Below are 72,089 nucleotides of genomic sequence, written 5' to 3' on the forward strand. Positions count from 1 at the left end.
AGAGCTGAGGGAATTATGAGATCTCTTCCTTGGGACTTCATGTTAAACAACTTATTTCTGTTCTCCCCCCACCCTAAAAAGAGAAAAAACTTAGACATTTGATCCTAAGACCAATGTCAGGAGAGCATAGAAGAATCACATTTGTGTCATTTGGGCCCTCCAGGAAGCAGACTCTGAGAAGCAGCTGAGAGTGCATGAGGTTTATGGATTTGCAGATGCCTGAAGGGAAAGATAAGGGGAGAGGAGGCAAGGAGCACCTCAAACCATAATGCATCTCTGACAAGGCCTCAGCCACCCCAACAGGGAGTCCTGGAGCACAGATTTCCCCTTTGAAGGAATTCTGATGGGCAGGGGCAGCCAGACCTTACTATCTTCACTGTGCTCAATCATTGACTAGGGGCTGCCCAGAAACAGTGTAGCTTCAGCTCAAAAGTTGAGCTGGATTCTGAAGTGCTAACAGTTGATAGGTTTGATCTCTGGGTTGGGAAGATCCCCTGGAGGAGGCAATGGCTACCCACTCCAGTATTCTTGCCTGGAGAATCCCCATGGACAGAGGAGCCTAGCCAGCTACAGTCCATGAGGTCACAAAGAGTCAGACACGACTGAGCGACTAAGCACAGCATAACAGTTGGAGAGCATCAGCTAACTGCACTCTTCAGCATGGATCTGCACCCTCTTTCATGAAAAGAGATGGAGCAGTACATCTCCACAGCTGCCACAGTGTTGACTAAGGGAGATGCCAGGAGATCGAAGATATTCAGATATACTGGGTTTTTTTTAGGGTGGCCTCTAGAAAGTCTAGACTAGACTACTGAGCAAAACTACTGTTTGTGAGCACTTAACAACAGGCAATGGAGATCAGTAAAGGCCAATATGGTTCATCAAGAAAATATCTACACCCATGGCTGATTCATGTCAATGTATGGCAAAAACCACTACAATATTGTAAAGTAATTAGCCTCCAATTAAAATAAATAAATAAATTTTTAAAATACCGTAATAGCTTATCTCACTGTTTTGTTGTTGTTGTTATTGTTACTTGTTTCTATTGATTTTTATTCTTAAAAAATGTTTTGTTTTATATTGCAGTATAGCCGATTAACAATGCTGTGATAGTTTCCGGTACAGAGCAGAGCAACTCAACCACACATATGCTTGTATCCATTCTCCCTCAAACTCCTCTCTCATCCAGACTGCCATGTAACATTGAGCAGAGTCCCCTGTGCTATACAGTAGGTCCTTGTTGGCTAGCCATTTTAAATATTGTTTATTCACTAGGTCATGTCCAACTCTTTTGCTATCCCATGGACTGTAGCCCGCCAGGCTCCTCTGTCCATCAGTTTTCTCAGGGAAGAATACTGCAGTGGGCTGCCATTTCCTTCTCCAGGAGATCTTCCTGATCCAGGAATCAAACCTGCGTCTCCTGCATTGGCAGGCAGATTCTTTACCACTGAGCCACCAGGGAAGCGCATTTTAAATATAGCAGTGTGTAAATATCAATTTCCAACTCCCTACACTGTTGGTGGAAATGTAAACTGGTACAGCCACTATGGAGAACAGTATGGAGGTTACTTTAAAAAATAAAAATAGAGTTGCCATGTGATCCTGCAATCCCACTCCTGGGCATATATCCAGGGGAAAACATGGCCTGAAAAGATACAAGCACCCCAGTGTTCATTGTAGCACTATTTACCATAGCCAAGACATGGAAGCAACCTAAATGTCCATTGACAGAGGAATGGATAAAGAAGATGTGGTACATATACACAATGCTTTGGGGTTTTTTTCTTTTATTGTTTTGTTTTTGTTTGTTTGTTTGTTTGTTTTTGGCTGTGCTACACAGCTTGCAGAAACTTAGTTCTCTTACCAGGGATCGAACTCAGGTCCTCGGCAGTAAAAGCACAGGGTCCTAATCACTGGAATGCCAGGAAATCCCCTCATTTACTGTTTTTTTACATCACTAGTCTGACACATACATCAGGAGAATGTTAATAATACAGTATAACCAGATTTCAGAAAGATATTTATTGAAATCTAAAGCCATAGCTTTATCATCAAAATGGAAATATGGGAACTGGGTAATAATTTAGTTGGGCACATTCTGATATTCTAAAGCAATCATGCCCATTGAGATCAATTAATAAGACATACATAAGCAGTTAATGTTTTAAATTCAAAGATCCAAAACCAGGATTTTTGGCTTCCAACACCAACTCTTCTTCCTCATTCATGACATCTGTCAAGAATATTATATTTTCCCAGACATCCAGGTATGAAAACTCTGAAATTCCGTGACTTCTTCCTTCTCCCTTGTTCTCTTCATTGACTATATCTCTTATGACCTCTCACATTCATCCCTTTGCATTCCTTGGCCTTGAGCACCATTTCTTCAAATCAATTCCATGTCATGGCCTACCCAGTGTTCTTCACACATTAATCCATCCCACACCATTCACATTGACCTTCCACACCACTCCAAATCATTGGCTTGCTAGCCAGGGCCCCTTCAGTGGGGTCCTTCATTTATGCTTCTCATCTTACCATTTGCCCATGTGGCCCACCCGCTAATGGCTCAGCTGTTAAAGAATCTGCCTTGCAATGTGGGAGACCTGGTTTCCATCCCTGGGTTGGGAAGATCCCCTAGAGAAGGGAACAGCTACCCACTCCAGTATTCTGGCCTGGAGAATTTCATGGACTGTATAGTCCATGGGGTTGCAAAGAGGCGGACATGACTGAGTGACTTTCACTCACTCATTCCCACCCCTGGGATTAAACAAATCAAAGTACTGCTCTTACTGTGCCTCCTGCTGGCTGTCGGCTGCCTTGCAGATTTCTTCAATTCTGAGTCACACATTTAAAAAAAAGAAAAAGTCTTCAACGTTTCTGAAATTAGGAAGCACCTTATATTCAAGATCATACAAAACTGTCAGCCTCAGAATTAAGGCAGAAGTGATGATAGGCTCCTTGCTGTCTGTGACTGAGAATTTCGCAATGTGTAAAAGGGATCGGTTCATCTAATTGTCATTGCAGCTGTATATTAACTTTGGATACCTAATTTTTACTTAAAATGAGGCAGCATATGCTGTAAACTGCTCTGGATGCTTGAGGCAAAAGAGGGGAATATCTCTGCCCTGGTGGAGCATATGTCATGAAGAACTATTGCCAGGTTCTGAAGACTCTGTCACAGGATCTGGTGGATTTTAAGAGATCTTTAACTTCTAGTGACAAATAACTCAATTAGGGGAAAAAGTGAAACTATGGTTCCACCAAATAAGTCATGAAAGCACAATCTGTTATACTTTGTGTGACAGAAAATCATTTGAAGACAGTAACCTGTGTTTTGTTACCCTTGTCCTGTCCTCTTTCCTCCCCTCCCACCAGTTCAAGCAGAGAGTTAGTCCCTTTCTCATTTACTCAGAGGGAGAATATGGCAGGGAAGAAAGCAAATATGGCCTAAAAGAGAGGGAATCTTGGCTTTACTTCCTGGTGGTACTAGGAACAAAAGGGTAAAGTGAAAAAGTTAAACTGTTAGTCGCTCAGTTGTATTTGACTTTTTGTGTCCACATGGACTGTAGCCTGCCAGACTCCTCTGTCCATGGAATTCTCCAGGCAAGAATACTGGAGTGTGTAGCCATTCCCTTCTCTAAGGGATCTTCCTGACCCAGGGATTGAACCCTAGGAAGGGAGTGGCAAAATTCCAGAAAGAATGTGACACTCAAGGTATATCTAAAGGCATGATGGGCAGTCTTGCAGGCTAAAGCATGTGTCCCAAGTAGAGTTTGAAGGGATTAAGAAGAGAGAGTGGTACCAAATATCTCCATCCAGTGCCTGAATGTTGAGTAAATTCCACAGAGCCACAAAGAAATTCCAGAAGAGAAGGGAAAAACTCAAGAAATAACCATGCTAAGTTTTTCCAGCAATCCAGAATGGAAAGCTCAAAGTAGAAATCAGGTTGAATTATAAAATGTAAAGTTGTATGTCTTCACATCTGAACATATAGACTGAAAATCTTACCTGCTATACTTGCCATGTCACTGAATTAAATGTACCAAAGAGACTGAGAATCATGTGAACATTATGAACAGCAGTAAGTCCATGGAAACAGCAACTCAGGAAAATGTTCAGACTCCAAATGTGAAAAACACTTTCAAAATTTGGTCAGGATTCGAAAAAGGGAAGTAGCAGATACTTAAAGTTATAAGGATAATCTTGATCATTTTTAAATGGTTTCTTGATATGTTTCTTATATTTTTCCTCTAAAAAGCTGCTACTTCAATTGATACTGGATATTACAATTCATGGCATTTTGAAAGTGAGGAAAAAAATCTGTTTTTCATCATTCTGAGGAATTTCTGCTGTCAAAATCCTACCCATCAGCAACCAAAGTGTCAAAAACAAGGGATTTGTTAAATAATTGTGCTATACCTATATAGTGGAATAGAGTATTTATAAATGGTCTCATAGAAGAATATTTAATGAATGAGAAAATGTTAAAGTTAACTAAATTTTTAAAAACCTGTGTGTGTGTGTGTGTTTGTGTGATATCTATAGGTCTGCTTCAAAGTGTCTCTCAAGACCTCCAATCTTTAATGTTATCTTTTAGTCTAATAGCCAAATGGCACACCTGAAATGTCATCTCATATACCTCATATGGGACATCTACCAGTACTAGGGTGATCAATCATTTGAGTTTTCCCAACTTCCCTGGTGGCTCAGAGGTTAAAGCGTCTGCCTCCAGTGCAGGAAACCCGGGTTCGATCCCTGGGTTGGAAGATCCCCTGGAGAAGGAAATGGCAACTCACTCCAGTATTCTTGCCTGAAGAATCCCATGGACAGAGGAGCTTGGTAGGCTACAGTCCACGGGGTCACAAAGAGTCGGACACGACTGAGTGACTTCACCAACCTGAGATTTCAGGACTAATATCAGGACAGCCCTGGGCACACTGGAACAGCTGGTAACTCTAATCAGTACCTGATATCAGGAGCTGAATCAAGGCCCTAGTGTAGCAAGCTGCTGCTGTACTATCCATGACCAACTTTCCTGAGCTCTTGGTCCCCCTGCTGCTGATACCATCTGCAGGACCTAAACTAAAGCCTTGAGGTAACAGTAAGTACAATATGAATGTGCACTCAGTTGCTCATGTCTTTGCGACCCCATGGACTGTAGCCCGTCAGGCTTCTCTGTCCATGGGATAAATCCCAGCAAGAATACTGGAGTGGGTAGCCATTCCCTTCTCCAGAGGGTCTTCCCCACCCAGGGATCAAACCCATGTCTCCTGCATTGCAGGTGGATTCTTTACCACTGAGCCACCAGAGAAACCTGGTGTAATATATATTTTGTTAAATCACATTGATTCTAGAACATCATTTCTAGCACTTTCTCCAGGGATCTGTACTTAGCCCTGTACCATTTTTGGTATTTCTGTACCTTTTATAAATGCAAAAGACCCTGTTAAGAAGATGAAAGACAAGTTACCACCTGGGACAAAATATTTGCAAGCCACCTAACCAACACAGAACTAGTGTCTAGAATATATAAAGAATTCTCACAACTTCACAACAACAACAACAAAAAATGACATTTCATTGAGGAGGATATACACTTAGCTAATAAGCACATGCTTAACCATCAGAGAACTGCTCTTACCCTGCTCTTCCCACCAATCTTTAGCAAAACTCCCCAGTTCTTCAGAGGCCACCCCCCAGCCTCCTCTTGACTCCCTTTTCCCCTCTCTCAACCCAAGCCTGCCTTACTTAGCACGGTCATCTACCTCATGCTCTGGACCTTATCTTGGTGTCAGGAGGAAGGCCATCCTGGGACATCCAGTCCCAGCAAGTCAGCCTGGCCACTAAGAAGGAAGTGAAAGTTGCTCAATTATGTCTGAGTCTTTGCAATCCCATGGACTATACAGTCCATGGAATTCTCCAGGCCAGGATACTGGAGTGGGTTGACATATACTCTTTGCCAGGGAATCTTCCCAACCCAGGGATCGAACCTAGGTCTCCTGCACTGCAGGTGGATTCTTTACCAGCTGAGCCACCAGGGAAGCCCAAGAATACTGGAGTGGGTAGCCTATCCCTTTCCAGTGGATCTTCCCTACCCAGGAATTGAACCGGGGTCTCCTGCATTGCAGGCGGATTCTTTACCAACTGAGCTAAAGGAAGAGGGATTTTCAGGTAAGTGGGGAGAAGGGTAGACACAGTTGGGTGCAGGCACAAGGATCTTTCTGGTGCTTTCCCCATCACACCAGAGGCCATCGGGTCCTTTCCCCTCCTTTCTTCTCAGATAGGCAAGAAGAGCTGAAGCATAAACTCTATTGAGTTTTTCTGTTTCCTAAGCCAGGGGTCCCCAACCCTTAGCCATTGACCAGAACTGGTCCATGGCCTGTTAGGACCTGGGCTGCACAGCAGGAGGTGAGCAGCGGGTGAGCGAGCAAAGCTTCACCCATATTTACAGCTACTCCCCATCACTCTTGTCGCCACCTAAGCTCGGAAAACAAGTTCAGGGCTCCCATTACAGTGAGCTGTATAATTATTTCATTATATAGCACAATGTAATACTAATAGAAATAAACTGCGCAATAAATGTGATGTTCTTGAATCATCCCCAAACCATCCCCCCACCCCCGTTGTCCACGGGAAATTTGTCTTCCACGAAACAGTCCCTGGTGCCAAAAAGGTTGGGGACCCCTGCCCTAAGCGGTAAAAAGGCTTCACCTTTCAAATCAAAATGTGCTGCTTAATGGCTGGTGAACTAACTTCTAGTTCTTTCATAGCCAAATATGGCTGGTGAGGGGCAGGCCGAATTATCCACAGCAGGGGGCTGGGGAGGGGTTGGGGTGTGTGTGTGTGTGTGTGTGTGATCCATAGGGACAGATACACCCAGAATTAAAACAGTGGAGGGTGGAGGCCTTCAGGATCCTTTAAAACTCCCAGGTGGAAACCAGGTCGGACATACATCCTGCCTGGACCTTTCCTGCACAGCCAGGATATCCTGTGTTTGTCAAAAGGACTGCATAGGGAGGCCCTGGCCATTGTCCATCCCGAAATCTGCCCTTCAGCCCCTCCCCAGCCTACAGCAGCCGCCCCGGGGCAGAGGAAGAGTAACTCTGGAAACGGTTTTATCAGCATCCTCCACGGACTTCCTCACCTCCTCCCCAGCCTCGTTAGCCCCAAGGTCCTTAGCATCCTCCAGCAGAAACCTGTGACGCTGGGATGGGGTCAGCGCCCTAAAGCCAGCCCCTTCTCTTTTGCCAAGACCTGCCTCTGCGCAGCCCTAAGTGGGTGCAGCTGGAATCCTGAGCCTACGATGGAGCCTCGGCTGGGGCCCAGAGCTGCCGCCCTCCACCTGGGCTGGCCGTTCTTGCTGCTGTGGGTCTCCGGCCTGAGCTGCTCTGTCTCCTCACCGGCTTCTCCCTCTCCTTCTCCGGTATCCCGAGTCCGAATGAGCTACAATTTGGGAAAGACTTTCCTCGGTCTTGATAAATGTAACGCCTGCATCGGGACATCTATTTGCAAGAAGTTCTTTAAAGAAGAAATAAGGTCAGAATCTCAGTTGGATAACTCTGAGGGGCAAAATGTTGTTCCCTTCATGTGATGAGGTCCAGGAATTTCTTGAAAACAAGTCAGGGTGTAGTTTTTGGGTGCGAGCTGAAGCAAAGCCATTTAATTATAGTGGTAATGGGTTAAGGTTGGGATGCAGAGGAGGGAAGGTGTGAAGTCTAATTCCAGCTCTAAATGCTAAATCCAACATTTCCTTTGGAAGTGGGAGCATAAAGTTCTAAAGTTTTCTTTTTCATGAATGAAGTAGCCCGGGAGTATTGAGTTTGCCAAGTTCATTTCTCATAGTAGCAGGGAAATAAAATTTATAGAAAGCTTACTATGTGATGAACATTTTTAAGCTATTGTTATTTTCACCTCACAACAATCCTGGGAGTTAGAGATTCGCACCCATGATTCAGATAGTGAACAGCAACCTAGCAAGGTTCAGTGACTGGCTCGAGGTCACCACCTAATAAGTGGCATATCTGGGACTCAAACCAAAGCAGTTCGCTCCAAAGTTTCTGAATGAGTTTTCTGTTGTGAACTGTTACCTTGATCAGAGGAAAACCTAAGTTTAATAAATCTCATGCACATGGCTCTCTCCAGAGAATGGTACCATGCTCTGGAATTCAACCCTGTCAACTCATGTTCAATGAACCTTTACTATGGCCAAGGCCCAGTACGTGCTATAATGACATTGCTATAACTCTGGTTCTTGCACTCCAGGGGTTCAGGAGGTAGGGAACAGTGTTACAAATAGCAATAAGGCCTGATCTGATGCAGGCCAGAAGTGAAGTGTAAAGGACCTTGGGGAATTCCAGGGAGAGAATTTTAATTCCAAATGGGGACTAGAGAAGGGCTTCTGAGCACAGCCATGAAGGATGATGAGCTGAAATTAAGTGGGAGGAGAGCAGCTTAAGGTAGAAGGATCAGCTTAAGCAAAGGCCCAAAGGTGTGCCTTCGTGGCTGGAGCATGGGGCCCATGTGGAGGCATGGTACAAGGAGGAGATTGCAAGGGGCAGGGGGCCTTGAATGCCATACCAAGGAATTGGGACCCTAACCTGTGAGCCAGTGGTCTCCAGCCTTCTCAATATCAAAGACACTTTGTAATAGACCTCTTCTCTTATGCCCTTGACTTGTAAGATTTGGTGATCAGGCAGAAGGCATTAACTGACAATAATTTTATTTTCAATCTACATTAACCAAAACTTGAGTATTCCACTAAGTTACTAAACAGAAATAACAAACAGAAAATACCAATAAAAATTTTGAACTTCTTTTGTGAGATGGTAGATATCACAGGGAGTTGAAATGAACTTTTCCTAGTAGACTGTTTTTTTAAAATTTGTATTGGAGTGTAGCTGATTTACAATGTAATGTTAGTTTCAGGTATATAGAAAAGTGAATCAGTATCTATACACATATATTAATTCTTTTTTAGATTTTTTTCCCATATAGGTTATTACAGAATACTGAGTAGAGTTCCTTGTGCTACACAGCAGATCCTTATTAGTGATCTATTTTATATATGGTAGTGCATATATATATGTGGAGACATATATATGGGTTTCCCAGGTGGCTCAGTGATAAAGAAAATGCCTGCCAAGCAGGAGACACAGGAGACGCAGGTTTGAGCCCTGCATTGGAAAGATTCACTGGAGGAGGAAATGGCAACCCACTCCAGCATTCTTGCTTGGAAAAATCCCATGGACAGAGGAGCCTGGCGGGCTATAGTCCATGGGGTTGCCAAGAGTCAGACATGACTGAGCGCAAACACACACACACACACACACACACGTGTGTGTGTGTGTGTGTGTGTGTGTGTGTGTGTGTGTGTATTCTATTATCGTTTTTAAAGCATTTTGAATGTTGAAAAATTGAAAGACTTCCACCTACAGGAGTTCTGTAGCAGGCAATGGTGAGGGTGTTACGTAGGGTGGGGACAAGATGAGGCCAGTATTTTGCAAAGATCTTCTGGAAAGCAGTGTGCAGAATGGCCAGGTGATGCAGACCAGTTCTCCTCATCCAAGAGAAAGATCATTGAGAACAAAGCTGAGCAGGAAGGATGCAAGTCAATTTAGCTGGAGACTTATTTTGTTGATCAACTCAATGCAAGAGGAAAGAAAGATGGAGATGTGGAAAATGAACTTAAGAATTCCCACCTGAGAAATGGGATGAATAAAATCAGTAACACAGGGGAAGTGGGTGGAACTGATTCCTTAGAGGAAAAAGGCAGTGAAAATATGGACATATTTTAAGATAGGAGGGAGGGAAATTAAGAGATTCACCTGAGGAAGAGCTCCAGACTCACCTCCTCCTCCAGATAAGTAAACAAGACTATATGAATGTTACAGTTGACTCTTCACCAAGTGGAAAGAAATGAGGCTTTTCTCATCAGGCAAGTAATGGCCAAATTCAGGAAGCATTTCCCCAAATAGGTTTGTGTTCCAGTTCGAGTTCAGGATATTACTTCAGCTCCCTCAGAATTCATTTTCCACATGTGCCTGCCTGAAAGGGAAGTATGCAGATCCAAGCAGGAAATCACCAGGCAGGGCAGTTTAGGGTCTGGAACGCTTCACGTTGAGAAATCACATTCTCAATGCAAGGAAACTGAGGCCAGTGAATGGGTCTGGAAATGTAGCCTTGTTTATAGTCCTTTTCTCTACATTGTAAATAGTTATTTCCTTATTTTAAAAGTGATATATTTTTATTTTAGAATCTTCAGGAAATATCGATTAAAGAAAACACAAAATAAAGATCTCAGACAATTCCTCATCAAGGATCACCGCTTCATTAACATTTTGGTGTATGACCCTTACTACCTTTTTGCTAAGTGTGGATTAAAATTTTTTCAACAAAAATGTGAGCATATTATGCACTCTTTTGGAAACTTTTATTTAACAATATATCGGGAAGATTTTTCCACATTAACTATTCCCCACAATTTGATTTTTAGCAGTTTCATGGTATTCGATTGCATCAGTCAATCCTAATTTATTTAACTAAATCACTGTGGTGGGACAACTAGGGCTTTTTGCACTTTATGTTATTAAAAACAGTGCTATATTGAACCTCCTTGTGGTTAGACTTTTATGCATATCAGTAATTAATTCCTATAACAAATTCTAAAAGGTAAAATTTCTGGGTCAAAAAAATCTAGTGAATTTTTAGAATTTTGAGACATATATGTATATATAGCCAAATGGAGACTTCTGCCTATAGAGTTTACTTCTTGCACACTCAGAAATGTTTACTAGTACTATTATTTTTGCTTTGTATATTCTTCTGAGTTGAGCCCTTTTTTCAGACTTCTTGGCCTTTTGTATTTCTTCTTTGATAAATGGTCTGCAAATTCACATCCTTCGCCTCTCTTTCCAAAGGTGTGTTTGTTCATCTTGTTCTTGTTCACCTCCAAACATTTCTCCACTTTGAAAAATGATCATGATGCTGCCTTATGAGAAAACCCATCCCAGACTTTCAGATGGTAAGCTGAAATGCTGTTGCCAGACAAGCATTAGCACTCCAGGACCTGTCCTCATTAAGAACTGGACAATGCTTGTTGTTCAGCAACAGAGGGTGAGCTCCTGAGGCCGACTGGGTAGGCTGAAGACACATGATTGGTGGATGATGTCATCTTTCCTTCTTTCCCTATCTGTTCCCTATTGATTCCTGGGTCAGGAAGATCCCCTGGAGAAGGGATAAGCTACCCACTCCAGTATTCATGGGCTTTCCTGGTGGCTCAGACAGTTAAGAATCCGTCTGCAATGCAGGAGATCTGGGTTCGATCCCTGGGTAGGGAAGATCCCCAGGAGCAGAGCATGGCTATCTACTTCAGTATTCTTACCTGGAGAATCCCGTGGACAGAGGAGCCTGGTGGGCTACAGTCCATGGGGTCACTAAGAGTCAGACATGACTGAAGGGACTTAGCACACAGCTATAACCCCTAATAATGTTACCAGTTTGTTCCCAAGAGCTAATTCATAAAATGGATGATAAAGGACTGCTGCTACTGCTACTGCTAAGTCACTTCAGTCGTGTCTGACTCTGTGTGACCCCATAGACGGCAGCCCACCGGGCTCCCCCGTCCCTGGGATTCTCCAGGCAAGAACACTGGAGTGGGCTGCCATTTCCTTCTCCAGTGCATGAAAGTGATAAGTGAAAGTGAAGTTGCTCAGTCATGTCCGACCCTCAGTTATGGACTGCAGCCTTCCAGGCTCCTCCGTCCATGGGATTTTCTAGGCAAGAGTACTGGAGTGGGGTGCCATTGCCTTCTCCGTGATAAAGGACTAAGTAGCAGCAAAGCGGTTCAGAGGACAAGCTCTGGAGCCCTGAAGGCTACTTCCTCCAGTTCCTGGCTGTGTGACTTGGAGTAAAGCACTTAACATTTCTGTGCCTCAGTTTCCTTATCTGCATGATAACAGCAGCGCTGACCTCATAGGTTTGTTGAAAGGTATAACTGAATTATGGCACATAAAGTGTTTAGCAAAGTGATTGCTAAAGTGATTCATAAATGTGCGTTGCTGTTATTGTTATCTAAAAGAGCCACCCGGTTGTAGACCCTTAGTTACTTGCCTGGAGAAGTTACTGGCCCTTGGGGAGAAGTGGTTTGAACCCGCCTGAACAAGAGCAGCTACAGGAAACAGACAGGCCTGCCTCAGGGCCCTAGGCCCTTCCTTATCCTCCCAGTGGGGAGGATCAATTCCCATGATTGTCCTAAAAATGCCAGTAAAATTGATTCCTTGCAAGTTTTTGGCATTTGGTCTTTTTAAACAGATTTGTGGCAATGTCCTGGAACAGAATTCTTTGTGCCTATTTCCATTGAAGTTTGAACAGTCCAGTATCACAGAAGGTATTGACTGACAGTTTCTTAGAGCATCTTCTTAGAAAAGCTTGCAGTCTCTTAGGGTAACTGTGTCATGTAAGTGAGAAAAAAATACAATGTAGGGTGTGGAGCTAGTTCCTCGAAAACTCATTATCGTGAGGTTGCCCAGTAATGCCCAATAATAAGAATTTAAATATTCTTATTGAAATTAAATTAAAAGTGAGGTCCTTCTGTGTAGCACAGGGAACTATATTCAATATCTTGTGATAAATCATACTGGAAAAGAATATGGAAAACAATGTATATATACATGTAACTGAATCACTTTGCTATACAGTAGAAGTTAGCACAACATTGTAATTCAGCTATACTTCAATAAAATAATTATTTATTTTTTAAAAAAGAAAATATATAACATATACACCTAATTTTCATTTGCAGTGTAACCCTCAATAATAATGAAGATACACAATTTTTTTAGTAATTTTTCATACATGAATGAGAAGAAGATTTAGCATTCTTTCCTGAGGGAAATGTTAGCACACAGCTAGAGAGATGACTGGAGAAAAGGGTCACTGTGGGGTGGGCGTAGAAAATCAGCAAATGGTAATAGGCCAGTGCCTCTCCCCTGGGGAGCATCTAGCACTGCCCGGGCCATTGTGTGGAATCACACACCTCCTGGATCCCAGATAGCTTTGATTCTGCTGACCCTTTAACAGCCACTGTTCCCTGACACTTGGCTGGGACTGCTAACTTAAATCTTTGGACTGAAAGAAAAATTGATGGGGCCATTTGGGGTTGGATATGAAGCGGGTAGTGCTCTCCCCAGTGCAGGATGATAAGCTTCTTCAAGAACTTTGGTTTCAGGTCTTCTCTGGTGGTCCAGTGGTTAAGACCCCACACTCCCAATGCAAGGGGCCAGAGAACTAGATTCCACATGCTGCAACTAGAACCAGGGTAGCGAAGGAGAAAGATCATGGGTTTTGCTGACAGAGAGCCCGGGGTTTGCACCCCTGCTTAGCCACATATTATCTGACTTTGGGCAAGGCACTTAAGCTCTGTAAGCCTGCTTCCACATCTGTAAAGTGGGGATGGGACATGAGAAGAATCAAAGGTACTAGCATGTGTAAAACTTCTGCCTTCACAGAAAGCCAGTTAAGGGAAGAAGATAAAGTTTGTGTCTGGTATGCAGATCCCTCACCGTTTCTGACATCACCTATAAACTTCCTTAAGCCTGAGAAAACAAAAATAGTCCTTTGACAGAAAGAGCCTGGAGCACCCCAGTCTAGGGAGAAGAAATGGATCCGAGCAGACGTGGGCCCCTATGTCCCTGTCCTCGGGCTCTGCTGGCTCTGGCAGTGTGACTGGTCCCTGCCTAGTTCCTTCTCTCCAGTTCCCAGGCTGATCTGAAAATGGCTGATGCTTTTTCAGGTTTGACAACGGGCTGGCCTTACACCTCGGACCACCTCCTGACGACTTGCCTTCTTACTCTGCAAATTACTCAGATGATTTCAAAACCTGGCGCCCAGTGGAGATCTCAAGGCTGGTCAGCAAACAGCAAAACAAGATCTCAGACGGGAGGATCTGTGCCTCCGCAGCTGCTCCCAAGACCTGCAGTATTGAGCGTGTCCTGCGGAAAACAGGGAGGTTCCAGAAATGGCTGCAGGCCAAGCGACTCACACCAGACCTGGTGCGGGTGAGTGTCCTGGCTGTGGGGGGCAGGAGAACGGGGGGTACCATTGCCAGCCCACATCTCAGTCTGTCTGGGCAAAAGGAATTGTAGTTTGTCTAAAGTGGGATAAAACAGTGTCATGAAACAACGTGGCTTGTGACAAGACAGGAACTAAAGAGGTTTCCTGATGGCTCAGACAACAAAGAGTCTGACTACAGGGCAGGAGACCCAGGATTGATCCCTGGGTCGGGAAGATCCGCTGGAGAAGGAAACGGTAACCACTCCAGTATTCTTGCCTGGAAAATCCCATGGACAGAGGAGGCTGGCAGACTACAGTCCATAGGGTCACAAAGAGTCGGACACGACTGAGCAACTTCACAAAGTGGTTTAGTTGTAGGGACTGCTCCCATTGTCATTCTCCATTCTCTCCGATGTGACCCTGAGGGACTCTTTGGGAAACAGTTCCTAGCTGCCATCTCTGGTCTGAACATCTGACGGGATGACCCTCACCAACCTTGCCCCCTCCCCCAAAAGGGCTTAGCTCGCCTACAATGTTTGCTAACCCCTGAACTGTCACTGTCTTTCTTTGGAATATTCATAACGATTTTATTTTTAATTGAAGGATAATTGCTTTACAATATTGCATTGGTTTCTGCCATACATCAACATGAATTAGCCACAGGTATACCTATGTCCCCTCCCTCTTGAACCTCCCTCCCACCTCCCATCCTTTCCCACCCCTCTAGGTTGTTACAGAGCCCTGATTTGAGTTCCCTGAGTCATACAGCAAATTTCCATTGTCTATCTTACATATGGTAGTGTATATCCTTCCATGATACTCTTTCCATTCATCTTACCTTCTCCTTCCTTCCCCTGCCCATGTCCATAAGTCTATTCTCTATTCTCCATGTGGCTGTCTTAGAAGCTTCCATATACATCCTCTTTCATGATCCAGAGACCCTACTTTGAAAATCAGCTTCCTTTTTCATCTCCCACCATAAAGAAGAACCAAACGTAAGTCACTGCGAAAGCAGACTCCGGTAACGCAGCTCCCTCCTCCCATTTGAGAGTTCCCACCCACTCCCATGAGTAGGCTGCCTTCAGAGCTTTGGCACATGCCGGTGACATCTTACCCTGTGTTTGTCCTCTCCTGCACTGTCATTGCTGGTATCATCTGATTTTTATCCAAACCAACATAGTCATGCACCTCCACGCACATCCAGCCCAGCCCCTTAAGGCAGACAATGCCACCTCAAAAGATTGAGGAGCCACTCACCTTTAGCAAAGATGAGGAAGAAGAACTCACCTCAATCTTCCTGCCATGATGAGGCTGGAGGATTTGGCATTCCTCGGGGGCATGCCAAGATTGTTTCTCAAAGTCCCTAGACCACTAGCCCCTTCAAATGGGCACATAAGGCTGCCCAGGTAATTTCTGAGCACTAATAGACCTTCCCTTTGGTGTGTTCAAGATGAGTCACCCAGAACAAAGCAGAATCACTGGTCCCTAGATATCTCAACCACGTGGCAAGACCATGTGACTTTGCCTTATGGTTGTGTGGAAACTGCTTAGAAATCAAAAGGAATCAAGCTGCAGGTAACATGGCCATCATCTGACACTGAACTTTACACGTAGTCCTTTTGTACTCTGTACTTTACAAATCTCACTGGCCTGGAATGGGGAAAGAATAAGCCAGAGGAAGTCAAGCTATTCCCAGGCTGGGGAGGTGGTGGCAGGACCCAGCCTAAGGATCTTGGAGTTGGTGTGGGAGATAGGAATTGGAGACTCAGGTGGGAAGAACCTTATGGGAGCTGCTCAACACGGGGCAGAAACAGAAAACAGAGGACAGATATCACAGCCCACACCATGGTACACACCCTAGGTGTAATGGCCTTGTGCCTCTTTCTGCACCTGCAGACACATCCTCTGCCTGCAGACACACCCTCCCTGCACTGGCCTGGGGTACCCACCATCTGTCATTCTCAGGCTGGCCACATGGGAAGGACTAATATGAGACCTCCTGGGCTTTGCCTCAATTATGTGCTCAGGCACAAATAGGAGTCCCCAGGAAGAGTAAAACAAGATACACAAGGAATTGTTTCAGAACCCCTTGAAAATCCCATCACTTCTTCCTGCTCTCATTGTTGTCTGCTCCCTTGCTGACAGGCACAGTTCTCCCAAGTCACTGGCCCCAGACTATTTGCACCTGGGACCTGGACCATGACCAAAGGACAGAGCTTCCTGGCGCATAAGATACATTTGGGATTCCACAGAAAGTGACCAAACTGGTCTTGGGCTTTGAACTAAGAAAGACTCCCTCTTTCCCTCACTTCTAGACACTTCAGAATGCAGTGGAGATTATCCTAGAAGCTCTAGAAAGTCCAAAGCAACCTGCCATGTACATCTAGTGTCACCTACCTTGATGAGTATAGATGCTGTGGTAAAAGCAGAAGATCCCTGGGAACTAGAAACTGTGGCTGAGTCCTGAAAGTAAAAGTGTTAGTTGTTCAGTTGGGTCCAACTCTTTGCAACTCCACAGACTGTAGCCCACTAGGCTCCTCTGTCCATGGAATTCTTCAGGCAAGAATACTGGAATGGGTTGCCATTTTCTTCTCTAGGGGATCTTCCCCACCCAGGGGTCAAACCTGCGTCTCTTACATCTCCTGCATTGGCAGGTGGGTTCTTTACCATTATCTCCACCTGGGCAGCCCATCCATATTGTAGTCGTTGCCAGAGGCTGAGAGGAGAAGAGAATTAAGAGTGACTCTTTAATAGATACACAGAATCTCTCGGGGTGATGAAAATTTCTGGAGTTAGATAGTGGTGATAGTCATACAACCAAAAGCCACTGAATTGTTCACCTTCAGTTCAGTTCAGTCGCTCAGTCGTGTTCGACTCTTTGCGACCCCATGAATCACAGCATGCCAGACCTCCCTGTCCATCACCAACTCCCAGAGTTTACTCAAACTCATGTCCATCGAGTTAGTGATGCCATCCAGCCATCTCATCCTCTGTTTTCCCCTTCTCCTCCTGCCCCCAATCCCTCCCAGCATCAGAGTCTTTTCCAGTGAGTCAACTCTTCGCATGAAGTGGCCAAAGTATTGGAGTTTCAGCCTCAGCATCATTCCTTCCAAAGAAATCCCAGGTCTGATCTCCTTTAGAATGGACTAGTTGGATCTCCTTGCAGTCCAAGGGACTCTCAAGAGTCTTCTCCAACACCACAGTTCAAAAGCATCAATTCTTCAGCACTCAGCTTTCTTCACAGTCCAACTCTCACATCCATACATGACCTTAAAATGGTCCAAATGATGAATTTTACGTGATATAAATTTTGCCTTAATAAAAAAGGAAAAATAAGCCATTTACAAAACTTCACCAATCCTCTGACTCCATTCACTTAGAGCCCTGAGGAGTGACAGGTGACATTAATAATTTAATTCATGCCAGGATGTTAACAGCTAATAGCATTTCACTGTAGCCCTCTGAGAAACCATTTGTTTGTAAAGTCATTATTATGATGCTCCCACTAGCCCATCCCATGTCTATCTCAGACCTTCCTAATACCTCCCTGCATCATTTCCCCCACAAAACCCAGATGTAGCCCTGGAATTCTACTCGATAGTGTTCCATGCAAGCAGCCTCTGTCATGATTTCAGCTGGACTATGAGGTGACATCTATGTAACTGCCAATTCATCCTAGATTTGGCCAAATAGCTCTACCCTATTTTTCTGATAATCAGTCAGACATAAAGTCCTGATTTATAATTTAGAAATTATAGTATTTCTCTTTTCACATGGAAGTTTCAGGAGTCAACTGGAGAGAGATTGTAGAATGGATGGTAGGGAGACTTGCCTCATCCTTCAGCTCTATATTAAATGGCCCAATGCCAACTCTGCCTATCGGCAAGGCCATTCGGCACATGGCTTCAGTGTGCTTTTTCTGAATTCCTCAAGAGCCGCTTTCCACCAGGGATCTAGGCCAGGACCCTCAAGTGTGCGGATTTGAGTGAGGATGTGCTGATGTATGTTTGGAGGAGACAAAAGGAGCCACAAGAAACTGATGAGTTGGCTCAGAAAACTGGCAAGGCAGGGAAGGAAGGAGAAATGAAGAAATAAAAGAAAATTGAAGGCAGGAGGGATCTGACTGGTGCAGGGCCCTCAGAACCTGGACTGTTGGCGTTGCTTAGAAAAGTCGACTTGGATGAAAAGATCCAGTGCTCACCATCAGATGCCAAGTGCAATTTTGTATTAATACCAAGGACCCTCTCTTGAGACATAGGCAATACACTGCAGCTAAGGGCTGCCAAGGAGGCTGGACTGGACCAGGAATCAGCAAAAGGGTGAAACAAGGCAACGTATGTGGGTGTGTGTCTGTGGCACTTACGCTAATAAAACCATGACTTTTCTCCTCCAAAACCTGCATTGTTCTGACGGGAATATCCCACAGCCTAAATTACGAGCCCACAAATAGAGCCATGGCCAAGGACAGCACCCAGAGTTTATCATGATGTGCTTGTTCACAAAGCCACAAAGAAGGCTTCCTCTGCTGTTACACCAAGTGCCAAGAACCAACCACCCTTAGCAGCACGTGGCTAATCAGAGGAAAAACAGTTCCTCCATCGGGTCCTCCTCCCATCCCCTCAACTGTCATCCACTCTGGACATTGTTCTCTATGCTAACCCTGTTTCTTGTCAGGTGGGAAGTGGAGTTTTTTCTCTCACTAGATGGTGGTATAGAGTGTTCAGGAAGCTTTGTTTAAAGCAAGATGCCTGGCAATTTTACTTCCCTTGTCTCAATTCCTTTTTTTACATAAATACAATAAGAAATGGGTTTCCCAGGTGGTGCTAGTGGTAAACAACCTGCCTGCCAATGTAGGACATGCAAGAGGCACAGGGGGATCAGTCAGTAAAGACTCTGCCTGCAGTGAAGGAGACCCAAGTTCAATCTCTGGGTTGGGAAGATCCCCTAGAGAAAGAAACGGCAGTATTCTTATCTGGAAAATTCCATGGACAGAGGAGGAGCCTGGTGGGCTACAGTCCATGGAGTCACAACAGTTGGACACGACTTAGTGACTAAACCACCATCAGTTCAGTTCAATTCGTCGCTCAGTCGTGTCCGACTCTTTAAGACCCCATGAATCACAGCACGCCAGGCCTCCCTGTCCATCACCAACCCCCGGAGTTCACTCAGACTCCTGTCCATTGAGTCAGTGATGCCATCCAGCCATCTCATCCTCTGTCGTCCCCTTCTCCTCCTGACCCCAATCCCTCCCAGCATCAGGGTCTTTTCCAATGAGTCAACTCTTCGCATGAGGTGGCCAAAGTACTGGAGTTTCAGCTTTAGCATCATTCCTTCCAAAGAAATCCCAGGGCTGATCTCCTTCAGAATGGACTGGTTGGATCTCCTTGCAGTCCAAGGGACTCTCAAGAGTCTACTCCAACACCACAGTTCAAAAGCATCAATTCTTCAGCGCTCAGCTTTCTTCACAGTCCAACTCTCACATCCATACATGACCACTGGAAAAACCATAGCCTTGACTAGACGGACCTTTGTTGGCAAAGTAATGTCTCTGCTTTTCAATATGCTATCTAGGTTGGTCATAACTTTTCTTCCAAGGAGTAAGCGTCTTTTAATTTCATGGCTACGGTCACCTTCTGCAGTGATTTTGGAGCCCCAAAAAATAAAGTCTGACACTGTTTCCACCGTTTCCCCATCTATTTCCCATGAAGTGATGGGACCGGATGCCATGATCTTCGTTTTCTGAATGTTGAGTTTTAAGCCAACTATTTCACTCTCCTCTTTCACTTTCATCAAGAGGCTTTTTAGTTCCTCTTCACTTTCTGCCATAAGGGTGGTGTCATCTGCATATCTGAGGTTATTGATATTTCTCCCGGCAATCTTGATTCCAGCTGTGCTTCTTCCAGTCCAGCATTTCTCATGGTGTACTCTGCATATAAGTTAAATAAGCAGGGTGACAAATAGGAAAAGGTATTCCTTTTCCTATTTGGAACCAGTCTGTTGTTCCATGTCCAGGTCTAACTGTTGCTTCCTGACCTACATACAAATTTCTCAAGAGGCAGGTCAGGTGGTCTGGTATTCCCATCTCTTTCCGAATTTTCTACAGTTTATTGTGATCCACACAGCCAAAGGCTTTGGCATAGTCAATAAAGCAGAAAGAGATGTTTTTCTGGAACTCTCTTGCTTTTTCGATGATCCAGCAGATGTTGGCAATTTGGTCTCTGGTTCCTTTGCCTTTTCTAAAACCAGCTTGAACATCAGGAAGTTCACGGTTCATGTATTGCTGAAGCCTGGCTTGGAGAATTTTGAGCAGTACTTTACTAGCGTGTGAGATGAGTGCAATTGTGTGGTACTTTGAGCATTCTTTGGCATTGCCTTTCTTTGGGATTGGAATGAAAACTGACCTTTTCCAGTCCTGTGGCCACTGCTGAGTTTCCCAAATTTGCGGGCATATTGAGGGCAGCACTTTCACAGCATCATCTTGCAGGATTTGAAATAGCTCAACTGGAATTCCATCACCTCCACTACCTTTGTTCATAGTGATGCTTTCTAAGGCCCACTTGACTTCACATTCCAGGATATCTGGCTCTAGGTGAGTGATCACACCATTGTGATTATCTGGGTCATGAAGATCTTTTTTGTACAGTTCTTCTGTGTATTCTTGCCACCTCTTCTTAATATCTTCTGCTTCTGTTAGGTCCATACTCACAGAAAACCAGTCAATCTAATCACACTAGGACCACAGCCTTGTCTAACTCAATGAAACTAAGCCAAGCCCGTGGGGCCACCCAAGATGGGCGGGTCATGGTGGAGAGGTCTGACAGAATGTGGTCCACTGGAGAAGGGAACGGCAAACCACTTCAGTATTCTTGCCTTGAGAACCCCATGAACTGTATGAAATCACCATACACATACATTAAGAGAAATAAAGTAACCAAAGTGTGTATTAACCATTTAATCAGAATATAGTTTTACAGGTAACTGCTAAAGGAATGTTAAAATTTCTTTTTGTTTAAATTTTATTAAAAAAAATATTGAAGGGGTATGTGCAGGACATATCCTAGACCCTAGGAGGGTATAAGGCTGTCCAGACAAGGCCCCTGCACTCTGAGAGATAACACCCCACTGGGAGAGACAAAGTATATGCAATGCAGTCTGATAACTTAGCAGTGTGTGTATGCGTTATTGCTCAGTTGTGTCCGACTCTTTGCGACCCCGTGGACTGTAGCCCACCAGCCTCCTCTGTCCATGGAATTCTCCAGGCAACAATACTGGAGTGGATTGCCATTCCCTTCTCCAGGTGATCTTCCTGACCCATGGATCAAACCTGGGTCTCCCATACTGCAGGCAGATTCTTTACCATCTGAGCCACCAGGGAAGACCTGGTGAGCTATAAATAAATAAGTATAGCAGTGTGTACACGTCAAAAATAAATAATTTTTTTTAAAAAGAAACAGCACTCATAGATTATCCAACCCATCATCGAAAATGACTCCTAAATTATTCTTAATCTCAAGAGTGAAAAGGAGACAGTGAAAGGTTTCCCTTAACACAGACAGGTTCGGAGAAGAAAATGGAGGCAAGAGAAGACTCAGGAAAGGTAGACATGAGTTGCCAGTGGCTCCTTCCCTATGAGTCTTAAATGCAGAATAGAGGCAGTCCCCAGACAAAGCATTACTGAAGCCTGGACAGTCACCAAGACAGACCATCAGAGCAGACTTCATCTTCCCTGGGCCCTCAGCTTTTCCTGAACTTAGATGTTAGCCAAGCACGCCCCTTCTTAAATCAATCAAGCCATCCTTTGTTCTTTCTACGATGTCTTTCCTGGCTATCTAGCTATCCCTATCACTATCGCAACCTACTCTGGAGCAAACGCTTTTGATAGAGTGTAGCTTTGTCTCAGAGTCCTGGGGATTGGCTATCTACATAGTATATAATATATAATCTATAAAGATATTTGCTTGAAAAAATTGGTAGAAGTAATTGATACATGTGTTACATTCTAAAAACCATTTATTAAGCCACAGAAACAATCAATACATTTTAAAAAGTAGAAATGCCAAAGACCAGATCAAAGAAAAAGAGTTATTCTAGAATAATTCTGTTAAATGATTCCCCGGTAATGACTTAAGATCATCTCTTTCTCTTCTCAGTTCAGTTCAGTTGCTCAGTCGTATACGACTCTTTGCGACCCCATGAATCACAGCACGCCAGGCCTCCCTGTCCATCACCAGCTCCCGGAGTCTACTCAAACTCACGTCCATCGAGTTAGTGATACCATCCAGCCATCTCATCCTCTGTCGTTCCCTTCTCCTCCTGCCCCCAATTCCTCCCAGCATCAGGGTCTTTTCCAATGAGTCAACTCTTCGCATGAGGTGGCCAAAGTATTGGAGTTTCAGCCTCAGCATCAGTCCTTCCAAAGAACACCCAGGACTGATCTCCTTTAGGATGGACTGGTTGGATCTCCTTGCAGTCCAAGGGACTCTCAAGAGTCTTCTCCAACACCACACTTCAAAGACATCAATTCTTCGGCACTCAGCTTTCTTCACAGTCCAACTCTCACATCCATACATGACCACTGGAAAAACCATAGCCTTGACTAGACAGACCTTTGTTGGCAAAGTAATGTCTCTGCTTTTTAATATGCTGTCTAGGTTGGTCATAACTTTCCTTCCAAGGAGTAAGTGTCTTTTAATTTCATGGCTACAGTCACCATCTGCAGTGATTTTGGAGCCCCAAAAAATAAAGTCTGACACTATTTCCACTGTTTCCCCATCTATTTCCCATGAAGTGATGGGACCAGACGCCATGATCTTCATTTTCTGAATGTTGAGCTTTAAGCCAACTTTTTCACTCTCCACTTTCACTTTCATCAAGAGGCTTTTGAGTTCCTCTTCACTTTCTGCCATAAGGGTGGTGTCATCTGCATATCTGAGCTTATTGATATTTCTCCCTACAATCTTGATTCCAGCTTGTGCTTCCTCCAGCCCAGCGTTTCTCATGATGTACTCTGCATAGAAGTTAAATAAGCAGGGTGACAGTATACAGCCTTGATGTACTCCTTTTCCTATTTGGAACCAGTCTGTTGTGCCATGTCCAGGTCTAACTGTTGCTTCCTGACCTGTATACATGTTTCTCAAGAGGCAGATCAGGTGGTCTGGTATTCCCATCTCTTTCAGAATTTCCCACAGTTTAGAGGTGCACAAATCATTCTATTAATATCTTGTCTTAAGAATATTTCCTATCATGCAGTACTTCGCAAAATCTATCCTCTTGCTCCTTTGAATATCAGAAATGAATTTTCATGCCTTTTCTGTTTTCCCCTTTCACTGCCCGAGATTCAGAAATATTGTTTGCAAGGTCTCTGTGAATCTTCCAGGTGGGAAGACTCATTCCAAACAATGAAAGCTTCCTTTATACATTCTGGCACCCCATTCTTGTTCACCACTGTTTTGCTCCACCAAATCAAAGAAGACAGGCAAACATTATGAACATTGGGGCTTCATTTTGTTATCCACCAAAATTCTCCCCATGGCCTTGGTCTGTAGTTTATTTTCACTTAATACTTTGAAAAATAGAGTTCTTTTCTAAGTTTTTCAATCAAAGTATAACCTATGCACTTAAATGTGCATATATAACATGTAGAGCTAGATAAATTTTTACGCATGTGTTCATTCCTGTAACCACTGTCCACATCAAGATACTGAATATTTCCAGCCCCTCAGAAGGCTCTTTCATGTCCCTTCCCTAAAAAGAGCCTCTAGGGTGACCAACCATCTGATTTTCTTGACACTAGACTTGCTTCAGCCCTGAAAGTCTCACATTCTGTGAAACCCCTCAGTTCCAGGAAAAATGGAACAGTCACCCCACCCATCCCTTCCCAACAGTAACCATTCTGAACTAAATCACCATAAATCAGTTTTACCTGGTTTTGAACTTCATTTAAATGGAATCACACAGTACATCCTCAACATGTTGTCAAGCTATTTAACCATAGTGTTGCATGAATCAGTAGCTTGTTTTTCATTGCAGTAGACTAGTCCATTGTATGATGAAGTCAGTTTATTCATTCTAATGTTGATGAACATCTGTGTTGTATTTAGTTTGGGTTATTGTACATTAAAACTTCTGCAAACATTCTTATCTATGTCAGTTGGTGAACACAAGCATACAGAAAGGATATTTTGGGGTTATATTGTGTACCTATGGACAGATTTAGTCAATGCTGCCCAACAGTTTCCAAAGTAGTTGTACTGATTTCTTCCTATAAGCAATGGAAGACAGAGTTCCATGTTCCACATCTTCATCACACTTGATATTGTTAGTTTTTCATTTTAGTCATCTTGGTGAGTGTCTACCAATATCTCATTGTGTGAGCTGAATTTGTATTTTTCTCATAACTTACAATATAATGATCCTTTTCATATACTTATCGGCTACTCTGGTTTCATCTTTTGTAAAGTGTTGGCATATGTTGTTTGTCCATTTTTTATTGGGTTGTCTGTCTCATTGCGAAAGTTACATTTATATTCTGGATACAAGACTTTTTGTTGGATATATGTATTACAAATATCCTCTCCCAGCCCATAGCTTGCCTTTTCACTGTCCTAATGGTACCTTTTGATAAATTGATATTCTTAATTTAAATGAAGTCCAGTTTATTAATTATTTTAAATGTCCTAATTATCCTATGGCCACAAAGGTATTCCCCCATTTACTTCTGAAGTTTTCATATATTGTCTCTCATACATAGCTCACTAATTTTATGTTCTGCTTTGCCCAGTTTGGGGTTAAATCCAGTCAGTAACTTCGTAATTTCAGATACTGTATCTTGTATTTCTAAACACCCATTTAACTTTTTTTCATAGATTCCAATTCTCTATTGAAATTCTCTCCCTTTCATTATTTTTGTCTCTCTTTTCCTCTATTTTCTTGAAATCTTAATCATAGTTACTTTGACTTCTATACTTGCTAACTTTAATATCTGGATTATCTCTAGTTCTACTTCTTTTTCTACTTCTAGTTCTCTGCTTTTATTGGTTGTTTTCTTTTTTCTTTATTTTGTTTTATTTTAAACTGTGATGGGTCTTCATGGCTGCATGGGCTTTTTTCTAGTTGCGGCAAATGGGAGCTCCTCTTTGTTGTGGTGCACGGGCTTCTCCTTGTGGTGGATTCTCTTGTTGCAGAGCACAGGCTCTAGGCATTCGGGCTTCAGTAGCTGCAGCGTGTGGGCTCAGTAGTTGTAGCTCGAGGGCTTGAGAGTTGGTCTGTGGCATGTGGGATCTTCTCAGACCAGGGATTGAACTCATGTCGCTTGCATTGCAAGGCAGATTCTTAACCACTAGACCACCAGTGAAGCCCCTTTTTTTCTTGGTTATCGGGGAAAGGCTACCCACTCCAGTATTCTGGCCTAGCGAATTCCATGGACTGTATAATCCATGGGGTCACAAAGAGTTGGACATGACTGAGTGACTTACCAGAGAAGGCAATGGCACCACACTCCAGTACTCTTGACTGGAAAATCCCATGGATGGAGGAGCCTGGAAAGCTGCAGTCCATGGGGTCGCTAAGAGTCGGACACAACTGAGCGACTTCACTTTCACTTTTCACTTTCATGTATTGGAGAAGGAAATGGCAACCCACTCCAGTGTTCTTGCCTGGAGAATCCCAGGGATGGGGAAGCCTGGTGGGCTGCCATCTATGGGGTTGCACAGAGTCGGACACGACTGAAGTAACTTAGCAGCAGCAGCAGCAGCAGAGTGCCTTACACTTTCACCATTGGAATGGGATGGAGGGGAACAGGGTACTGGTGTGTTTATTACTCTTAAATCTAATAGAAGTGAAGTATATAATAACTGTAATACAGTGAAGTAAGTGTTCTTTTAGGGTAATTTTTCATTATATGCTGAATTTTAAGGATAACACATGGAAGAGGCTCTAAATTATGTTACCTTCTCCTAAAGGTTACTGAGCTTTGTTCTAGCAGCCAATGAAATTGATCACCTAAATCCAGGGTTTCCCAATCTTGTCACTATTGACTCTTGAGGCTGGATCATTCTTTGTTGGGAGGATAGGGTGGGGGCTGTTCCGTACATTGTAAGATGTTTAGCAACATCCACAGCCCTCACCTGCTTGGTACCAGTAGCATCATAACTCCCAGAGGTGACAATCCAAATTGTTTCCAGATGTAGTCAAATGTCCCCTGGGGAACAAAACTGCCCCTGTGGACCTAACAGAAGCAGAAGATATTAAGAAGAGATGGCAAGAATACACAGAAGAACTGTACAAAAAAGATCTTCATGACCCAGATAATCATGATGGTGTGATCACTGACCTAGAGCCAGATATCCTGGAATGTGAAGTCAAGTGGGCCTTAGAAAGCATCACTACGAACAAAGCTAGTGGAGGTGATGAAATTCCAGTTGAGCTATTCCAAATCCTGAAAGATGATGCTGTGAAAGTGCTGTACTCAATATGCCAGCAAATTTGGAAAACTCAGCAGTGGCCACAGGACTGGAAAAGGTCATTTTCATTTCAATCCCAAAGAAAGGCAATGCCAAAGATTGCTCAAACTACCACACAATTGCACTCATCTCACACGCTAGTAAAGTAATGCTTAAAATTCTCCAAGCCAGGCTTCAGCAATACGTGAACCGTGAACTTCCTGATGTTCAAGCTGGTTTTAGAAAAGGCAGAGGAACCAGAGATCAAATTGCCAACATCCACTGGATCATGGAAAAAGCAAGAGGGTTCCAGAAAAACATCTATTTCTGCTTTATTGACTATGCCAAAGCCTTTGGCTGTGTGGATCACAATAAACTGTGGAAAATTCTGAAACAGATGAGAATACCAGACCACCTGACCTGCCTCTCGAGAAATTTGTATGCAGGTCAGGAAGCAACAGTTAGACCTGGACATGGAACAACAGACTGGTTCCAAATAGGAAAAGGAGTTCGTCAAGGCTGTATATTGTCACCCTGTTTATTTAACTTATATGCAGAGTACATCATGAGAAACACTGGACTGGAAGAAACACAAGCTGGAATCAAGATTGCAGGGAGAAATATCAATAACCTCACATATGCAGATGACACCACCCATATGGCAGAAAGTGAAGAGGAACTCAAAAGCCTCTTGATGAAAGTGAAAGAGGAGAGTGAAAAAGTTGGCTTAAAGCTCAACATTCAGAAAACGAAGATCATGGCGTTTGGTCCCATCACTTCATGGGAAATAGATGGGGAAACAGTGGAAATAGTGTCAGACTTTTTCTGGGCTCCAAAATCACTACAGGTGGTGACTGCAGCCATGAAATTAAAAGACACTTACTCCTTGGAAGGAAAGTTATGACCAACCTAGATAGCATATTGAAAAGCAGAGACATTACTTTACCAACAAAGGTTTGTCTAGTCAAAGCTGTGGTTTTTCCAGTGGTCATGTATGGATGCGAGAGTTGGACTGTGAAGAAGGCTGAGCGCCAAAGAATTGATGCTTTTGAACTGTGGTGTTGGAGTAGACTCTTGGGAGTCCCTTGGACTGCAAGGAGATCCAACCAGTCCATTCTGAAGGAGATCAGCCCTGGGATTTCTTTGGAAGGAATGATGCTAAAGCTGAAACTCCAGTACTTTGGCCACCTCATGCGAAGAGTTGACTCATTGGAAAAGACTCTGATGCTGGGAGGGATTGGGGGCAAGAGGAGAAGGGGACGACAGAGGATGAGATGGCTGGATGGCATCACTGACTCGATGGACATGAGTCTGAGTGAACTCCAGGAGTTGGTGATGGACACGGAGGCCTGGTGTGCTGCGATTCATGGGGTCTTAAAGAGTCGGACATGACTGAGTGACTGATCTGATCTGATCTGATCTGAGTCAAGAACTGCTGCCTTAATTCTGTTGAGATTGGGTTTGGGACTTTGTTACTGCAGGTCTCTTTCAGTTTTGTCCTTACTCCTAGGACATAGTCCTTGCTGATAGAACATGAGCCTTACTACTAGAATGTGGACTTTTTGAGGTCCAGTCAAAAGCCCAGGGTGCCCACTGAGAAGTCTAGCCCAAACCGTCACCTCTCCAGCACGATGTGGCCTCTAAACTCTGCTCAGTGATACAGCCATCTAATGTGGCCCTAGAGTCCCACCCTGCTCCTACGCAGTTTAGGAGTTGGCCAAAGATCTGAAGGAAAACTTTCACATACTTTTTAGGTGCTCCTTCTCTGTGACTTTTCCTGTATAGGACCTTGCCCCCCAGATTCTAGCTACTCAAGTAGCTTCAAATCCTGCTCTCTGATTCTTCTACCTAGCAGGACCCTGTAGTGCAGCTTGGAAAGTGTCCTCAGGGGAAAACAGAGAGAGATATGGGGCTCAGCTCATATGCATCCTTTCTCTCAAGGATCACTGCCTTATGTTGGTCATGGTCCAATGCCCACAGTTGTCTTACATATTTTGTCCAGGTGTTAGAGCTATTTCCATCACAAGGGTAAGCCTGATACCACTTACTCTGTCATGACCAGAACCAGAAATCTCAAAATTTCCTCCAGGAGAGGAAAAAGCTAGTGCTGTTGCATTCATATATCCAAATCCAAATATAACTATGAAAACCATCTTCCTTTCTTTTGAAAATCTCACCTTATTCTAAAAACCTTTGGCATTTTGGATACTATTTCAAGGCTGAAGAAAGCCTGGGGAATACCTGTGGCTTTCAGCCCAGCACATGTGAAAGGAATCAAGCCTGTCATGGGAGCCAGTGGAGAATCTGACTTAATAACACAGTTATAGCAGACCAGACGGAGAAGGCAATGGCACCCCACTCCAGTACTCTTGCCTGGAAAATCCCATGGATGGAGGAGCCTGGTGGGCTGCAGTCCATGGGGTCGCTAAGAGTCAGACACGACTGAGTGACTTCACTTTCACTTTTCACTTTCATGCATTGGAGAAGGAAATGGCAACCCACTCCAGTTTTCTTGCCTGGAGAATCTCAGGGATGGGGGAGCCTGATAGGCTGCCGTCTGTGGGGTTGCACAGAGTCGGACACGACTGAAGTGACTTAGCAGCAGCAGCAGCAGCAGCAGCAGACCAGAAAAGCACTTTCTATAGAATACATGGCATTGGGTTTTTTCTCTTTTCTTTCTTTTTCTTTCCTTCCTTATTTCCTCCTTTCCTCCCCCACCCCTTCTTTCTCTCTTTCGTTCTGTTTTTTCCTCTTCAACCAGACAGAGGGCCACTTGAGGGTAGGGACTGCATCTTATTCATCAATGTCTTCCCTCACACATGTCTGACATGGAGTAGACACTTCATAAATCTTTGGGAAACAAAGGAGTGATCAAATGAGTGAATGAACAAGCCATCATTATTCATGGCTTCAGGGTGACTCTCAATCCACACCTGTACTAACTCCCCAGTTGATCAACTCTGGAGGCCATCAGATTTCAGAGTCTTGGAAAGCCAAGACTTTCCCCAAGAGAGCATCTTTCCTGGCATGACTCGGGTGTTAACAAGCCTGAAAATCCCATGGTTCCTACTCCTTGGAATATGACTCTTGATACCAAAAATGTCTACCTAATTTGGGTGAGGAGGGATGGTGACACAGTTATCTATTAGCTTCCCTAGGATTTGATCTCTCCATAGTTATCTTGGAAGAGAGACAGCTGAGGCACTTTGACCCAAAGCATACAAGGGAGAAATAGATGGTTGGCCTCTTGCAGAGGAGGAGGAATGATCCCTCCAGAGGCTTGTCTGATAGGCTGGCCCAAGCACTTCTGAGGACAGCACCTCAAAGAAAAGGTAATATACCACATACATTTAGGATGGTTGGGGTCCAGTGAAATACTTCAGTCAGGTTGAAGAAAAGTCACCAAGAGAGAAGCAAAGAAGCCAAGGGTGATGTGGTGCCTTTGGAATGTATCAATGTGACCAAGCAAAAGTCATTCAGTCATGCCCCACTCTTTGAGACTCCATGGTCTGTCCATGGGATTCTCCAGGCAAGAATACTGGAGTGGGTTACCATTCCCTTCTCCAGGGGATCTTCCTGGCCCAAGGATCGAACCCAGGTCTCCTGCATTGCAGGCAGATTCTTTACCATCTGAGCCACCAGGCAAGCCCTATAAGCTGAACTACATTTCCCAGAGATCTCTTCTCTCATGTTTCCAGTTAGAGTAGACTACAGAGATTCTATTAGGAGTTTGAGAGAGTGGAAGGGCAATAGTGGCCATTCTGTGGCTCACACACATGTTGTCCCGGCTCCCCTCACTGGGGTGAGGCAGCAGCCAGGCCTGCAGCTCTGCTTTCTCTTGGTTCCTCCTTCAGCTTCTCTGATTCTAGGGTAGGGTTAGCTCCACACCAAAGGGCCCCAGCTTCTGCAGGTCTCGACACTATCAAACTCAAGGGCAATAAGAACTGACATGGGTTTCAGTTCATCCTCATGAGCTCCATCCATCTTGTGCTTATGGATTCAACCCTGTCCTTGATCTTCCCCCATTTTGCATCTGTCTTTCCTTCTCAAGTGCCCACCTATGGACTTCAAGCTCCAGTATCATATAGGAGAACAGCTGCCTTACAGAGACTATTTAACCTTCTTGTACAATTCTGTAAGTTCAAATCCTGTTGTTTTTTTTTTTTTTAAATCTAGTGATTCTGCTTCTCTGATTGAACTCTGACTGATATAGGTGGTACAACCTCAACAGAGGTATGTGCTAAGTCACTTCTGTCGTGTCCGACTCTTTGTGAACCCATGGACTGTAGCCCACCAGGCTCCTCTGTCCATGGGGATTCTCTAGGCATGAATACTGGAGTAGGTTGCCATTTCTTTCTCCAGGGGATCTTCCAAACCCAGGAATCAAACCTGCGTCTCTTACCTTTCCTGCATTGGCAGGCAGGTTCTTTAGCACTAGCACCACCTGGGAAGAGGTGAATCTTCCTGCAATGCAGGAGAACCCAGTTCGACTCCTGGGTCAGGAAGATTCCCTGGAGAAGGGATAGACGATCCATGCATATTCTTGGACTTTCCTGGTGGCTCAGATGATAAAGAATCTGCCTGCAATGTGGGAGACTTGGGTTCTATCCCTGGGTTGGGAAGATCACCTAGAGGAGGGCATGGCAACCTACTCCAGTATTCTTGCTTTGAGAATCCCCATGGACAGAGGAGCCTGGTAGGCTACAGTCCATGGGGTCACAAAGAGTCTGACACAGCTGAGTGACTAAGTGCACACACACACACACACACACACACACACACACACATACACACACCAGGACTTCCATTTCATTGAGTTTCTATTAACCTCTCCCCACTGGGAAGAGCAGCTGGGGCTAAAAACTAGCCTGGTAATCCCTCCTCCCAGGCAAGCTTGAGGCTTGTTTGAAGGTTTTCCTGATAATCAGAATTCTATCTGGGCTTCCTGAATCACTGGACCTTTGCATAGCAGAAGCCACTGAACTTCAGTGGAAATTTCTGCAAGTTTGCATGCACAAATGAGTTGTCAGAAGCACTTGGCTTCCTATATTTTGATTTAAAAAGAAAGAGAGAAACAACAAAAAAATAGCAACCTATAAAATGAAATGGCCTAGGGGAGAATTATGACCAACCTTGGCGTACATGAATCAAAATGACAAACCATGAAATAATGTGTTTTACTCTGTGTCAGCTGCCCTGCCTGTCCCAACTATCAGCTGAATTGCCTGCCACAATGATTATTTCATCTGCCACAGTGAAAATCTTGGAGCAGGCCTCAAAGACTTTAGTGGCAAAGCCTCTGGGACCCTGGAATGAAGGAAGATGGAGGATGAGGTGGGAAGAAAGAGATAGACTCTTATAAGAGGAAAAAGCTAGTTACCGCTTCCACCAGCAGGGTCACTCAAGGTGTTGACTACCTCATAGAAGAAGAGGCCATGATCACCACCAAGGGAGCCTCTGGCTGCCAAAGGTTTGACAGTAAGAGTCACAGTAAGGGACAGTAAGCAAGAGGAGGTAGCCCTGACCAGGGCAGATCTGCCAGAGAATAAATGAAGAGTGTCTGGGCAAAACCATGAAAGTGAGAATAAGACGTAACTGTGGAAAGTGGCAAATGTCACAACCCATGATTATAGTATGTGTCAAGAGCAGTGGGTGGATGTAATGGTAGGTCTGGGGCAGGGGGGTGGGAGGCTACATTTTATTCTGTAAGACAGTGGTTCTCACACTTGAGCAAGCATCAGAATCCCCTGGAGGATTGGTTAACACTGGCATTGCTAGGTCCTAACCCCAGAGCTGCTGACTCAGCAGGTCTGGTACAGGATTTGAAAACTGGCATTTCTAAAGAAAAGTGATTTAAAGACAGTGGCTCTTTCCACGAATGGGACCTAAAAGTGGTATGCGGGGTGGATGGGCAAGGGAGTGAGGTCAGTGAGGCTGTGTGGCAGAAATAGGACAGGGCCCCCAGAACACAGCTGCTTGTGAAGAAAATAGGGAGGAGAGCCTGAGTTTCAATGCAAGAAAGCACTACCATCTGACCTGGAACTTAGGCCTGAGTTCAAATCCTGACTCCACCACTAAGTAGGGTTCCTCAGTGGAAGACATTCCTAGTCAGAAGCCTGCTAGGTGGGTGCTGACCTGAGAGGAGAATCGGCCAAGTGATCTTTAGTGGCCCGGCCACCTGCCCATGGGTTGCAGGAGGCCACGGGCTGTGCACCCTCTTCCCCCAACCACAAAGCCGACTCCCGACCCTTGGATTTCCTGTCTGAGTGCCCAGTGTAACCAATCCCTATGTCTGCTTGGCAACTCCAAATAGGGGACAAGATGATAACACTCATTCCCCAACCCTTCTCTCTGAAGTTCCTTCCATAGCTCCCTCACCAGGGTTTCTTGGGGTTCCCAACTGTTTTTTCCAAATTTAAAGACAGTCCTGGGTCAACCAAAGTCACAGCACGGAGTTCATTTGTTTGACCCTCCAAAGGCTACCTTGTTTCCTACTCAGAGATCCAACTTATTGTGAAATTTAGGGAAGGGGGATATTACCATTGACCCTGTTGATCTCTGGAAGTGATAACACTACCTTATGTTTACAAAGCACTCCACAGCGTGTAAAACAAAATGAGATGTTTATCATACTTTCAGGAAAGTCATATCAGTTATCTACAATGTCCAGACAGCCAGTTAGAGCCAGGCAATGGAGTCATGTGTCTGGACCATAAAGAAAGTTAAGTTGCTCAGTCATGTCCGACTCTTTGTGACCCCGTGGACTGTAGGCCACCAGGCTCCTCCATCCATGGGATTCTCCAAGCAAGAGTACTGGAGTGGGTTGCCATTTCCTTCTCCAGATAAAGAAAGCTGAGTGCCAAACAACTGATGCTTTTGAACTGTGGTGTTGGAGAAGAGTCTTGAGAGTCCCTTGGACTGCAAGGAGATCCAACCAGTAAATCCTAAAGGAAATCAACCCTGAATATTCATTGGAAGGACTGATGCTAAAGCTGAAGCTCCAATACTTTGGCCACCTGAGGAGCAGAACCGACTCATTAGAAAAGACCCTGATGCTGGAAAAGATTGAGGGCAGGAGGAGAAGCGGGTGACCAAGGACGAGATGGTTGGATGGCATCGCCAACTCAAGGGACATGAGTTTGAGCAAACTTCAGGAGATGGTGAAGAAGAGGGAATCCTGGTGTGTTGCAGTTCATGGGGTGGCAAAGAATTGGACACGACTTAGCAACTGAACAACAACAACCATCATACCCTCATGAAAGATGAGGAAACAGCCTCAGAAAGGGAAAGAAATTTGCCTAAAGGCATACCCTTGGGCCAGCTAAGCCCAGGGGGAGCACAAGCTGGGGGAGAGTGTCAGTAATGCCTAACGCGGCTCCCGACAGGAGAGGTGACTGAGGTCACAAATAGACACAACATAATACATGTTGGAGATCACATTGACAATTGCACAACTTGACATGGTGAATCAAATACAGAAGAGATCAGCCATTAAGATAAAAAAGTCAAAAACAGCTCCAGATAGTCTAACTTGGAAGACTGGGAGAAGGGTCACTAACAGAAGTGAGAAAACTGGGAAAGGTCCTACCTTTGGGGTAAATAATAGCAAATAGTCATAGAGCCCTTCCCGTGTGTCAGACACTTTTCCCAAAGATTTGACCTTCCCAACACCCCGATGAGGTGGGTACCATAATTATTAGAGCAACCATACATTCAGGTTTGCCAGAGATAGTCCCAGCATATGCCAGCTGTCCTGATCAAATAACAAGTATCATCCCTTTCAACCTCAAAAATATCCAGGTTTAGAAGATAAGTCAAAGAGTCCCCTTAATTATTATCCCTCAGTTACACATGAGGAAACTAAGGCATAGATCATTTGAAGAAATTTTTCCAGGTCATGTGGTTGTTAAATGACAGAGCTGGCATTAGAGGTAACTTGCCTCTAAAAGACATGCTTGTAACTATTTTGTCATGTGCATGTGCTAAGTCGCTTCAGTCGTGTCCTACTCTTTGCAACCCCGTGGACTGTAGCCCTCCAGGCTCCTCTGTCCATGGGATTCTCCAGGCAACAAGAATACTGGAGTGTGTTGCCATTCCCTTCTCCAGGGGATCTTCCCAAACCAGGGATTGAACCCACATCTCTTATGGCTCCTGAATTGGCAGGCAGGTTCTTTACCACTAGCACCACCTGGAAAGCCCCACTGCCTCTCAAAGTTGCTACTGAATCCAGTTTGTCACCTTTGCAGTTGGGTTGCCACCTATCCAGGCAAAGACCCCTACCCAGGCCAATGGATTCCAGGATGAAATGAGGGGGGAGCAGGCAGTGGCCTGGAGAGGTTAGATATGAAGAAGATCCACCAGGAGGCACTGCTAGAAGCAGGAGACAGGATAAAGCCACATAACCACCCAAGGGGGATCCCAGTAGGGAATCTGCATTACTCCTCTCCTGGGAATCCTCTCCATCGACTTAAACAGAACTTCTCAAACATTCCATCAGGGCTCAACCCAGAAACTCTGCGGAGTATCAAGAATCTAAACAAACAGAAACCCCACCCAAAGAAAGGATGTTGCAGAGCTAGAGGCTCTGTTTTATGCGGAAATGAGAGCTCTGTCAGAGACAGGCGTTCCTGTGCAAGGGAAATGTTTAATAGCCCTCGCCCCGCCCAACCAAGTCTGTTTAGTTTTTAATTTAATGTTGTTTTAACATCTAGTCATCCCTCCAAGGTATGTTATCCACTCTGAGGTGATCCAAGGTAAACTCCAGATTCTGGATTCATTCTTGGCTGACTCCCTGTCCTTGCTTCTACCTTTTGTGACTAGCTTTCCTTCAGGGACTAAACTGCAGGGAACCTAAATTGATCCATAACAGAGAGAAGCTTCTTGGGCGGGGGGCCAGGGGGAAGGGGCCTATTGTAAAGCTACCATAGCTTATGGATTTCAAAGCAAAACTGAAATGATTTGGGGACCATCTATTGTACAAAATTCCCTCCCTCCTCCAGTACCAATAATAGCGGCTGAGACAAGCTGTGTCATAAAGTAACATAAAACATTGTTTTATGAGGACATTTTTGGATGCTTTAATAATCCGTATGGTTTCTCCAAGATAATCACTGTGGTGGCCAGCATTTGTAGAATGAAAAGTTAGCAAACCAAAAAACCTCACATCGAGTCTGTATTTCAGATTAAAAAAAACAAAACAAAAACAAAACAAAAAAAACCCAGGAAGCACTTTAATAAAAGGTGGGAGAAAAAAATCCATCTTCTGGAGTAGGAAAAGAACCATGAGCTGTTTCTCTCAATATCATAAACCAAACAGGGATTTTCATGGTTTTGAATACAATGCAGCTTGAAGAAATGTTCAAGCAACTTTTGGCTTAATTATCCACAACCAATACAGTTATTGAATTGTCATTGTTCTAATCAAGACAACTGATTAACTCTGATACATTATTAACCTAACCCTGCTTCACAAGCATATTTAACAACTAAATCATGTGAAAAGTGTTGAGTCGTGCAACCAGAAAGACAACTCACACGTTTATTAGCCCTAGAACTTTCTCTTCTCCCTGGGTGCTAGGAGCTTGACAAAAATAAATTCACTAAATGTAAAAACTCATTTGTTCAAGATTTCCCTCAGCTTTCCAAACTGAGCTGGCCAGAGAAACCTTACTGGAAAAGCCACCTTCAGATCTTTTTTTTCCTGGCATCACTACATGTGTGTATTCCTACATACCCACACAGAACAATGGTGGCCTCTGTGATTTTTTTTTTTTTTTTACTTTCACACTGTATACTTCCGTAGTGTTTGAGTATCTCACAATGAACATGCTCGAGATGGCAAACTTGGAAATGTCTATCTTCTTGGTGCATGGAAAAAAGTACACAGGGCTGACCATTCTCTAGACAGCGTGGGCACCGCCTGTGTTCTGATCCACCCATGGGGAAGATGGTGGTAGCCCTTACCCTTGGAAAGAGTAAGGAGGGGAATAAAGTGATTGGAGTCAGCACATCTGATATCATCTTCAGATGTGTGCCATAATTTGCAAACATAATTTTTATTTGTCTTATTTTTACGTTCTTTAAAGCCTTAGGACCCAAGAACAGATCCTATCTGAGAAGCGAAAATCAGCTCTCATTTTAACATGAAGCTCTCCATTAGTCAGTTGTATGTGTCCTTGGAAAGAAGCTCAGATTCCTGAATTAAACTGTGCCTTTAGTTAGCACTGTGACCATAACTTGCTGACTTCCAATCTTAAAGGGAAGCCAACTTCTTGTCTTAGATTTTTCTTTCTAAAAGCAGCTAGTGTTCTTTCTTCTACACATTTATTTCCATCAGAACAAGTGTATTCGGTGGTGGTAAATTTTTGCCTTTTTCAAAAAAATAATATTGGCTATATTCCCTGTGGTGTATACAATGTACCCTTGTAGCTTTTTTTTTTTAATTTTATTTTATTTTTAAACTTTACATAACTGTATTAGCTTTGCCAAATATCAAAATGAATCCGCCACAGGTATACATGTGTTCCCCATCCTGAACCCTCCTCCCTCCTCCCTCCCCATTCCATCCCTCTGGGTCGTCCCAGTGCACCAGCCCCAAGCATCCAGTATCGTGCATCGAACCTGGACTGGCAACTCGTTTCATACATGATATTTTACATGTTTCAATGCCATTCTCCCAAATCTTCCCACCCTCTCCCTCTCTCACAGAGTCCATAAGACTGTTCTATACATAAGTGTCTCTTTTGCTGTCTCATACACAGGGTTATTGTTACCATCTTTCTAAATTGCACAATAGTTTGTACCCTCTTAATCCCCGACCCCTGTATTGCTGCTCCCTACTTCCCTTTCCCCACTGGTAACCACTAGTTTGCTCTCTCTATGTGTGTCTTTTTTCATATTCACTATTTTGTCATTTTTTTTTTTTTTAGATTCCACATGTAAGTAACAAATCATATAGTATCTGTCTTTCTCTGACCAACTTATTTCACTTAGTATAATACTTCCCAGGTGGGAAGTATAAGCCCTTAGTATAAGGGCTTCCCAGGAGGCACTAGTGGTAAAGAATCCACCTGCCAATGCAGGAGATGCAAGAGACACAGGTTGTATCCCTGGGTCGGGAAGATCCCCTGGAGGAGGGCATGGCAACCCACTCCAGTATTCTTGCCTGGAGAATCCCATGGACAGAGGAGCCTAGGGGGCTGCAGTCCATAGGGTCACACAGAGTCGGACATGACTGAAGGGACTTAGCACACAATGCCCTCCAAGTTCCTCCATGTGGCTGCAAATGGTAAGATTTCATTCTTCTTTTATGGCTGAGTAGTATTACATTGTGTGTGTGTGTATATATATATACATACACCACTTTATCCATTCATCTGTTGATGGACACTTAGGTTGCTTTGTAAATCTTTGCTTTTCAAGTAGCATTTGCTTTGGAGAAACAGCTAAAAACCATCCAGAACCAAGTGAGATCATTAATATGGGAAATGAACTTGAGGATAATATGCACCCATAAGCACAATGGTCTTTAACAAGCTACTTCCCTTTCTTGTTCCTTACCTTGGTATTCTCATCTGAAAAATGGGAATATTTTACCAGATCCCTTGATAACACAGTCTACCATTTGCACTGGCCAGCACAAGGTGCAAAAATTAATGTTACTGCATTTCCAACAAATCCTTTAAGCTCTTTTCAAAATCAATCACTTTAAATTTCCAGGAGCATCACAGAGCAAGAGAGAACTAAAGGCTAAGAGTTCTTGTATGCCGGGATAATGTCTGTGTAAAGGCTTGCCCTATGGCCTGACACTTGGAACTTCCAGAAAGTATTACCCTCCTTTCCCGAACTGTGTCCCACCAACCATGGCTTGGAACTTAAGTCCTAGGGCAATTCTGGAAAGGTTATTGAAGGTCCACAGAACTTCTAAGTTGTGGTCTGCTTTGAGGAAACCCCTTCCTGCTCCCTTGACTCTCTTATCTCTGGCTCCTAGGGAGAACAACAAGCAGAACTCTTTTAACTTTTTAAGGACCTCCATCAGAGTCACAGAGTCATTTGTCTAACAATTTCGCTTTCATGCTTTTGTTCTGGTAAGAACCCTTTACATGAGGACACCGCTGATTGCTGGTGATTTTGTTGAGCAAACACAGGCAAGGATGTGGATTTAAGCCAACTGAAGGTCAAACAGCTCATTGGGGAAGTTATTTCTGGTGTACTCAGATTTCACTAGAAGCTTCAAAAGTGAAAGCAAATCTAGATTTCCTTCTCAGTTGCTATTGTTTCCGCAGAGAGCAAGTGCTTTTCCCTTGGCACCAGTGTATAATATGTGTGTGTATATAATATATATATGTAATGCATGTATTATATTATGATAGTATATTATACAAATATACAATATTAATAATTTGTTAACCAATATTAATACAGTATAAATTATTAATATAATAAATTTTATACAAAATAATTATATGTAATATAATTATATATGACATATATGATATATTTGTGCACACACACACATATATGTAAACAGATTTATTTTAAGAGATTGGCTTATGAGATTGAGGAGACTGGCAAGTCCAAAATCCAGAGGACGGGCCAGCAGGCTGGAGACCCTTGTGCAGGACCTGATATTATAGTCCACAAGTGGAATTTCTTCCTTTTCAGGGAAACCTTAGTTTTGCCCTTAAGGCCTTTCAACTTCTTGGATCAGGCCCATTCACATTATCAAATACAATCTCGCCTCCTTTAAGTCAACTGACTGTAGATGTTAACCTCCTGTACAAAGTTTCTTCACAGCAACACCTAGATTAGTGTTTGATTGAATAACTGGACACCACAGCCTAGCCAAGTTGACACATAAAACTGACCATCACAATGATATACCCGTTCTATTTCATTGACTGTTTTATAGACTGTTAGGGACTGTGGTAGAGAAGCTTGACAATCACTGAGTACCACCTTGCACTGAAGGTCCTGTAAAGTGACAAGGCAGCAGAGCAAAAGCCCGGTCACTATCACTGCACCATGAAGACCCTGACCTGCCAATGGCGCCAAACAGGAAATACAAGGATGAGGAAACTGGGTATGAGGAGGGAGGGGCAACGGAAGCTCAGGGTTTGGTTTTCTTTTTGTCTTTCACTGGAAGGTGATGTGTTAGCCCTGGTGCCCATGTATAGAGAATGGAGTAGTGACTTGGAACCTCCAAAGTAATGGGAAATCCAGAATGAGTCATTATTTTATTGGAAATGTTTAGTGTCCTACTTCTGTTTGCCATTGGCCAACGTCACTGTGGGCTTGCACATGGCCATCACACAACAAACAGAAGTTTACAGAGCCCCACTCTGTGAGTGGGGCCTTGGGAAGCAGCTGCCTCCACCTTTAAGGGAGACTGGGGTACCAGATGGTTTTAGAGTCTATTTTGGTGATAATTGTAGAAGTGGCCCTGAACCTTTTCAGCAAATATATCAATTATTTATTGCTGAATAACGACTCACTTCATAACTAGGGGCTTAAAACAACAACAATCATCAGTTTTCCTCATGAATATTCAATTTGGGTAGGGCTTGGTAGGAAAACTCCCGAGCCCCACACAGCATCAAATAGGATGCTCAATACAGCATTGGAGGAGCCATTCCCAACATGGCTCAGTCACTTGTCTGGCAAGTTGGGCTGGCGGCCAACTAGGTACTCAGCTGAATGAGGGCTACGGATCTTGCTTTTTCTCCAAGTAGCCTGGGTTTCTGTACAGCATGGTGGTTGGGTACAAGAGAGAGCCAAGTAGAAGTTGTATCTCCTTTTATGGCCAAGGCTCAGAAACCATATAGCATCACTCCCATAAACTTTCCAGTCACTGGAAGTGAGTCACCAAAGCCAGTCCGTACTCCAGGGGAGGAGAACTAGACTCCACCTGGATGGGAGGAGGCATGTCTAAGAGTTTGTGAACATGTTCTAAAATCATCTCCACAAACAATACCTCTGGTGTCCACCCTCATGTTGACTACTAACTCTGACACCTCCCTTTTCTTTGGCCTCCCTCTCCCACTCAGCCAATCACCAAGAGTTGTGGATTCTACTACCTACAAATACCTTCAAATCTTTTCATTCTCTCATCACACAACTGGACCACTGCACATTCTTAACCGACCTTGCTACCTCCATTCTTTTCTTCTATGATATTTAGGATTAGGTTCAGCTGCATGTGAGAAAAATCCAAGTAACAGTGGCTTAAACAAGATCAAAATATACATCTCTTTGACATAAAAGAAATGGATACATAGCTGTCCAGGGCAGATATAATGGCTCTGTGATTGTCAGGCATCCAGCCTACTTTCATTTTGATGCTTCACAACCCTTAGCATGCCCTGGTCCAAGATGGCTGTACAAGCACCAGCCATCACTTCCACAGTCAGGCAAGGAAAAAGGAGTAAGGAAAAAATACGCCCACTCCCTTTAAGGGCCTTTCTCAAAAGTTTCTATTTATTGCACAATCCGTCACCTGACTTCCCCTATGCATTAAAATTCCTCATTTATCCCCTTTCCCCCTCATATTCCTTTCTACTCTTTTTCTGGCAAAAATGAGCCTTTTCCTCTTTGTGACTCTATGAGTGTTCTACACAGTGGAAATCACCCCCATCCAGGACCTGGCTCCACTCTTGGTTTCTCTTGTCTTCTGCTCTTTTCTGGTGCTCTTTTTGTCAGTGGGGTGTGGGTAATAGAACATCCATGGGCTTTGGGGGACCTTTAACTATTTTGTTTTTTCCTTTTCATTTATAAAAACAATAAACATTCAATTTAGGAGAACCAAAAATCCCGCCTTCCCACCAAACACTACTAAGGGGCTTGTCTTCTGCTCCAAACCTTTTCTGTTTTTCTTTTTCTCTTGGTAATGCTTTTAAAAGCTAATGAATTTCTTTCCTCCAACCTTCCACCCTTTCCCACCCCTATAGGTTGTTACAGAGCCCCAGTTTGAGTTCCCTGAGTTATACAGCAAATTTCCACTGGCTATCTATTTTACATATGTTAGCGTATATACTTCCATGCTATTCTCTCCATATACCTATAGCTAATTCGTGTTGCTGTATGGCAGAAATCAACCCAATATTATAAATCAATTATCTTTCGATTAAAAAATAAATTAAAAAAAAAAACAAATGAATTTCTTTAAATAAATAAAGTTTTTAAAGTGTGAAAAAAAAATTTCTTGGAAATTCCAAGAATGAAATCTTTATTCCATGTTATCATAGCATCACTAAGGTTTTTGCCCATCTTGTTCCTTCTGCACAGATACCCTCCCCACCTCTTTGCAGGCTCACTCTATTCTTGCTTCAGGCCTCCACTCAGACTTCACTGTCTTCCAAGAAGCCTTTGAGGGGCCCACAAAAATGTTTTGATTTCTTTCAAAATCAGAAGAAAAATAATCTTTTAGGTCTAAGAACATGTTTGAATGTATAATATTAATGTATTTATCTTTATACCAATGCAGTTGTAAAATATCATTTTAAGCATTTTTTATGGAGAAAGGGGCCCATGAAAACAAAGGATTTTGTACTAATGCTTCCAAAAGCTTTAATGTGGCCCTGCACCCATGGGCTCCCACAGCTCCCTGACCTCAAGCCAGTCATTAGCACTCCCTGTACCATATAGTAACTGCTGGGCATTTGACGGTCTCCCCCACTTGGTGGCTCAGATGGTAAAGAATCTGCCTGCAATGCAGGAGACCCGGGTTCGATCCCTGAGTCAAGAAGATCCCCTGGAGAAGGAAATGACAACCCACTCCAGTATTGTTGCCTGGAGAATTCCATGGACAGAGGAGCCTGGTGGGCTACAGTCCACGGGGGTCACAGAGAGTAGGACATGACTGAGCAACTAACAACTGTCAACTGCCCAGTTGACAGGCCTGGAAGGGCAGTGTCTGCTGTGGCCCCCCTTACATCCGCAGTGCCTAGAATACAGCCTGGTCTTTGGTGGATTCTCTGCAAACATTGGTAGGTGAATGAATGAATGAGTGCTCTGAGCTTACTCAAATACAGAGTTACAACCCCAGTAAAGATAAGGATGCAGGTCCTACCTGGCTCCACCTACCTACCTCTCACCTGGTGTACTGTGTCTTAGTACAAATACTGGGTATGTGTGACCTGAGGAAACTCACTTAATCTCTCTAAATCTCAGTATTGCCATCCACAAAATGGGCAATAGTAGTACCTACCTTATTAGGTTCTTGGAAGAAGGAAATGAAAGAACACACTACCTGTGAGGGTCTTAGAACAGCTCCTGTTGTATAGTAGGCAGTCAATAATTATTACCTACTATTATCATTGTTTTATGGCCAATGCCTCTCCCAGAGGTATTTTTTATTTACAAATCAGCTCTTGGAAAAGAGAAGAAGAAATTACTTACCTCCAACCCTAACCACCAGGCTTCTCAGGTGGCTCAGTGGTGAAGAACCAGCCTACCAATGCAGGACACATAAGAGACACGGGTTTGATCCCTGGATTGGGAAGATTCCCTGGAGGAAGGCATGGCAACCCACTCCAGTATTCTGGCCTGGAGAATCCCATGGACAGAGGAGCCTGGTGGGTTACAGTCCATAGGGTCATGCAGAGTCAGACGTGACTGAAAGTGACTTAGCACACACGCACGCACACAACCCTACCACCAACCCTGCCCCAACAATGACTATCTTTAATGGCAGAATTTCAGGCCGTGCAAGAAAAGATTATCAAAAGCAAAGAGATTGTCTCATAGCTTCAAATTATCTTCTATGGTCTCCACCTGGGTAGCTTATCAGGTTGAGGGAGGGGCAAGGCCTACCACAGGGGAAAAGGCCTGGATGTTAGCATCTATCAGATTGGGTTCTGTCCTAGCTTGGGGTGTTGTAACAGAAGACCATAGACTAGGTGAGCTAAAAACAAAATTGTATTTCTCACAGTTCTGGAGGCTGGGAAATCCAAACTCAAGGTGCTAGCCAATTGATTCCTGGTGAAGTCTCTCCTCCTGGTTTGCAGACAGCCATCTCCTCATGGTCTCCTCAGGGTGATGGAGAACAGAGAGAGGAAGCAAGTTCTCTCAGGCTTCTTATAAGGTCACTAATCCCATTCATGAGGGCTCCACCCTCATGACCTGGTTGTCTCTCAAAGGCCTCACCTCCTAATACCATCACATTATGGATTAGGGTTTCAACACATGAATGAGGTGCAAGAGAGGGGCAAACATGCAGTTCATAACGGGTTCAAATCCTGAATCCAACACTAACCTACAAACTTCCAATTTCTGAGTTGCAAAATGTGTGTGGAGACACAGAGGCTCCGAAACTCTTACTAGGAGCTTGCTAGGGATGCACTGCCTGCCTAGCACCCTCCTACGTGACCCCAGGATCTCTCAGTCCCTTCTCCTCAATGCCAGCTCTCACCCATGTACCCCACTCAGGCCCCTCTCACTCCACCTCCTAGGGGTACTCTGCTCCATACCCCCTGGGGGTCTTTTCCCACCCCAAGGCCCACTTGACCCCCGCAACCCAGGGATCTCCCCCACAGCAGAGCCTGCCCATACCCAGTCCTGCCAGCCCCCCACAAGCACTCAGCACCTTTTTCTCCTCCCTGGATCTCTCCTGCCCCACTGCAGGGCCTGTCCAGCCCTCTGTTGCGCTGCCCCTCACAGCGACTCCTGGATCGTGTGGTCCGGCGCTATGCAGAGGTGGCTGACGCTGGCAGCATCTTCATGGACCACTTCACGGACCGGGACAAGCTGCGTCTCCTCTACACGCTAGCTGTCAACACGCATCCTGTCCTTCTACAGGTATGCAGTGACCCTGCCCTGGAACCTTTGTGGCACTCAGTAAAAATGTGTTGTTGTTCCCTGTGTTATACAGCAAGTCCTTGTTGGATATCTATTATATATATATACTAGTGTGTATGTTAATTTCATACTCCTGGAGCCCTTACAAGGAGACGGAATTGTCTGGAGCTTTGTGCTTCCCTGGACCAGTGTTAGGCTGTCAGAACATTCCAGTGAGTTGTGGAGTCTTTGTAAATATGTTATTATCCTAGCCAGGCAGATTCGCCCAGGGCCAGTGCAGTGGTTCCCAAAACTTTTTACTCAAGGGTCATCTTCATAATTTTTGCCCTATCCCAGAACTTACTAACTGCACTGTTATTTTTTAAAATATTTTTCTTTAAATCAGTCTTAAGTTGACCCTTTTTCCCTCCATAGCCTCTTCCTAAGCAGACATATCTGTGAAATCTGAAATGCTAGTCATATTTTTTCAAATATACAACTCTGAAAATAAACGCATTCCCCTGATGCCTGAGTGCATGCGTGCGAACTCAGTCATGTCTGGCTTTTTTGTGACCCCATGGACTGTAGCCCACCAGGCTCCTCTGTCCATGGGATTCTCCAGGCAAGAATACTGGAGTGGGTTGCCATGCACTTCTCCAGGGGATCTTCCTGACCCAGGGATCGAACCCACATATCCTGTGTCTCCTACATTGGAGATGGGTTCTTTACCACTGAGCCATTGGGGAAGCCTCGCTGACGCCTGAATACCCTCTAAAATCATGGCAAGTGCATCGGCACTCTCTTACCTTGCTTGGGGCAACTATGTTGAAATATAATCCACCGTATGGAAAGAAGAACTTCCTTTTATGAATCTTTCCATCAAGAATAGAATAATAACTGGTGGGGGGTGGTGGGAGAGCAAGGAATTGCCATGTTCCAAGAGGTATAAATAAGGTTAAGAGATGCTTTGCTGATGTCTTGAGACAGTAGGTACCTATGTAAGGCTGATTTTTCTGTGTGCTCTTCGTGAGAGAGAATGAGAGAGAGGAGGGAGGAGAAGGAGAGGGAAAGAGAAAGGGAGAGAGCTGCCTCCAGGAGTTTTTTCTCTCTAATCCTCTCATCTTTCCTCCTCTTGGCTTGGCAGATCTTCCCGGGTGCTGAGGGTTGGCCTCTTCCCAAGTACCTGGGCTCCTGTGGTAGATTTCTGGTCAGTACCAGTACCAGTCCGCTGCAGGAATTCTATGGTGCGCTGCCAGACCAGGCGGCCGACCTGGCCTACCAGCTCCTGGGTGTCCTGGAATCTCTGAGGAGCAATGATTTGAACTACTTCTTCTACTTCACCCACGTGGATGCAGGCATGTTTGGCATCTTCAACAACGGGCATCTGTTCATCCGGGATGCCAGTGCGCTGGGCGTGATCGACAGGCAGGAAGGTACCCAGCATGGGTCTGGCTGAGCAGCTGTCAGAGGGAACGTCGGGGTGACAGGAGTTGGGGGGGGCGGTGATGGGCGGTGGAGGAGGGATATCACATCAATGGGCTTGACCAGTGTGTCATATTGAGAGAAACCCAGGTTTGGGAAGAGGAAGGGTCCCTTTCCCCCTTTTAAATCTCTGCTCCAGTGCCAAAGCAGAGTTGGACTTGACCTTGTTAATGCAGGAGAGGAAGATTGGCATGGTGGTCATGGAGGTATGGCCCCAGCGGCACCCTCTGTGGGCACTGCCATTGCCCGATGTGTCTGTATGGTGCGGGGACCTGCTCAGCCCCTCCTCACACATGGAAAACCCCCCAAACCACATCCAGCTCCCCTTCAGAGCCTCTCCCATCAATGCTTTTAGCCTTTGTCTGAACAATCTGGCAGATTCACTGATACATTTCACAATCCATTTGGGACACTTTGTTTGTGTAAGGGCTTCCATGTTGGCTCATATGGTAAAGAATCTGCCTGCCATGCAGGAGACCTGGGTTCAATCCCTGGGTAGGAAATATCCCCTGGAGAAGTGCATGGCAACCCACTCCAGTATTCTTGCCTGGAGAATCCCATGGACAGAGGAGCCTGGTGGGCTGCAGATTGAAAAGCATGGCACCAACTGAGGTGTATGAGTGAATTGTGTTTCTCATGATGTACACAGGTTCAGCCGGGGTTCTAGAACCTTTTGAACACCCCAGTCCTTAATGGTGACCAGATATTCTGAGCCCTGTAGTAGGACAGAGGATTTTAATCTCAAATTTCTGATTTTATTTATATGAGAAGGCCTACAAAGATAGACCAATTAAGCCACACTTACTCCTTTCCTGATTTGCCTTTATTAAGAAGAGAAGAAATGAGGGTGGTTCCAGAATATTCAGAGATGTGATTCACTGAATGTCAGTCCCACTCCAATTGGCTGAAGGCATATTCTGGATTACCTGTTCTTTCTCCCGACTTTGTGTTTAAAAAGAGCAAATGGAACCAGTCTGAGGAATTTCCTCAGTGTTCCCCAATTCAGTAGTAATCATGGGAGAATCACAGCAGGTATGTCTGCCTTACAGCCGTTGTTCAGTCACTCAGTCATATCCAACTCTTTGCAACCCCAGGGACTGCAGCACACCAGGCTTCCCTGTCCTTCACCATCTCCCAGAGCTTGCCCAAACTCATGTCCACTGAGTCCATGATGCCATCCAACCATCTCATCCTCTGTCGTCCCCTTCTCCTCCTGCCTTCAATCTTTCCCAGTATCAAGGTCTTTTCAAAAGAGTCAGCTCTTCACATCAGGTGGCCTAAGTATTGGAGTTTCAGCTTAAGCATCAGTCCTTCCAATGAATGCTCAGGACTGATTTCCTTTAGGATGGACTGGTTGGATTTTCTTGCAGTCCAAGGAACTCTCAAGAGTCTTCCAAGACTCTTAGAATTAGAAGGCCAAGTTCTGGTATGGAGAAGTGCATTTCCCTGGCCAGCTCATCTTATTTTAGCAGAAGGAGCTCCCCCCGCCCCGGGGTTCTCAACAGGGCCTGTCGTGTCCCTGAACCCTAAATCTGCTGGGGACTAGAGATGCTTGGAGCCTGAACCACTTTGCCCAGCAATTCTCATTAGGGGCGCCTCCCTCCAGGGAACAGGGGCTATAGAGTATATAACATCTTCCATCTCTTGTGTAGGCAGCCAAGCAGCCTCCGGCACAGGAGACAATAAAGACATCTTCAGCTGCCTGGTCTCTGGCTGCCAGACCGAGCTGCCCTCCTGTGACACCATCCCTGAGAAGCAGAACCTGGTGCTGGTGTGCAGCCAGGTGTTGCCCCTGCTTCTCCAGGCCAAGTTCCCATCCCCAGTGCAGGAGGAGATTGACGCCGAGCTCACTCGCTGCGCAGACGGAACCCGGCCAGACCCGGAGGTCCTCGGGGCTGCCAGCCGGCTGAAGGACATCTTGAGACCCCTGAGAACCTGTGACCCCAGATTCGCCTACCGCTACCCAGACTGCAAGTATAATGATAAGTTCTGAGGGGCTGGAGCCTTGCCGACCCACATCCTCAGAACTTCCACTGCCCACTCAGCTCACTGCATGGTTGAAAGAAGCTGCTCCCTTTTAGCCATTGGGAGAAAGGCACTTTGGTGTCCCAGAGACAGAGGAACATGCCAACCACCAGAGGACAGTTGGGCCAGAGGGCGGCGTGACTGCTACCTGTCCCCTCTACCCCTAGCTGGGACATCATGGAAGAGCCCAGGGTTGGGCATTGGAAGACCCGGGTGTGGACACTCACTCAGCCTCTTTGAGCCTCAATTTTCTTTCTTCTCCACCAGACTCTTGAGTTAGTGAAAAATGCCAGAGATGTGAAGGGCCCAGGACACACACTTCCTCCTCCCAACCCAGTTGGTTACAAAGAATGTTCCAGAAGCACGCACGCACAGGCAGGGTAAATGAGACAGAGCCATGGAGGTCAAAAGAGTGACATGGAAGAAAGACTTGGCCCCAGTGCTAGCCCTCCTGCCACACTCTCCATACTGCCATGGGGTGAGGAGACTGAAGGCCAAGGGGACATGGGGACAGGAGGCACTTAATGGCGTGGGAAGGAGGCAGGGGTAAGAAGAGAAGAGTGCTGGGCTGGGGGCCAACATGTTTGTCCACATCCTCTGAGAACCAGATGTCAAGACAGGATTAAGTGGGCAAGGATTGTATTGAGGAAGATGGCTGTGTGGGAGGAAAGGAGGGGGCAGCCAAAGACCATGGGGAGAACCATAAGGCCAGGCTGGAAGGCTGACGCCCCCTCCCCTGAGTGAAGGCAAGAAGATCAGATGAGAGCATCCCAGACTCCCCTCTGCTCAACCAAAATAAGATTCAGCAGGGCTGTCAGGGTGTCCTTGAGGTAAAGCCAGTCATCAGAGGAACTTCCCAAGGATGGACGGCCCTTATATTCCCGCTGCAGGGAACAGCCCATGGGAAGCGTGGCCTTAGCCCAACCACAAAGATGGATTTCAAAGCACAGCGCAGGGCACTTAGCCAGTTGAGCTCCCTGGAGCAGGAGGTCTGTGAGTAGAACATTCTTCGTAGCCATAGCCAGGGACCAGGGCCAGGTCTCTCTATATAACTTCCTCCAGGGCAGGACTCTAAGGAGTCTGAGAATTTTCGTTCAAACTTGGCCTTATGGGTCATTCTAAAAAAACTTTTTCAAGGTCAGCCAACAGAATATATTTTATTCAACAGCTTGCGTGTTTTCATACCTTTCAAATGATTAGCCATGTGGTATGTCAGTTTCCATGTATCCTCTTGCCCAGGCTGCAAACATTAATGGGAGTTCCTTGGACTTTTGCCCAGTCTCCCTGCCTGCCCTCTACCCTCAGAGACCTCTCAGTTGGCCTCCTCTTTTGGGCTTCCCTGGTGGCTCAGACGATAAAGCACCCGCCCGCAATGTGGGAGACCCAGGTTCAATCCCTGGGTTGGGAAGATCCCCTGGAGAAGGAAATGGCAACCCACTCCAGTATTCTTGCCTGGAGAATCCCATGGACAGAGGACTCTGATAGGCTACAGTCCATGGGGTCGCAAAGAGTTGGACATGACTGAGTGACTTCACTTTCACTTTTCTACCTCTGAGTCACCACCTTTAAGATAAAATGCCTGGCGTAATAGGCTTCATGCAGCAGATGTGGAAACTGAGGCCCAGGGAGGCAGAGTGACTTGCCAGGATAGTTTCAGAACTCCAGCAACCAGTCCAGGCTCCTTTTGCCTTCCTTTTCAGCCTTGTGTGTGGATGCTAAGTTGCTTCTGTCATGTCTGACTCTTTGCAAGCCTATGGGCTGTATCCCGCCAGACTCCTCCATCCATGGGATTCTCCAGGCAAGAATGCTGGAGTGGGTTGCCATTTCCTTCTCCAGGGGATCTTCCTAACCCAGGGATTGAACCCAAGTCTCTTAGTCTTCTGCATTGGCAGGCAGGTCCTTTACCACTAGCGCCACCTGGGAAGTCCCCTTCAGCCTCTGTCCTGCCCAACTTTGGTCCCTTTGTTGACATTTACAGATGAGCCAAGGAAAGTCATATTTTGTTGCACACTACAATGCAGTTGGGGGTCTCCCTTTTGACTACCTCTGGGGCAACCATGACAATGAGGATGCTAAGACAAGCTTTTGGAAGGGCAGGTTTGGGCTGCCTGAGAATTTCTGAGACAGTTACTTCCTGGCTTGGTCTGGAGGGTGATTGATCACCTTTCCCAACACCTTGCTTTTTTAGCCCAGTGAAACTGATCTTAAACTTCTGGTTTTCAGAACTCTCAGAGGATACATTTCTATTGTTTTAAGCCATCCACTTTGGAATAATTGTTATAGCAGCCACAGGAGACAAACACATATCTTGAACTCATCTTAATGTCTGCTTGCAGAGAACTGAACTTGCAATACTCCTCAATTCCAGTCTATTCTGATGGATTCAAAAGCCAGACCCACCAGGAGGGAGTTATTTTGTGTCCATATCCAGGTCTGAGGCTTGGACCATTCTGTTCCTCCACTTACTAAGCCCCAGGCATCTTAACTAGACCTGAGTCCTACCTGGACCCTAAGCTTTTCCTGACAGCCCAGTCCCCATCAAGCCCTTTCTGAATCCCTCCTCTGTACCCATGAACCCCAAGTCTGTGCCCATATGAGGCTAATCCCAAGGGTATTCCAGAGAGATATATGCCCCTCCTTCCCATCCAGCTGGGCAGTCCTTGAAGGTGGCAGTGGCACAGAGCTCTTTGTGTTCCCTGTCACAACCAGCACCAGGCTGAGCACAGAGCAAGTGCTCAGAAAATGTTCTTGCTAAGAATAATGACTATGTTTTTCAACCCTTTTTGTTTGGTGTTTTTCGTATACCATGTGCTCTAAACTGATTATTTGTGTTCCCCTCCAAAATTCATAGGTTGAGATCTTAACTCCCAATGTGATGGTATTTGGGAGTAGAGTTTTGGGGAGTTAACTATTAATGGGTCATGAGGGTGGAGCCTTCATGAATGGGGTGAGTGCCCTTATAAATGAGACCCTAGAGAGCTCCATCACCAAGAAGCTTGTTCTCAGCAAACATCAAATCTGCTAGTGCCATGATCTTGGACTTCCTAGCCACCGGAACTGTGAGAAACAATTATTGGTTATAAACCACCCAGTCTGTGGTATTGTTATAGCAGCCAGAACAGACAAAGACAGCATGCTGGACATATACAGGATATAGCCACTTCCTCAAGAACAGTTCTTTCCCCTCAACAGCCAGGAGACAAGTGAGTCAACACTCTAGAGACTTCAGTCAGAATAAAATCATTGTAGTGGAATCTGATTGGAGACAATAGAGTATTTTTCTGGGTTTCATCAGCCACTGTCTTTTTGCCTGAAGCTACGTAATTTGTGGGGCCCAGTGCAAAATGGAAACATGGGGCCTCCTGTCATTGAGAAATGCAAGATGGCACCAGCAGAGCATTAAACTAAGTGCAGGTCCTGTGTAACTCGATGTTGCCTGCCCACGCAGCCAGCTCTGAGTGCCTGAGAATGCTGATTAACCTCTGTGTGGTGGGTTCTTGGGATTTACTGGGGTCTCACTTGACCTCCACAACCAAAGGGAGTATCTGTGGAACCAGAGGTGATATAAAATATTTAGTAACCATCATGGCAAAGTGAGAGTGTTAGTCGCTCAGTCGAGTACCCATGGCCTATAGCCCACCAGGCTCCTCTGTGCATGGGATTCTCCAGGCAAGAATCCTGAAGTGAGTTGCCAGACAGTGTGACAGGGGCCATTTTTCTTCCCTCCCACTCTCCAGACTCTGGGTTGATCTTGAAAGGCAGCTGGGAAGCCAATACGCTCGCATCCCCAGACTGGCCCTCCACCAGGCTCAGGAGGGAATCCTCCTCAAGCAGGTAATTTGGGGGGCCTTGGGAAGTCCATCCATGCTCAGGAAATTCTAGTACCCTCTTGGCCCATTGAAAGCTCCTGGATCACAGTCTATGCATGGTGTTATGGCTTTTCTGCCCACTTCGGGCCTGTTATCCACAAATATTGGCACAGCTGAGCTCACATGCACACAAGTATGCTCTGGTCTGTCCACAGCAACTTTGTGTCATTGTTTAAGAGTGGTTGTGACTGTGGGTTGTGAGGAATGGTTAACACCCAGGCAGGGGGCCCCAAATGTGCAGATATAATGACCCTCCAAGAAGGCAACTTAGAGGAATAGGCCAGCAAAGGGGAACTGAGCAACCAGGGGCCCACCTATTGGAGCTCATCGTAGAAGCAGACAAGGAGAGGGAGAAGCCCCAGCCCACTAGGGCGATCAGGGCATCATCTCAGGCCTGAGCTGCCTGTGGAGGCAGTGTGGCCCTGCAGACAGAGTGGCAGTTCTGGAAGCTGAGTCATCTGCCTTCAGATCTTGTACCAGCCCCTCTCACAAAACTCAGTGCCTCAAAGTTATTGATTGCAGCATTGTTCATAATTGCAAATATCGAAAACAATTTCAATGCCACAGGAGAGTGATTGAATACGCTGCAGCACACATCCACACAAAGGAGTTCTATGCAGCTCTACAAATGAATAAGGAAGATCTCTAGGAACTGATATGGAGTGATTTGCAAGCTATACTATGAAGCGGGAAAAAAAAAGCACAGAGGTGTGTTTATAGAATGCTACTTTTCATGTAAGAAAAAAGATACAAGAAAACATTTATGCATCTGCTCATCTGTGATGCAAAAAAAGATATATATATATATACAGACACGTGTGTGTGTGTGTGTGTGTGTGTGTCTGTGGGTGTGTAGCTATATAAAGAATAAACCAGAAGCTAATGAGATTGGTTCCCTACAGGGAATGGATGTCAATGGAGTGGAAAGAAGAGAGGAATGGGAGTGAGCCGAAGGGATGAAGAGGGAGTGAAACTTTTCTGAGTGTACCTTTTTTTTTAGAATCATGAGAATACCTCATACAATCCACAAATAAAGAATCAAGATCAGCCAGGATGTGGGTTGAACTAAAATGAAATACAAAGAATAACAAATGGACACAACTGTATTGAAAAAAAAAAAAAGAATAAAATAACTACACAGAGAAACTAACCTAGTTTAACCTAGGTTTCTCTAACCTAGGTAACTTGGAAAGTAAGCCTTTTGACTACATAGTATAAGATAACAAACAACAAGAAGTCTACACACACTTTAAAATGGTTAATTTTATAGTATGTGAATTCTACCTCAATTTAAAAAGAGGGGGGAAAATCCATTCACAAAAACTGTGCTCTGGTTAGTGATTATTTTTCCTATGAGAATCTGGGTTAGCAGTTCTGAAACTACTTTAAGTCTTGAGCAAGTATTGCTTGGAGAAAAAAGTTACAAGTCAAGAAATACAGAATTTTGTGCTCCTTCTTATTTTGAATGTTGTGATGTTAGACTGGAATTGGAAGTATCACTATGAACTCACAATTTTTTTTTCTGGCCACAACTCAAGGCAGGTAGAATCTTAGTTCCCCAACCAAGGATCAAAGTCAAGCCCCTTGCAGTGCAAGTGTGGAGTTTTAATCCCTGAACCACCAGGGAAGTCCCTGAACTCAGGATTTTTTAGGTATATATATACACAGATGGATAGATATAGGGATAGAGATGTGAGTGTAGAGAAGTGTGTAGAAATATATTTCCAAGCTTTATTCTCTGAGATGGCCTATAAGCAGTGACACTCCAGTACATAGTGCCTAGGTCTTGGTTTCTAAGACCTAGTAAGAGAAACCAGAGCTCTTTCGGGAAATGGCTGATTCTGAGACTAGATAGGGAAAGTACAAGATGAGCCTGTAATACTCTTGTGCTGCCAGAAAGGGAGGACGTGCTAAAAAAATTAGGGGCATGTTAAAAGGACACAGGAACCAACTTGAAGGGGCTCCCATAGCCAAATTTGGGATAATTTGAATATTAAATAAGTAATGATAGAAATAATCCATAGAATAAAATCAATTCTTATGAGACCATACTGATACAAATAAATAACCAGATAAGTAAATAAATGGGAAAGGCAAGAGCTCTTCTTTACAGTAGAATTCCAATAAATGCAGAAGAAATGATGCAAGTGGAAAATCACCACCTGGCAAACACCAGGTTAATAATGATTGCAGGCAAGAATCCTCAGTAGGGGCTGAAACTGGTTGATCAAAGTAGGAAGAAACAGGATGCTTGCATGATCTCAAAGTTACCTTGCCACAACATCCCATTAATTACAAAGAGGAAAAAAATTGTAAATTTATGCTTGAAGAAACCTGGCAGACACTACTGTAACCAAGTGATCAAGGTCAATGTCACTTGTCATAAGTCACATAGACATCAGGTACACTCTGATATGATGCGCTGAGAAGGGTATTTTTGCCCCACATGCAAAACCTCAATTGAGGGACAACCTACAACTAGCCATGAGAGACAAGAAAAGAGTGAGGAATTATCATGGATTGCCGGTGCCTAAGGAGACAGGAGAACTACATACAACGTGGGGGCCTAGGCTGGATCCTGGAGGAGAAAAAGGACATCAGCAGTGACAACACTCACCAGCCCAAACTCAGCAGCAACAGAGCTGTAGTTGAACCAGTTGAATTTACCACTCATCAAAACAAGGGAGAACAGGCACCATGGAGCAACATGAAGTGTCTCAGTAAGAGGGGTTAGAAAGGACTTAAGAGATTTGGGCTTATTAAGTGATTTGGGGGAGAGTTCAAGAAAGCAGAGCTTTGCTTTAGATGGAACGCTGTCAGGAACAGGGGGTAAATCCATGACTGCACGCCTCAGTAAATCTTATCTTTAAAACAGGAGGAATGGCGCAGGGTAACTCTGTAGTTAGGAAAGTAGCAGTCACTCACAGTAGCCAGGTCGGGGTGTATTTGGTCATTTTTATTTAAACAATGTTCATGCTACTGTGGGCCACGTTTCTCTTTCTCAGTGGGACAACTGGGGAAATTCTAAGATCTAATTAAAAACTGTGGAAAATTCTGAAAGAGATGGGAATACCAGACCACCTGACCTGCCTCTTGAGAAACCTGTATGCAGGTCAGGAAGCAACAGTTAGAACTGGACATGGAACAACAGACTGGTTCCAAATAGGAAAAGGAGTACATCAAGGCTGTATACTGTCACCCTGCTTATTGAACTTATATGCAGAGTACATCATGAGAAACGCTGGGCTGGATGAAGTACAAGCTGGAATCAAGATTGCCAAGAGAAATATCAAAAACCTCAGATATGCAGATGACACCACCCTTATGGCAGAAAGTGAAGAAGAACTAAAGAGCCTCTTGATGAAAGTGAAAGAGGAGAGTGAAGAGGTTGCCTTAAAGCTCAACATTCAGAAAGCTAAAATCATGGCATCTTGTCTCATCACTTCATGGCAAATAGATAGGGAACAGTATTTCTGGGCTCCAAAATCACTGCAGTTGGTGATTGCAGCCATGAAATTAAAAGACGATTACTCCTTGGAAGCAAAGTTATGATCAGCCTAGATAGCATATTGAAAAGCAGAGACATTACTTTGCCAATAAAGGTCTGTCTAGTCAAGGCTATGGTTTTTCCAGTGGTCATGTATGGATGTGAGAGTAGGACTATAAAGAAAGCTGAGCACTGAAGAACTGATGCTTTTGAACTATGGTGTTGGAGAAGACTGTTGAGAGTCCCATGTGCTGCAAGGATATCCAACCAGTCCATCCTAAAGGAGATCAGTCCTGGGTGTTCATTGGAAGGACTGATGTTGAAGCTGAAACTCCAATACTTTGGCCACATGATGCAAAGAGCTGATTCATTGGAAAAGACCCTGATGCTGGGAAAGATTGAAGGCAGGAGGAGAAGGGGACGACAGAGGATAAGATGGCTGGATGGCATCACCGACTCGATGGCCATGGGTTTGGGTAGACTCCAGGAGTTGGTGGTGGACAGGGAGGCCTGAAGTTCTGCGGTTCATGGGGTTGCAAAGAGTCGGACACAACTGAGCGACTGAACTGAACTGAACTGAATTATATTAGTACATGGTATTTTATCAGTGTTCTTTTCATACTTGCAGCAATAGTACTAAGGCTATGTAAGATGTCAACATTAAGGGATGTCAGATGGGGGAACTCTGTATAGGATTTGGGAATATTTTTGTAAGTCTAAAATTATTCCAAAATAAAAAACCAAAAAAGCAACTCAGTATGTGAAGCAGTAATTGTTCAGCACCAGGTGAAGAAACTGCCTTGCATACTGGGGCTGTGTAATATAACACAAAAGACAAAACACAAAAGCATTACATGTGCGACAAGATGGTCCTAAGAAGGGAAACTGAGTTGGATTAAAAGGAAGATTCAGATTACCTACGTGTATATAATTGAGTCACTTTGTCGCACAGCAGAGATTGGCACAATATTGTAAATCAATTATACTTCAACAAAAGAAATAAATAAATCAATAAAAAGAAGATTCAGGTCTCCCATTTAGGGCTTACTCCAGGGTGATGCACATTGAGTAGAAGCACCATTTCCATTGTTCAGTTTGCCCAGCTGAATGAATATACATGTACTAGAAGTAGGGCTGCCCCTACTACACTGGAAGGCAGTAGAGACCTGGGGCTCACACGTTCACTTCTGATTCCTTTCCTTCTACATGCAAACCCTGGTGCCTCATGAAGAGAGCTGAAATCTCCCTCCCCCCACTCCACACACAGTACCCTGAGCCTCCAGCCCTTTACCTGAATCCACCTTTCCATTTCATGCCCTTACCTGGATCTTCTCTCTGAAAAAAATCATTCTTTAGGAGGAACTGTGCCAAAAGTGAGTTAATATTCCCCATGTCAAAATCACACATTTCTTGTGCTTTTAAAATAATGCTACCCAAGGCAGGCAAAATTTCGGGAAAAGAGGCAGGTCGTAGGAACTTGGTGGAAATATAATCCTATGAAAAAGCAATTTGGCAATGTTCATCAAGAGCCTCAAAAGGACTGCACATTCTACCCAATAATTTCACTTCTGGGACAATATCCAAAGGAAGTAATCAAGAATGCAGAGTGATTTCTGCACAGATTGTTAAAAACCATGGATTAAACACTTGTGTAAGTGTGTATTAGTTGCTCTGTCGTGTCCGACTCTTTGTAAAGCTATGGACTGCCCACCAGGCTCCTCTGTCCATGGGATTTCCCAGGCAAGAATACTGGAGTGGGTTGCCATTTTCTTCTCCAGGGGATCTTCCTGACTCAGGGATCAAGCCTGGGTCTCCTGCATCACAGGCGGAAGCAACCCCTACTAAAATGAGAGTAACTGGAGCTTTTAATAGGTATAAACTACCACACAGGGGGGAATGAGACAGGAGAAAAATAGAAACAAAATTTTGAAAGCTGGAAAGCAAATAACTTGGCAGGACCAAAAGAACAGAATCCTAAGCTGGCAGCAAAGGATGCCAATGACCATCCCAATTTTCATCATGTGAATGTGTGCTCAGTCGCCCAGTCATGTCCGACTCTTTGCCACCCAGGCTCCTTTGCCACCCAGGTTCCTTTGTCCATGAGATTCTCCAGACAAGAGTGCTAGAGTGGGTTGCCATTTCCCTCTCCAGGAGAGTTTCTCAACCCAGGGATTGAACCCGTGACTCAGGTTTCCTGCATTAGCAGGTGAGTTCTTTACCACTAGTGCCACTTGAGAAGCCCTTCAATTTATATCACAAAATCTCTCAAAAGGTTGAGGAATTGATGGCTCTAGATCTCTCAGAAAGTGAAGGAAAAGGCTGAAATATGGGTGAGTCTTAAAGGCCATGTTAAGAAGCAATTGGATCCCAGTTTTCTACCCTCACCCCGACACTTCATGGCCAGGTAATGGCCAGGTGATGGCCAAGCTCCAAGCGCCAACAGATCAGAAGCTTCTTCCCTGAAGAGAGTCAATCCAAGGGTTTTCAGGGACTGCAGAGAGACTAGCACAGCAGGTCACCCTGAAAACTGGGGGCTCAAGGGCATGTGCGCACAGTGGCTGTGCACTTACCCCAAGGCAGGAGAACTGAAGAGTGAGCCTCACGGGAAAAGGCTAAAATTAGATCCCAAATCGGAAGCCCCTCAACCACCTCACCCAGCCACATGAGGTCACAGTTGGCGGACTTCATTGGCTGTTCAGAGCATCCAGTCATCTTTTTAGTTCCTCATTTCTTTCTCTTTTTTTCTAATATTATTTTTAAATCATTTAAGACTTTCATAAAAGTTGAAAGAAGAGTACAAATAACCCCCATACACCCTGTGTTCATATTCCCAACTGTTAAATTTTTCCCTATGTTTGCTTTATCATTCTCTCCCTCTCCATCATCCCTCTCTCCCTCTCTCTGTCTCTGTCTTCCCCTATCTCTCTCCCCCACCACCCCTTTTCTCCAGTTTTTTCCTGAACACGTTTAAGGTAAATTGCAGATATGCCCCTAAATGCTTCAGAGTTTTTATCCTAAAAATAAAGTAAATGCTGATATAACCACAGTACAATTCTGAAAATCAGGGGATTAACATTGATACAATACTATTATCTACCTACAGGCCTTATTTAAATTTGGTCAATTTCTCCAATAATGTCCTTCACAGAAAAAAATTTTCTGGCCCAGGCTTATATATTGCATTTAATTGGCACATCTCTCTACTCTCCTTTAATCTAGAACAGTTTCTCAGCATCTGTGTGTGTATGTGTTTCATCACTTTGACATCTTTGAAGAGAAAAGGCTGTTTATTTTGTAGAATTTCCATCAATTTGTATTTGTCTGTTGTTCCCTCATGATTCAGTTTAGTTTTTTTTTTTTTATTCCATCTTGGGCAGAAATGCCTCAAAAGTGATGCTGTGCTCTCTTCATTGAAGCCTATCAAAAGATACAAAAGGTCAATTTGTCCTATTTTGGGTGATGTTCACTTGGTTTCTCCACTGTACATTTACTCTGTAAATGGAGAGGAAATTTCGAGACTATGTAAATGCCCTGTATTCATCAAACTCACACGTACTCATTTTAACATCCATTGATGATTCTTGCCTGAATCAATTATCACTGTGACGGTTGCCACGTGGTGGTTTTTTTTTGCTGTGCTAGCTCTGCATTGCACGTGGGCTGCTCTACTTGTGGTGTCCGTGCTCAGTGACCCTGCAGATGTGGGATCCTATCCCCAACCAGGGACCAAACCAGCGTCATTAACACTGGAAGGCAGACTCAACCACTGGACCACCAGGGAAGTTCTCAAATGGTGATTTTTTTAAATTCTATTATTCCTTTCACATTTATTAGCTGGCATTCTATTGTTTTTTAAAAAAACTTTTCTTCCCTCCTACTTACTTATTAATACATTTATATACATATGGACTTGGAGAGTCTTATTTTATTCAATGGTTATAGTATATTATTATCATTTATTTTGGTGATATTATTTTGGTAAAGATATTAAGAAGAGGTGGCAAGAATACACAGAAGAACTATACAAAAAAGATCTTCATTACCCAGATAACCACGATGGTGTGATCACTCACCTAGAGCCAGACACCCTGGAATGCGAAGTCAAGTGGGCCTTAGGAAGCATCACTATGAACAAAGCTAGTGGAGGTGATGGAATTCCAGTGGAGCTATTTCAAATCCTAAAAGATGATGCTGTGAAAGTGCTACACTCAATATTCCAGAAAATCAGGAAAACTCAGCAGTGGCCACAGGACTGGAAAAGGTCAGTTTTCATTCCAATCCCAAAGAAAGGCAATGCCAAAGAATGCTCAAACTACCACACAATTGCACTCATCTCACACACTAGCAAAGTCATACTCAAAATTCTCCAAGCCAGGCTTCAACGGTATGTGAACCGTGAACTTCCAGATGTTCAAGCTGGATTTAGAAAAGGCAGAGGAACCAGAGATCAAATTGCTAACATCCACTGGATTATCAAAAAAGCAAGAAAGTTTCAGGAAAACATCTACTTCTGGTTTATTGACTACACCAAAGCCTTTGACTGTGTGGATGACAACAAACTGTGGAAAATTCTTAAAAAGATGTGAATACCAGACCACCTGACCTGCCTCCTGAGAAATCTGTATGCAGGTCAGGAAGCAACAGTTAGAACTGGACATGGAACAACAGACTGGTTCCAAATTGGGAAAGGAGTACGTCAAGGCGCTATATTGTCAATGTGCTTATTTAACTTATATGCAGAGTACATCACACTAAACTCTGGATGAAGCACAAGCTGGAATCCAATTGCTGGGAGAAATATCAATAATCTCAGATACACAGATGACACCACCCTTATTATAGAAAGTGAAGAACTAAAGAGCCTCTTGATGCAAGTGAAAGAGGAGAGTAAAAAAGTTGGCTTAAAACTCAACATTCAGAAAACTAAGATTATGGCATCCGGTCCCATCACTTCATGGCAAATAGGTGGGGAAACAATGGAAACAGTGACAGACTATTTTTGGAGCTCTAAAATCCCTGCAGATGGTGACTGTAGCCATGAAATTAAAAAATGCTTCCTCCTTGGAAGAAAAGCTATAATGAACCTATACAGCATATTAAAAAGCAGAGACATTACTTTGCCAACAAAGGTCCATCTAGTCAAAGCTATGGTTTTTTCCAGTAGTCATGTATGGATGTAAGAGTTGGACTATAAATAAAGCTGAGTGCCAAAAAATTGATGCTTTTGAACTGTGGTGTTAGAGAAGACTCTAACAGTCTAAGAGTCCCTTGGACTGCAAGGAGATCCGACCAGTCCATCCTAAAGGAAATCAGTCCTCAATATTCATTGGAAGGACTGATGCTAAAGCTGAAGCTCAACCTCCAATCTTTGGCCACCTGATGCAAAGAACTGAGTCATTGGCAAAGACGCTGATGCTGGGAAAGATTGAAGGCAGGAGGAGAAAAGGGATGACAGAGGATGAGATGGTTGGATGGCATCACTGACTTGATGGACATGAGTTTGAGTAAACTCCGAGAGATGCTAAAGGACAGGGAAGCCTGGCGTGCTGCAGTTCATGGAGTCACAAAGAGTCGGACACAACTGAGTGACTGAACTGATTTTGGTGATCCAAACTTTTCCAGGTTTGACCAGTGGAAAAATTCCCAGGAACTAGGGCAAAACATCAGACTAAAAATGAGAGACAAAATTAAAAATTTTAAATTAAAAACTAATTAAATTAGTCCAAGAGGTCCATCATCCAATAATAGGACTTCCAAAGAGGACACACACATAGACACAGACACCACACAGTGACATAGGGACACACACAAACACACATACAGAGACACAGACCCATCTACCCAAACTCAGATACAGACACAAACATGGACACACACTGGAAGAAATCATCAACAAGAAACTTAAAGTTCCCAAAATGAAAGTGTTTACATTGGAAGAACTTTTGGAAAGCCCATTACAATGCATGACTGGTCAGAGCTCTAGGGACAAAGGAAAGACCCTACAAGATTCTAGAGGCTGGGCAGTAGGGCAGATGACCACATACAAAGGGTCAAGAGCCAGAAGAGCCTCATATTTCTCAACAGCACTAGAAGCCAGAAGCCAGTGACTTCGAATTTCTGAAAGCAACTTTTTCCCACCTTCAGTTCTCTACCCAAATTATCAGTCAGTTCTAAATCTGTTAAAACTACCAATCTCAGACATTCAAGTTCTCAAAAGTTTTAATTTTTAAGCACTCTGTCTTAGGAAACTATTGGAGGAGGTGTTCTACCCCAAGCGGGTAGTAGACCAAGAAAAGGGCTTCCCTGGTGGCTCAGATGGAAAAGAATCTGCCTGCAATGCAGGAAACCTGGGTTCAATCCCTGGTTTGAGAAGATCCCCTGAGAAGTAACTGGCAACCCACTACAGCATTCTTACCAGGATAATCCCATGGACAGAGGAGGTTGGCAGGCTCCAGTCCATGGGGTCACTAAGACTTGGGTATGATTAAAGCAACTTCACATACACAGATCAAGATAAAAGAGACCAGAGATATAGAAAACAAGGGATCCAGCACAGGAGAAAGGAGAAAAGATCCCTGGATGATGGCAAAGGTTGGTCCCGGGACATAGCTGTACACTGGGCATGGGACTATGTAGTCCACAGGGGAGCAGGTCGGAAGGCTTCAAGAACTATACCTTTGGGAAGATGCAAATACAAACCTGATGCATCTGAATGTTTTGAGAGATGATTTAGACCATTGGTGAAGTATTTGGATTTGAATTAACAGTAAATATATAGAAAACCAAGCAAAGGAATAAACCACGCAATTAACAACTTCTGAGGGGAAAAAAAAAATTATGAAGGAAAGGAAAAAATGAGCATTGTGTACTACATGGCTCAGCTTTGAATGGCATTTACGTAGACACAATAATCGAAACACTGTTAAAACAACCAGATTAGGCCCAAGATGGAGTCACTCATGGTAAGCCACATGCCAGCAAATAAAAATTTAACTAAGTTTCTATGTTCTGCTCTCCCAGAAAAAGAAGACCTAGCTCAACCAACCAATCAGAGTTTGCCTGCTCCACACAAGGTACCCAACCTGGTCCAACACTTCTTTTTGTGTCAAATGCCTAGTATGACTTCCTTGTCCCTGCTCCCTTTATTCCACTAAAATCTCTCACCTAGGGACTTCCCTGGTTGTCCAGTGGCTAAGACTCCACACTCCCAATGCAGGGGGCCTGGGTTCCATCCCTGGCCAGGGAACTAGATCCCATATGCCACAACCAACACCCGGCGCAGCCAAATAATTATTTTTTAAAAAAAGAAAGAAAAAAGAACTCTCACCTTGTACAGCTCTGCAGAGCTCCTTTCTGTCTGCTAGATTGGATGATGCCTAATTCATGAATCACTGAATAAAAACCTACTGGAACAGCACGTTGTCTGTGGAAATTTTTCTTTTCATAACACTACATATTGACTTAGCCAGAATGGTGATATATTCATTTTCGGAGAATGGGAAGAGTGTGTATAGGAAGGGAGGGCTAGGAAGAAAAAAATAAAGCAAAACATCTTTATCTTCCATAGCGGAGGTTCAATAGATAATGCAGACAATAGGAAAAAATAAGACGTCTTCATTCAAACCTGGTATTTAGAGAAGCGGTAGTAAGTAGACCATCATGGCATCTGGTCCTATCACTTCATGGGAAATAGATGGGGAAACAGTGGAAACAGTGTCAGACTTTATTTCTTGGGCTCCAAAATCATTGCAGATGGTGACTGTAGCCATGAAATTAAAAGACGCTTACTCCTTGGAAGGAAAGTTATGACCAACCTAGACAGCATATTCAAAAGCAGAGACATTACTTTGCCAACAAAGGTCCGTCTAGTCAAGGCTATGGTTTTTCCAGTGGTCATGTATGGATGTGAGAGTTGGACTGTGAAGAAAGCTGAGTGCCGAAGAATTGATGCTTTCGAACTGTGGTGTTGGAGAAGAGTCTTGAGAGTCCCTTGGACTGCAAGGAGATCCAACCAGTCCATTCTAAAGGAGATCAGTCCTGGGTGTTCTTTGGAAGGAATGATGCTGAAGCTGAAACTCCAGTACTTTGGCCACCTCATGCGAAGAGTTGACTCGTTGGAAAAGACTCTGATGCTGGGAGGGATTGGGGGCAGGAGGAGAAGGGGACGGCAGAGGATGAGATGGCTGGATGGCATCACCGACTCGATGGACATGAGTCTCAGTGAACTCTGGGAGTTGGTGATGGACAGGGAGGCCTGGAGTGCTGCGATCCATGGGGTCGCAAAGAGTCAGACACGACTGAGCGACTGAACTGAACTGAACTGAGTAAGTAGACCAAAGAATTAGCTGAAAGATATTTTTTTGCCACCATGTGACAAGGCAAATGGAGAGGAAGAGGTGAGGGGCAGCTGTTGTTTTTTTAACAGTCCCTGCATCACTATATGACTCTCCAAAGTATATACATCTATAACTTTGCCAAAATTTTTTTTTCTAAAGCAACACTAAAAGATTTTAAAGATAAGAAAGAGAAGATGTATGCATTGAAATTATATAATCACACCATTATTTTAAATAGCAGAGTTCTATGTAATTTAAATTCCCAAGAGTAGAGAAATGCCTGTGTATTTAGGGTTGTGCTGTCCTGTGCTTAGTTGCTCAGTGGTGAGGAACTCTTTGTGACTCCATGGACTGCAGCCTGCCAGGCACCTCTGTTCATGGGATTCTCAAGGCAAGAATACTGGAGTGGGTTGCCATGCCTTCCTCCTAACCCAGGGATTGAACTCAGGTCTCCTGCGTTGCAGGCAGATTCTTTACCATCTGAGCCACCAGGGAAGCCCAAGAATACTGGAGTGGGTAGCCTATCCATTCTCCAGGAGATCTTCCCCACCCAGGAATCAAACCAGGGTCTCCTGCATTGCAGGCAGATTCTTTACCAGCTGAGCTACCAGAGAAGCCTGTATTTAGGGTTGCACCCACACAATTACATATGTAAGTAAATTAAAATACCATTTACAGAGAAGTTATAATGGCTGAAGAAAATGCCTCTGACTTCAGTGCTAAGTGAAACTAACAGGTCACCAAACTGCTCTATATGTGTTGAGCTTTTTCTTTTTCTGTTTTTGGTTTTTGTTTCTCTTGCTTCTTTTTCAATAAAAAGTTTTGCATAGAAATAAGACTAGAAGTAAAGACAACAAAATATTAACAGTGGTTGGATTTAGATAATGGGGCTTTGGATTCTTTACAAAACCAGTTCTATTTTTTTAATTTAATAAATATTCTTTTGGAGCTTTAAAACTATTTTAATAACAATATTAAATATGTGGTCCCTATAGAAAATTAAAAGCATTAACATGAACCTAGAATAAAAGAAAAAGCATGGAGAGTTATTTTTTTACTATGAAAAAATGCAGACATATTAAAGAGCAGAGATTTCTCCCTCATGTATGCTCAGTGGCCTGGGAGCAGCCATGTCCAAGATGGTCTGGCCAACTGGGACTTGACCAAGGCTTCCAAGACTTGGCCTTGACTTTGAGACAGACTTAATCTTCAGTGCCGAGATTGCTTAAAAAAAAAATTGAGATAAAATCTTATTGGAAAAAAAAAACTGAACCAGTTTTAATGTTGAGTTTCCAGTTAAGTCCTAGAAACTAAAAAGTCACCCACGCAAAGTTTCCGAAGAATTTCAGAAACTGGGTGACTGACTATGAAAGTTGGAGCAAATAATTTTCACACTGACCGTTTCTTTTGTTTTATGTGGTTCAGTGCTAAACCCCCAGCCTGCCGTCTCTCAGTTTCCATTTGAGTTTTGTGCTGCTTCTTAGAGTCGTGAGTCATGTGGGAGTCAGTTTATATTGCCTTGGTATACTCATAGAAAAGGGAGATAATATTTATACATTAAAAAAGTTTTGGCAAGTTTGCACATACATAATTTTGGGCTACTCATATCAAAGAGTAATCGTCCATTGCAGTGTCCATAATAGAGGTTTTTGTGAAGAGATGCATGAAAACTATATGTTGGAGATGGAAGAAGAGAGAGAGAGAAATCCAATTTGTCCTGCCACTCTCAGGATATCTGGGAGGAAAGAAAGGGAAGCAGGGGCCACTCTAGGCTGAGTGAAAGGGGACAAGCGACCTCTGCTCTTGAAGAAAGTGGCTCGGTGTCGACGGAACAAGCAAGTGAGGCCACAGTGTTGGTGGGAGTGGCCCCCTGAGAACAGGAGGAAACTCCATCCAACCCAGAATTGGGCGGAAGCTCTGGGAGACACTTGGGCCCTTCAGTAAAACAGTCTTGGCTTGTAAATACTATTACTTTGGTTTTCGTTTTTTTTTTTTTAAGTTGCCATTTTTCTTCCCATTTGGCAGCAAATCTGTGGGATTAACGCCCACTCTGTTCCACTCTGGAAACTCTCTCAACTGGCTCTGTGACATGCCTGAAGCAGCTGCCAAGAGGTTAAGAGACTGAATAGGGCTGGCAAAAGCTTATGTAATTTTTAGCAAATTGTCTGTCTTCTCAGAAAGACTGTGTGATAACTTGTTCCTGGAGGCTGAGGAGTCTCTGGCTGAGTAGCCCCAATCCTTGTACCCAGATAAAGTCAGGCCTCCCTTCTTGGGGTGACTCTGCACAGCCCCCCTACCCCCCAGAGTGGCTGGGAACACTGGCTCCATTTACGGGACCACACTGCAGCTGGCTGCCCTCCTCCACAGAGGACACGCTGATGTGACTCTTCCATCTAGCCTTCTTTTGTGCTCTACTGGTTTAATGATTCCATTTCTCACTTCCCATCCTTTCTTTCTTATTACTTTAATTGAGGTATAACTTAGACACCTAAAAGGCACACATCTTCAGTGTACTCTTTGATGAATTTTCAGATTTCTACACCCACGTGAGCACCATCATTTCCCAAGAAATGTCCTCCATGTAACTTCCTATTCACTACTGTTCCCCTCTCACCTACATTGAAGGTCATCATAATTCCAAATGGTTCCACCATAGATCCGTTTCATCTGTTCTTGAAGTGCACCTCATTTGCACACTGTGTACTCTTTTGTATCCGGTTTCTTTCACTAAACATATTTTTGAGGTGTACCCATGTTGTGTGTATCTGTTCTTTGTGCCTTTTTATTGTTGAGTGGAGATATCATCTATCCTTGATCCATTCATCCATTGAGGGACATTTGAGTTGCTGCCAGTTCGGGGTTATTAGAAATAAAGCTGTTGTCAATGTTCTTGTACATGTCTTCATGTGACTTACGTACACTCTTATTGTACAGAAGAATCCATTTCTCCTAGGGAAGACCAAGGCAGTTAGGTCTGGGTCCAAAATCTTCATTGAGAGCAACAGGACATTGGCAGGATGGCCAGAGGCCCGGCTCACAAATAGATTTAGAGCATCAGAGAAGTGCCCCAGGTATTCCCACTCAAGGAGGCTGTCCAATGCTCCTAACAGTTCAAAGGCAGCTGTGTCTGATGGCAATGAATGGGAGTTGTGATTGAGCTCAAGTTTTTATTTTTGATTAAAATATTGTGCTTGGCTGATTTCTTCAGACTCTGGCAAGTCTAACATAAATGACTTCATCTATGGGGTTTGAACCCACCTCTTCATAGATGACCCTGCCCTATCCCTTCACTCAAGAGAGGGTATTAGCAATGGGTCCAGAAAAAGGACTACTGATTCCACCCCATGCCATGGAGACCAAGGAAACTGATCTAGTCTCCTTTGCAGAATCCATGTTGCTGAAGAAGGTTTCCCACAGTCACAATGATGCCCTCCTCCCATTTCCACTCCTCAAGGTAACTTCACAGATTTATTGAGTGTTTACTGTGTGCCAGAAACAAATCATTTCATTTTGTTGTGTGCTTGTTCGCTTCTTGCATGCATTTACTTCTTCTATAGACCCTGAGAGGTAAATATTATGTTACTCTTTTCACAGGTGAGGAAGCCATGGCTTAGAGAAAATAAACATTTTAGGTTAGGGCTGCTTTAACAAAATACTACATATTGGGTGGCTTAAACAACAGAAATTTATGGTCTCAAAGTTCTAGGGGCTGGAAGCTCAAGATCAGAGTGCTGGCATGGTCAGGTTCTGGTGAGAACTCTCTTCCTAGCTTGTAGTGTGCTAAGTTGCTTCAGTCATGGAGACAGAGCCTTTTTGCCATGTCCCCACACAGCAGGGAGAGGGAGCAAGTTCTCTGGTGCCTTTGCTTATAAGGATACTAATTCCATCATGGAAGGCCCCAGCCTTATGACTTCATATAAACCTACTTGTTTCCTAAAGGCCCCGTCTCCAAATACATCACACTGGGGGTTAGGGCTTCAACATATGAATTGGGGAGGAGGGCACAATTCAGTGCATAGTAGTCAATTGTCCATGGCACACACTAGTAAGCAGTGGACCTGGGGTTTGAGCCTAGGTCTGATTCTAGAGTCCACGTACTTAACCATCATGCTATAATACAATGCTTTGATGGTATCAAGACCTCTGCTCACATTCATGTTCTACCACCAACCATTGGGATGGGATACAGCCAGGTAGATCCTGAGTGTCAGGCCACAAGGTCAGATCACAGTGGCAAGGACTACCAACCCAAATGTACCACCAAACTCTGAGTCCAAGCCCACCCCTGCATTTGCTCTTTTTCCTGCTTGGGATTTCTTAGGACTAACCATCCTTCAAAACCCAGCTGAAGCTTACCTGCTCCTGGAGGGGTCTTTCCTGTTGATACTGCCCCTCAGTAGTCTCCCTCTTATCAAGCACTTCTTGTCTTCATGATCAATTATACAATCAGCCTCATGTTCACTATCTTGTTCACTGTCTCTATGAGACATTTTTCTGTAGGAGAGAAAGAGAAGGTCGGAACTATGTTGGTCTAATGAAAATTCAGGAGGGGAGAGAAGTGCCAGAGAGTGTTCAGTTGAGGTCCTTGATTAGAACAAGGGGGTGATAATAAAAGATTACTACTTATGTGAGGATATTTGGCAGATTGGAAGAGGCTAACAACCTTCATCCCTACCTTATACCTTACATAAGCATTCTGGTGGATTATAAAACTAAATATGGACAAAACTTTGAGACTTCTGAATAGAATATGGAAGAATATCTTCATGACATGAGACGAAGGAACATTTTCTTAAACAAGACACAAAAAGCAATAATCACAAAGTAAAAGATTGATACATTTGACTACACTAAAATTTTGCAAATTTTAATTCATTAGACGACTACATAAAGAAGGCACAAAATGAGAGAAGATATTCATAAATCAGTCATTTGTAAATGGACTCATTTGTCAAAGGACTCATGGGGAGTTAGTTCCCTGGTGGTCCAGTGGTTAGGACTCGTCGCTTTCACTGCCAGGCCCAGGTTTGATCCCTGGTTGGGGAAGGCTTTGCTGATAGCTCAGTTGGTAAAGAATCTACCTGCAATGCAGGAGACCTGGGTTCAATCCCTGGGTTGGGAAGATCCCTTGGAGAAGGGAAAGGCTACCCACTCCAGTATTCTGGCCTGGAAAATTCCATGGACTGTATAGAATTCCATGGACTGTTGCAAAGAGTCGGACATAATTGAGTGACTTTCACTTTCAGGGAATTAAGATCCCACAAGACCAGTGTCGCTGCCAAAAATAATTTTTTTTAAAGAAAAAAAGGACTCATTCAGAATATATAAAGAATACATACATACAAATGAAGGGGGAAAAGGCAACTCAGTATAAGAATGGGGAAAACACTGAAATAGCCATTTCAAAAGAGTAAATATAAGTAGCCAATAAGCATATGAAAAACTATTTGACTTCATGTTAAAGAAGGAATACAAGTTAATACCATGATGATATAACACTATACACATATCATATTGGCAAACATTTAAAAGTCTGATAACCCCAAGTGTTGGGGAGGATGTGCAGCAAAGTAACTCAAAATGGCTAATGAGTTGAAAATTGGTACCATCTCATTAGAAAATGCTTTAGCATATTCTGACAAAGGTGAAGGTACACATATCCTATGACCTAGCAGTTCTACTCAGGTATATACTAAAGAAATTCACCTCAATTTATGACAAGTCCCTCATTTTCCATCTTTGTGTTTTTGTGCTATGCACTGAAGTATTTCTTCAACTTGAGTTTGCAAGCCACCATGTTGTGTCTTAACAACAACCATCCTTTTCTTCTAATCAGCTCCTGAATTGAGCACTTGGGAAGTAATTCTGACTCAGAAAATATTTTGCACTGAAAATGACTCCTCCCATGTTCATATTTTTTGATTCAAATAGTTATCTTGAAGGAGTTGTACTGGACATGTGTTATCCTTGATCTGAATTATATTTTCTCTAGTTTCTGGGACTTCTGAGTTAGTTTTACTTGGGGCTGAAGTCCAGTTATTAAAATACAGAGGCAGTAGACCCCAAAGTGGTAGAATACAAAGTGGTCTCATCTCTCAGGGGCTCCCCATAGAAACAGGTAGGCTTCCAGTTCCCTGCTGAAGCCCTAGAAGAAAATGTTCCTTCTCCAAGGTTACTTCACACCTCCTTACACTCATAGAAATGACACCATGGCCTATCATGGTCTCTTGGAAGTCCATATAATCAAACCCACCTGAGGGAGTCCAATGACAGTCCCGCTCCTCCCACCTTGAGATCCATGTCTTGCTGACCTGAGCTTTTTCCAGTAGCCACCTCATTCTTTTCATTGCTTTATATTTTATTGAAGTATAGTTGAATTACAATGTTGTATTAATTACTGCTCTACAGCAAAGTGACTCAGTTACACACACACACGCACACACATATATACATTCTTTTTCATATTCTTTCCCACTATGTTTTATCACAGGATATTGAATATAGTTCCCTGTGCTACATAGTAGGACCTTGTTGTTTATCCATTCTATATATATCAGTTTGCATCTGCTAATCTCAAACTCCCAATTCAAGCCTCTCCCACTGCCCTCCCCCTTGGTAACCACCATTCTATTCTCCATGTCTCTGATTCTGCTTCTGTTTCAATAGATAAGTTCATTTGTGTCATATTTCAGATTCCATATATGTGATATCGTATGGTATTTGTCTTTTTCTTTCTGACTCCACTTAATATTATAATCTCTAGTTGCATCTGTGTTATTGCAAATATTATTTCATTCCTTTTTATGGCTGAGTACTACTCCATTGTGTATATATACCACATCTTTATCCATTCATATGTCGATGGACATTTATTGTTTCCATGTCTTGGCTATTGTGAATAGTGCTGCTATGAACATAGGGGTATATGTATCTTTTTGAATTATGGTTTTGTCTTGATATGTGCCCAGGAGTGGGATTGCTGGATCAATTCTATTTTTACTTTTCTGAGAAACTGCCATACTGTTTTCCACAGTGGCTGCACCAACTTACATTCCCACCAACAGTGCAGGACAGTTCCCTTTTCTCTACACCTTCTCCAGAATTTGTTTTTGTAGACTTTTTAATGATGGCCATTTGACCAGCATGAGGTAGTACCTCATTGTAGCTTCGATTTGCATTTCTGTGGGAGTTAGTGATGGACAGGGAGGCCTGGAGTGCTGCGATTCATGGGGTCTCAAAGAGTTGGACACGACTGAGTGACTGATCTGATCTGATCTGAATAACTAGTGATATTGAGCATCTTTTCATGTTGGAGAAATGTCTCTTTAGGTCTTCTGCTCATTTTTAAATTGGGTTGTTTGTTTGCTTTTTTATTGTCAAGTTGTATGAGCTGTTTGTATATTTTCAAAATTAAGCCCTCATCAGTCACATCATTTGCAAATATTTTCTCCTATTCTGTAGGTTGTCTTTTGTTTATGGTTTCCTTTGCTGTGCAAAAGCTTGTAAGTTTGATTAGGTCTCACTGTTTACTTTCATTTTTATTTCCATTTCCTTGGGAGACTGAGCAAAGAAAACATTGGTGGAAGTTATATCAGACAATGTTTTACCTATGTTTTCTTCTAGGAGATAGGAAATAGCAAGGGGATTTTCTTTATGTGAGGAGACACTGTTAGTTTTTGAGGCATAGGATCCAGACAGAACACAGAGTGGTACACAGAGGTTGCAGCAGCTGTTCAGAATGCAATCTACAATGAGAAAAAAAAGAGCTACTACCCAAACACCACTGGATCATTTTTTCAAGAGGGTAGATAGAATTGAATCCAGCAAGGAACCAGTCCAATCAGTGTCAGTTATGAGTGAAATTGCAGCTTGCCCTCCATCTCCTGTTGCTGACAATCCTTCAGCTCTACCATCTCCCACCTCCTCTTCCTCCTCCAGTCAGTAACTCTTCTTGCCTGTTCACTTGATGCCAGCCCCTGTATGCCAGCTGTTGTACCATACTACAGTACTTTTCAAGGTACTGTACTATAAGATCAAAAAATGTTCTATTTTTTGTGTTTGTTTTTATGTTTTATTTGGTGAAAAGTATTATAAACCTATAACAGTACAGTATTATAGAGCCAATTGTGTTAGTTGGGTGCCTAGGCTAACTTTGTTGGTCTTGGTGAACAAATTGGACTTACTAATGTGCTCTCAGAACAGAACTTGTTCATATGTTGGGGACTTACTGTACTAAAAAATGTCTCAAATCAATGATCTCAGTTTCCACCTAAAGAAACTAAAATAAAACCAGCTAAAGAAACCTGAAGTAAACAGAAGGAAGGAAAATAATAAAGAGAGGGAAAATTGAGGACAAAAAAACAGAAATACTATAGGGAAAAAACAGTGAAATAAAAAATTGATTTTTTGAGAAGATCAAGAAAATTTGTAAACCTCTAGCCTGACTGATGGGGAGGAAAAAAGACAATTTCACTAATATCAGGAATGACAAAGAACTGTAGATTCCACAGATATTAAAATGATAAATTACTTGAAAGCCACAAACTACCAAAGCTCACTCCAGAAGAAATATATATGTTAAAGAAAATAATCTGGTAATTACAATATTCTATCAGATATTTTA

The 72,089-nt window shown here is 43.8% G+C and overlaps 1 protein-coding gene across 2 annotated transcripts; it reads left to right on the top strand.

Annotated features, from left to right (window-relative positions):
* The first annotated feature begins 7,179 nt into the window (after positions 1-7,179).
* On the top strand, positions 7,180-56,181 carry DIPK2B (divergent protein kinase domain 2B). 2 transcript variants are annotated; one of them, XR_008708036.1, is made up of 6 exons: positions 7,181-7,542; positions 13,796-14,060; positions 44,115-44,288; positions 45,412-45,700; positions 47,402-51,608; positions 52,546-56,180. XR_008708036.1 is itself a non-coding variant. In XM_055563512.1 (5 exons), exons 1-5 carry the CDS (start codon positions 7,310-7,312, stop codon positions 47,740-47,742), a joined length of 1,302 nt encoding a protein of 433 aa, XP_055419487.1. In that variant the 5' UTR covers positions 7,180-7,309; the 3' UTR covers positions 47,743-56,181. The 2 variants fall into 2 exon arrangements, 1 of the variants encoding a protein (XP_055419487.1); XM_055563512.1 differs by having other exon boundaries at positions 7,180-7,542; positions 47,402-56,181.
* Positions 56,182-72,089: the final 15,908 nt, after the last annotated feature.

Source organism: Bubalus kerabau, chromosome X (genome assembly GCF_029407905.1).
Source record: "Bubalus kerabau isolate K-KA32 ecotype Philippines breed swamp buffalo chromosome X, PCC_UOA_SB_1v2, whole genome shotgun sequence".
Classification (NCBI taxonomy): Eukaryota; Metazoa; Chordata; class Mammalia; order Artiodactyla; family Bovidae; genus Bubalus; species Bubalus kerabau.

Bases quoted from the DNA above. Each gene is read 5' to 3' on its own strand.
- DIPK2B (XM_055563512.1), top strand. From the start codon at position 7,310: ATGGAGCCTCGGCTGGGGCCCAGAGCTGCCGCCCTCCACCTGGGCTGG. The intron at 7,543-13,795 runs GTCAGAATCTCA...ATGCTTTTTCAG, and splicing joins TTCTTTAAAGAAGAAATAAG to GTTTGACAACGGGCTGGCCT. The intron at 45,701-47,401 runs GTACCCAGCATG...TCTCTTGTGTAG, and splicing joins CGTGATCGACAGGCAGGAAG to GCAGCCAAGCAGCCTCCGGC.